This window comes from Phaethon aethereus (assembly GCF_964289735.1).
Source record: "Phaethon aethereus genome assembly, chromosome: 6".
Lineage (NCBI taxonomy): Eukaryota > Metazoa > Chordata > Aves > Phaethontiformes > Phaethontidae > Phaethon > Phaethon aethereus.
Window position 1 is genome coordinate 9,844,050 of NC_138580.1, and position 72,089 is coordinate 9,916,138.

Genomic DNA, 72,089 nt, shown 5'->3' on the forward strand with positions numbered 1-72,089 from the left:
TATTCTCATCCAGGCTACGAGATGTGCCCTTGAGAGACTGAAAAAAAAAAAGGAAAGAATAAAAAGGACCAGCTTGATTTCAGGCTGCAGCTTGAAGTTTGTGCCAGTCACTGGCAGAACACTTTGTTTGTAGGCAGCCATGGGGTGTTAAGACAAATGGTTGTTCTGCTGTGGAATACATTTTCCAAGAAAAATGTTGGAATTTAGCCACGAGACTCTCACAGGCATAATGGGAATCAATCTGGAGGTTTTGAATGGTCTCCTTGCCTTCCTAGAAACACATTTCCTCCACTGACAGAAATATGTTTGCACTCTTTCCATTTGATTGAGAGAGCTCTGAGACTATTTTCGGCATTTTTATTTTTAGCGTTGAAATTTCCATTACAAGAGGTATGATTGTATAGAACTACGTTTTTCTTCCCCTTTAACAATGTCAGAGTTTTTTATGACCTGTTTAATGGTGCACTTATGTAAGACAGAAACAGAAGAGCTTTGGGAAGTTCCTTTCTGGAAACCAAGTTCTCTATCTTCTTCGTGTATACTGTCATGTGTGAAATGCATTAAGATTAAAGGGGGAAAAAAACCAACAAAAAAACTCAGAAAACTTTTTGAACAAAGTTGAAATGAAGCATCTGAACCAAATAACCTGTTGTAAACTAAGATAACTTTCTGGATCAACTTATCAGACTAATCAAACTCCTAAAATCAGGCTAATCTTAGGAGTCAGTGGTGAGTTGATGGTTTCAAAAGCAAAGGAAATATCCACTAGCTGAGGAAGTGGATATAAAACAGAGACAAGACAAAAAGGACTAAAAGGGAAAATAATAAAGGAAAAGAGAAAATAAAATCTTCAGGGACATATACAAATTTCTCCTCTAGAGACTTTCATTATTATTTAATGTCACTGCATTTCATTTCTGATATGTTACTATGATCTGTTTTTAAAGATACAAGATACCGCTTTCCTTTTTCTTTTCTTTTATTGTGGGAAAGGCAGGGAATAAAGCGGTATTTATTCTAACATCTAATTACAACACGACCTTTATATAAAGCTTGGAAGGAGATTTTTTTTTCTCATGCTACATATTTGAGATTTTACTGCCCTCTGCTACACATAGAGGTACAAAGGTAATTCTCTTTGTGTGTGTACAGGAGTTGACCTATGTTTAGCCAAATGAGCCCTACTGAGTAACCAATATCCCGGCAATCACCAGCTAGTGATTTACCAGTATCCTTTCCCTAAGTACTTTGAACGAGGACCTTGAATATCAGTCTCTTGAACACAATGTGAGTTACAATGAACAGACATTTCCAAAACCCAAAACAGCTCTAATTTTACAAGATACTAATTTAAAAATATAATTCAAAGTTAATTTACATTAGGCTTTGGATATATATAAGATGGAAGCTCCCACAGGATAACTCCGTATCTCCTGTATTTCCCTCTCTCATATTAACTGTTTAATTTACCAAAACCATAAGCAAGGCATTTTCTGCACAGCACTACAACAACAAGTTATCTTTGCCTGTAAGGGAGATCTCAGGGGAAAAAAAAAGAAAAAAAAGCCTAGTTATTTTTGACCATTTTAATTTTTTAAAGGAAATATTATAAACCAAATTTTCATCTGGTCCAGATTTGTCTAAACTCTGGAGGTATGATCATTGCACATTCCTGAATTAACATAACTGGCTCAGCACCATCAAGAAATAACACAGCGAGAAAGGAGATTTAAGTTAATAGGTTGCTATAGTATGTGCTCTAATCCTCACTTTTTTAAATAATCGAGCAATGGTCAGTGCAAAATCCAACTGAGGAAGAAAAACATTCTTCTATGTGTGTGCATTGAGGTACCACTGATATAAGCACAGTTTTAAGCATATAGCTGTTCTAAACTCACCCATCAAACTAAACCACTGCTGATTATTGAAGTCCAGGCAGCCACAAAAGCACATAATGAGTTTGTTTTCCATAAATTGATATGGACATGATGATCACAAACACTTTCTTAAAGTCTTAAATATTTTCATAATCTTGTGCTTAAAGTTCTTCTAAGAGGAAGGAGCTGGCGTTAAATCTTTGCAGCCTTCAGATAGGCTACATAGTGACATTTTAAGGCATAGAGCAAATACACATCACTTTTCAGAAAAGACCGGAGAAAGGGAAAAAGGAAGAAGGTATGGCTAAACTGCTGGGGAAGGTAGGTCATTCAAGTTGAGTAGTAGCTTTCAGAAAATCTAAGGTTCTGTTCTAATAAGAAAAATAGGTAGAATACAGGAGCCAGCAAGCTGAATGTAAGAGACACAGTAAGATGTACCAAAAAAAGCTTGTGCTTGAAAATTATTTACCAGTAGTTTTTATACTCTTAATAGATTGTTCCTCAAACACATGAGGAGTAAAAGGCCTTCCAGAAAGTCTCTAGAGTCAATAGATAATAAAGGCATAAAAGGAGCACTGAGAGAAAAAAGGGCCAACCTGAAAACTAAATTAATTTTTTGCCTTTGTACTCATTGTGGAAGAGCCTGGGGTGGCTCCTACACTGGCACCCTTCATTACTGGGTGGTGACTGAAGATCTGAATCAAACTGAAGCGTCAACAAATGTTACAGAGCAAACAACAAAATTAAACAGGAACAAATTGCATCAATCAGTATTTGCCTAAGAATTCAAAAGGAGTTCAGGGACCAGAAAGGTGAACAACTGTCGGTGGTATATAAAGTATCACTTAAAAGCACTTCCATACCTGAGAACAAGAAAGCAGCAGGTAAAGATGACAAATTTTCAAGAAATAAACTATGAATGATCCAGGTAACTACAAGCCATTAAATGTAACACCAAACCAGCAAAGCAGGAGTCAATCTGATTTTTTGAAAATAAAGTCCTTAATGTATAGGACAAATTTTGCTGAAAATACAGTTATAAGGTTGTGAGAACAAACGACTGTGGCTGCAAATGTTGGTCTGAGGATACAGCAAAACTGTATCTGGGCAACAAAATGTACAAATATAATTCAATCCAGGTAAATGTTATGTCATTTGCATGGGTGAAAAAAAGGTTATTTTGCATATAAAATGAGGGTAACTGCATTGTAACAATATACCTGAGGAGTGAGATCTTGAGGTTATGACGTGTAGTTCAGTTACTTTCTGTAGCTCAGAAAGAGTGAAAAAAGAAAATAACATGCTAGAAATTATTAGCGAAGGAATAGAGAACAAACAGAAAACATTTATGCTCCTGCATAAATCCATACCACGCAGTTTGCATCTTCCTCTATAAAAAGGCTCAAGTAAGGGCAACAAAGATGAAAAGGAATATCGAATACTTTCCTTCCTTTGACTGAGTAGACAAGGACTCATCCTACTGGCGAAAAGACAGCTGAAGGAGAACTTGATAGAAGTCTGGAAAATCAGAGATTGATTATCCAGTGTCTCTTCCAGTACGAGAACTAGGAGGCATCAAACGCAATTAGCTGTGAGCAGATTAAAAAAACACAGAAAAGCAGCTTCCATTACACCTCGTGTGTTCGGGCTGCAGAGCTCCTTGCTGCAGTCCGTTGTGGATGCTAAAAGTTACAGGAACCAAAGGGAAACAAGTTCCTGGGGAAGAAATACATCAAGGTGTGTTAAATGGATACTAACACCTCTGGCTCAGGAGGTACCTGAAACAAAAGGTTTTGGAGGCTATCTTGGGGAAATAGCCCATTCTTAAAGAAAATCTTTTCTAAGCTGTTGACTTCTTGTAATGATAGAAAAAAACCCAAAATATTTTGACAGATCTTTAATCTGACATAATATAATTTTTCTCTTTATCTTACAATTTTCATCCCCACTTTAAAAAGTTAAGGACAATAACAAATCAACATTTCTATTTATTTCAGAGCCCAGTTAATGTAAATTTTGACTGCCCATTTTACAAGGAAAGTTGTTCAGATACGCTTGTTGTTAAAGCTGGCGAGAGTGAGAGAAAACTCTTTATAAAAAGAATTAAGTTTGAAAATATATTCTTTTAATTTCACAAAGATAGCAAGGCAAACAATTACGTCACTTTTTAAAATAAAATGTTAATTAAAATAATATTTTAAAACAAAGAAATAGAGAACAGGATGATGCAAGAAACAATGTAATGTAAATAGAACTGAATAAAAAGAAAAATCTGTAATGCCGATGGACACATGAAAAAGAAACATTTTTGAAACCTCTCTCACATCATTAATTTCTGCAATATATTTCTCCAATTGGAACACATCATCTGTGCAAGCACACGTACGGAGTAGCGAACAGCATGTTATTAGTAAGCTGAAATTCAGGAGGTAAATCTGCACATCCTACATCCCTGGAAAGCGCCGGGTTCCTCTCGCCCGCAGCAGCTGCGGCGGAGCAGGGGGCTCGGGCTGAAGCGACTGCAGCAGGGTCCGGCTGCAAGTGAAGCTGATGGGTGGAAATGGAAGTCACTGGAGTCAACATGTATTCTATGACAGCTATGGGGAGGAGATGGTAAGGACCATACTGACCACACCAATCTCACACTATCTCCAGAAAGACAAAAGGATTTCAAAGCAAATTTGAGTTTGGGTTTGGTTTTTTTTGAGTGTCCATCCCCTTTCCGTTACACAACTGAATGACTAAAGAATCCGTTACAATCTTGTATGGTACCAAATTATCATAATGTGTACTGGTGTAAACTCATGCTGTCTACTTGCCTAAGAGCACTTGATCTTTGCCTGCTTTATCAAAACTTATTGTATACAACAAGGCTGTTATCGCATCCTGTCTCCAGCTTTCTTTTTCTAAGCTTAATATTACAAGTCTTTCAGCCTTTCCTTATAGCTTGTATTTTCTAAATAACTTATATTGTGACCTGCAACCGTTATTATCTCAAGCCTCAAGCCCCACGTTGGGCGCCGAAAAGGACTGTCGTGGTTTAGCTCCAGCCGGCACCTAAGCACCACGCAGCCGCTCACTCACTCCCCCTCCCGCAGTGGGACGGGGGAGAGAATTAGGAAAAACCTCGTGGGTTGAGATAAACACGGTTTAATAGGACAGAAAGAAAGAAGGAAACAACAATGATAATACCAACAAAGGAATGTACAAGAACAAGTGAGGCCCAATACAGCAATTGCTCACCACCCCGTGATCGACAGCCCGTCCCCGAGCAGCGATTTCCGCCCCCCGGCCAACTCCAGTTTATGTACTGGGCATGACGTCGGATGGTAGGGAATATCTCTTTGGCCAGTCTGGGTCAGCTGTCCTCGCTGTGTCCCCTCCCAGCTCCCCGTGCACCCCCAGCCTGCTCGCTGGCAGCCCAGCACAAGAAGCTGGACCGTCCTTGACTGCTCAGCAACAACCCAAAACATCAGCACATTATCAACAGTTTCTCATCCCAAATCCAAAACACAGCCTCACACTAGCTTCTGTGAAGAAAACCAGCTCTATCCTGGTTGAAACCAGGACAGTCATAGATAATTTTCTCCAGTTTATCAATCACTTTCTAAAGACTGAAGCTTGTATTCTACATGATGTGACTCCAGTGCTTAAAAAGCAGTTTAAGCACCTGGTCTTTACCCAAGACCTTCTTGCTCTTGCAATGCAGGGCCGGGGGAAGCCTTCCAAACTGTATTTTTTGACTTGTCTTTTATAACCAGACTATTGTTTCCTGCCAGTTTTCTAGAAGCAGCTCAACAGGTTGTTCTACAGTTTGCATGTTTCCATTTTGCTTTCTAAAGTGTAGGATGTGGGTTGAATTTGAGTTCATTGATTTCACCTCCCTATCTACTGAAAACATTGAATTTTAATCACATTCTCCAAAGTGATTGTCCCTTTTCCCTGTTTGATGTCCTCGTGTAACCAGGTCCAAAATACAGTGATTTCCTCAAATCTGTATTTTCTTGTTTTGCTAATCAGACACTTAAAAGCATTGAAATGCTTTCCTGAATTAATATATGTATATATTACATTTAGTATCTTCTTCTTATCCTATAGGCAAGTTACATTGTCAAAGAAAAAAATTAGCTTGGTTTGACATAATTGTTTTTGACAGATCTAGTTTCATTGACTTTATTATCTTCCTTGCTCACAAATGGATTGTTTCATAAATTTTTTTTCAGTATCTTTTCTGGAATCAAAATGAGGTTGGGCTGTACATATTTTTCCAACTCTTCTTAGTCTATCTAGACATATAATCTTTTGCCATTTTCCAGTTCCTGTTCTCCGTGAGTTCTCAAATTTGTGGAGAAATTGCTTTGGCTCATTTCTTAAGTACTCAAGGGTAAATTTCGCAGGCCATGGTTCTGTGAATATGTTTCCCTGGTAAAATAAAAAAAAATATGTTTTTCCTGTGTTCTTATTCCCTCATTATTTAACTACTTGTCACAATTAAATTTCATCATGAATTTATTTGCTCTCTTCCCCTATTATATGAAAATGTCTCACCTTGTATTCCTCTTGTTTTTAATGCACTTGCATATTTTCTACATAGTCATTTGTACCATTTCTAAATCATGTATCTCCTTCTGTTTTGGCATTTTTTTCTTCTTTTTTTTATTTCTTTTTTATTTCTTTTTATAAAGATCTAATGGAAATGTATTAATGTCATTATAAAACTAGCTGTTTTTCTTTGTCTGTTAAGACTATCATCCAAGGGGACATCCTTAGCTGTTTTTTGATCTTTTTGAAGGGTCTTGGTTTTTTAAAAAAGAGTTTTCTGTCTTTACATTTTCACCCTGAGTCCTTCTCTGGTTGAGCACGTTCACATAAATAACATTTCAATGAAAATTGAAAATCCTATACCTCACAATTTGAATTTAACCAATTCTTTCTCTTCAGTTAGAATCCAATTTAAAACTAATCCATTCTAATAAGTTTTGCAAGATTTTGAAAAGAAAAACTCTCTTCAAGTATTTCAGCAACACCCAACATGTTCCAGGGTCTGCTGTGTTTCTTTCACAATAGCTCAGTAATTATAGTTATCCTCTATTATTATCAGATTCTCTCCTTTGACTGACTTTCTTAGGGGGCTGCAAAACTTTCATCAATCCATTGCCATCCAGTGAAAGATGTTTCCTTTCACTGGCATAATTCAGAAGCAGCCATTAAGGTTCCTAGATACCTTAGGAACATTATCGATACACATCATTTAGGAAAACTGATCATGTAGAATGACTGATGGCAGGGATTTTCTCCAATTTGCCTGTAGCAATGAAAACCCTAAAACCAGGACTATCGGTTTCCACACAGCAAAACCTACAAAGCTATGCGGAACATGTATGGTACACAATACACACAAAGCATGAAAGTCCTTCTCCAATTTTAATGAACAAAGCACTCTAAATAGTCAAGAGTCCAAAGGCACCAATGTGCTGTTAAGCTCTGGAACAACTTCAATAACATAAGAGTTAAGTAAATTATTTAACGGCTTCCTTTGCTATAAAGGAAACATAATCGCAGCCCCACTGGGTAACACATTGAAGAGTCATGATCAAAAGCCTCTTTCTGCTTTGTCTACTGTACCATCTGCTGATTCCTTCCAGAACTTCACTTTGGCAAGTGACCCACTCATTGCAATACAGCTTGGCAGATAAGTGACATTATAGCATACTCTGTTTATGTGTGTCTCTGCATGCTTAAATTTATAAATATTCATAGAGCTACTTTTTAATGAAATTAAATATACACCAACACTGCACTTATCTCTGCCTGCTGTAGTGAATCTGTGGTGAAGTGGATTTCTTGCACTTACTGTTAGGAAAAAACAAAACAAAATATAAATAACATTTTTAACCTGGAGTTACAGACCAGATCTTGTTAGATTTTCTAAGACTTCAGGGTTATTCTCGGGAAATTTTTGTTTCTAGTATAATGAACAGACTAAAATCCACAGGTCAGGAAAATTACAGGTGAGGGAGCTACATATGCTGCTAAGTTATAAAACAGACAAATTGTAAGCTAGAGATAAATTCAGTACACAATAAACTTGCCTTGGAGAGCAAGGGTGGGCTTTGGAGGGTGGGTTACTGAACATAAAGATCTGACGATCTTTGTCAGTGGACACCTGGACAGGTGATGTTTTCATATTATTCTAAATTCTTGACTACCATTTATTAATATCAACCTTGTCAGACAATAATAAACAGAAAAGTAATACAATTAATGAATCAATTATATTTTCTAAATAAGCTTCTTAAAATGGCAACTCTTCAACCACTGTGAACCTGTTCACATTTTTTTCTTTATCAAGTACCAAGGAAGGTTTTAATAAATATATCAACCTGCCATCGACGTTTCTCTAAAATCCTTTGCTGGCCACCCTGAACACCATGGGTCAGTACCCTTACAATCATGTAGCACAAGGAGGGCTTCGGGTTTCTTTGATTATGATGCAGCAAAACAGATAAGCTCTTTGAACTCTGTAAAGCAATATTTGCAACGCGTATTTGAATTTTGAGCAGCTGTTTGGTTTGACCATGATCGTGCCCCTTTTTATTCACTATTCATTAACATTCTTATGTGCGTTTGTGGTTTGGGGAAGGGGGTATTTACAGGAATATTTGAATAGCTGTGCAACATAAACCTTTACAAGCAAAAAATAGTGTTTTGGTTTGTGTTATTTTTCACTCTATTTTGTTTATTTCTGTTAGCCTTTGTTCATCTATTTAAGTTTCAATCACACCATGTCAAAAACAGAACTTACTCCATGTTACAAGCCTCAGATTCATAGGAATTATACCTTGTGAACATTCAAAATGAACAAAATTCAGGCAGATTTTTTATTAGAAATTGTTAGCTCCAAGTGTCTAACAAAAGTTTGCAAAATATTGCATTGGGTCACAATGAAATGAGTTAGTCCGTGGACAAGAAGTACATCCACATGCCAGCTCCTTTTCCTATGAAAGCGGTAAACCTTGCTGGGTGTTCTACACGCAGAATTCCTTGCCTGTGGCTGGGTTTCTGGGTACCTCTCTGAGCAAAGTGGGCTCTGGCAGGGCACACTCTGACCCTGGCTATGATGAGACTGTGAGAAGGGCGGGCAGGATTACCCTTATCCATTTAGGAAAATAATATATTCCTCTGGGTGGCAATGAAAGTACTTATTACTGTACCCCCCCCGACTAATAATAGGATACAGAGACACAAATAATTTATATCCACAGTCGAGTGATAACTTAAGCAATATAACCCAAAACACTAAAACTGGAAACGCTGACTTGGGAACAGAAATCCTTATGATTCATCATTTACATGACAACAGTTCATGTAAGCTAGTTCACTGGCTATAACAAAGGAAAATAATTAGTCTATTGTTTCTTTGTTAAGAGCTTGTCTTAACAGAAGCTCAGAACACAAATTAGTATGGTCTGTTTGAATAAAAGTTTCTGAGAGAGAGGTGAATCACTGTGGATTAAATGCTAGAATTGCTTAGTTTTTCTCTGGTATTCCTTCTAATGTGTCTAAATATCTTGTAGGATAATGTTGCATCAGATATTCATAATCATACACAGGAATTTATTTAAGAGTTCAGGAAACTGGAATCTACCAGGTAGGTAGTTATGAGCAGCTAACGTGTTATTGCAATTCATTCAAAAATTATTTGACTTCGGCAGAATGCAATATTTTTCCTCATTTGTGCATAATCTTCAGTGTCCAAATGATCTGATGGGAAGTTAGCAAAACATAAGTGAGAAGTGGCAAGGAGTGAATGGACTCTCTCATTTTGTGTCTTAATTTGAGAACCATGATATAATTCCATTAATTCTACATTTTATAGTATAGTAGATGTTTAAGTTCTGAAACATAATCCACACGTAACGTTCCACATCTTTTAGGTTGACTAACCATAACATAGGTCTCCATGATCTATTCTTAGCATCAGCAGCTGCACAGCTATAAAGACAAATTACCATTTTCACCTTTTTTTTTCAACTGATACAATATCTGTGCTTTGATATGATAATTTGGTGTGAAACTTTTGACTGCTCATCAACTAAAAATGTGACAGGATTAATAGTTACATTTTTATACCATTCTGTTAAGAACCATGTTTCATCTGGCTTAAGGAATGTAATTTTTATGGAGTCCATTATCTACCACTCACCACTTCCAGAATCCAACTATGTTGCAGGGAATCTCTAGCAGCACTTTTCAATGGCCATACCAAGAAGTATGAAGTTTCTTGGACTGCTTTCTACTGGAAAACTTTAAAACCCACCACGTGCAAAGTATTCTGTATTCAAATAAAAACAAAGCAAAACAAAAAGCTTGACATGACATGGCCTAAACTAGAAGATGAGAAGAGTTGAAGAGCGAACCATCTCTGATGGGATTGTGAGATGACCAAAAGAACATACCTAGGTATTTGTGTAAGGTGACAAGCATGTGTGGTATTTTCCCAGAGTACTTCAGGTACCTCTGAGACTTCCTCAGCTGAAAGTCATTTAGATGTATTTAGCAATAAATGTTTTATGCCACCATGAACCTGTTCAGTCTCCTCCTGAAGTCATATAAACTTTCAGCCTCTGTGACGTCCTACATCTTGGAGATCCAGGGTGTCACACTGTTAGGCACCTGGAAATGCTTACAGATAGGGTCTTACTGTAGTAGACTGCAGTACCATGTGGAGAAACTTTAACTTGTTCTGAATGAGAAAGGTAAGATGTCCAAAACAGCACAGCCAAATTACCATGACCTTCCACTAAGTACACCATATTAGATATATTTGGAGTTAATCTAGGTATCATTAGGCAGTTGGGTCATGACAGATACTCTGCTTGCTTTAGGTTAATAAGAGAAAACAATATATGGATTAAACTCATTTGGACAATGTTAAAAATCTTTAGATATGATGGCAAAGCACCATGGAAGTTAATGGAACTCCACAAGTTTACAACAAAAGAGAAGGTGGCCATTGGTCCTGTGGACTTTCTACAAGAAAAATATGGCTTCTGCCACATAGACCCTGAAAATACTTAGCCCTCAGATGCTTAAAATATAACGGCAATCAAAAATGCTTTTAAAGCCATGCTATATGGGAAAATTGTGACAATCGTAGTTGCCTCTGTGCTTACATACATAGACACACACATACATTTTGGGATGGCAAACAAAACACGCTCACAAAGACGGTTTGCACTATTTGTTATCTAAAATTTTTGTTGTTGGGCAAGAGATCTGTGAACATTTTCATGATTCCTTCAAAGCCAATGAATACCCAGGATGATTTCAATACGAGAGCTATGTCCTTCAGAGCTGCCAGCTCTAGAATCTTCAACACACCGAAAACATATCGAGGTGGAAAGTTGCCCTCAGAACTGTGAAATGTGACTGTGACACTGGGTGTCCCTATTTTTTTTTTTTTTTTACAAGTAATATAACGTTACAGAGGTGCTGCTAGATAAATGGAAGTTATTTGAACAAGCTATTTATATAACCTTAGGGACAACCAGTTCTACTAATACAGACTGGTTCTTAATGGGCATTGCGTTGAGATTACATATGCTACCCGTTGTAATTAAGTCACTCAAGAAATGGTTATCAGTTACCATCAACCCACTTCCAGATTCTCAGTTTTATCCTATGTTATAGGTTGAGTGATGTGATGGATGTATTCTCCATTCAAGATAGAAATATATTTTTCTGCCTATTTTTCCCCATTTTCTTTTGCCTATGAAGTTTTTATTGCAGCTTTCTAGAGCTCTGTTGAAGTTTGTAATATTACAAAATCATCAGGAAACAAACTGGTGGGTAAAAAGTGAAAAATAACTGGCGTTTGTAAGATGTCTTGGCACCCAATCACCTGACACTACTACTATTATATTTATGATGTTTCTATTTTAGAAGTGAGAGGAAATTAATCATAAAACCTTTGAGAACTTTCTCAGACAGTTCTGCACAAGATTGATTTTTGACAAGATTTGATTTGCAGTAGAGAAAACATTGACATACATTGCTAAGAAAATGTGCTCCATTTCAAAAATGAAGTCATGTTGAGTAATCATAAATCTATCTCCTTCTTTTGCTGACATATTATGCTGTTACGATTAGCTAAAACTAGTCTGCTAATTCTCCAGACAAAATGCATCAGGGCTACCTAAAAGAGGCTACTGTTTCTTTTATTTACATCCTAATTGAAATAGTTGTTGTAGAGCCAGTTTCCACTCATATTTTTCATGTATTCAAATACCATTTTTAACATGTCATATAATTTTTTTATCCTTTTAATGGCCTGCTTGCTAAAAAAGTCTCAAGTTTTGCTTTCAGAAATATCTGAACAGCAGATAATGAGGTGAATATTAATTAGGTTTATTGCAAAGAAAATTACATTGCCAATCATTGTTAATGACTAATGGGTAATGACGTGAAATTACAGTAAGATAAATGATTATTCTTGCTAACTAGCAAATATTCTGTTCTGCAATGCATAATTTTCTAAAATGGATAAACTGTAAATGCAAAAAAAAGCTGCATCATCTGAAGAATTTCATTCCACAAGCTGTCAAGAAAAATGCAGATGACAAATAATTAAAAGTGAATGAATAATTAGAGATACTGCTTGGAGAACACGATATTGCTATTTCTTGCTCTTTTAAGGCTTTATTCAATTTTCCCCTCCTTAGTATCTTTTTCTTACTCAGGAATGCAGATGTAGAAAACACATAACTTCACATCTGGCCTGAAGGTTATGAACAAGGCAATAAAAAGCTTAAGAACATCAGTTCTAATTATTGTTATTGGCCATCTTAACAAGAACTTGAGTGTGACCGATAAGCACCACTCCTGTCACATCAAGCAGAATTTTATGTGTCAGAGCCTTTACAAGATGCCTTTGGTGTTGCAGTACAGACTGAGAAAATGAATAAATATGTCACTTAGAGATATGTAGCCTGAAGAAGTGTAGCTGCCAATGTTTGGGAGTGCTCTGACTTTATGAAATAAAATAACTAGCCAAAGTAAATGGCAGATACATGAATAGAATGTGGTTACTAGTAGATATTCATTACATAAGGTAAGAAGAAGTGTTTCAAGCTATGTAAAGGAATACTGTTACTTGCCTTCATTGATTTGAGGTGCTGGACAGTCAGGGCTGGATTCAGTGGCCTGTGTGTGGGCAACACACTGGAAAGGCATACCATCTGCCATGGCGGGAGTGACATAGGATGTATAGGAGCTCTATATCCTCCTTGAACGGCAAGTGAAGTCCAGGCAAGACACCCTGCAGAACCATAAATGGCCTATTTTCAAACACTAAATCTTGCCGTTCGACTCTACTGCACAGTGTACAAACTGCTAAGCTTAATATCAACCTGGTGCTCAGGTTGTCCTGGAAAAAAAAGAACCCCCCCTGACAAATCCTACGTCAAGTCCACCTACACGGCAAGGCAGTGCTGAGCAAGTCAGATTGGTGGAAAAAGTGGGATTTACAGACGGACTCTATCGTGAGAACTGTAATCTCAGCCAGTTTAAAGGAATGTAATATGTAATGTCTAACTTTAATATTCCACTTGAATTTACAGGACTCCCAGTGCTGAAAGACCAATTCAGAAGAGGTCGTGTAGTGAAATGATTTTAAAAAGGGGTTATCTTTTTGTGTGGTAGCCAGAAAGAAAACTTTGTAGGAGGATGGAATTTTTCTTCTCATGCTAACAGATATGGCATTATATAAAAAGCTTCTGGGGAGCAGTTTATAAAACAGCTACCAGAAATAAATATTTTGAGCCAGTGATAGCCTATCTGAAATGATCTTGTATCTGACAAGCAAAGCCACCCACACTGTAAAGAGAAGTATTTTTAAATGCTCATCTTTCAATCAAAATAAAAGACAGCGTCTTTCTAGAGACAGCAGGACACCTGGTCGGAAAGTGGGACAGCCCCCAAAGTATGTGACTTTTCTGGCAAAGGGATGAATTGTCTTTAGTGAAATATGCCTCTGCTCCCCATTCATCTTCCTAAGAGGCAGCACGGTCATGTTCGCCCCATTTGGCACCAGTGCTTTTGCTCAGTGCTTCCCGTGCTGTGGGAAGAGTAGTGTCCTCCAAGGAAGAGGGGTTTTAGAAGGTGGTTGCAAATGAAGAAACATCCACTTAACTCACAGCATAATTTATGAGAAAATTTGGTTTGTAGTGTAGCTGTCATTGACAGTCAATAGGAAATTTCCCCAGGGCGAAGGAGAAAATAAAGCCTAAACCTACAGCTGTCCTCGAAGGCCTATAAAGGCTATATCTTTTTTTCTATAGAAGTCTTCAGAGAGTAACGGATTTTGCAAGCAGGGCGTAATTTAAACAGTATATGACGTTTTCTTAATGCCATTCCCATAGACCTGAGACTGCAATAACAGTCCCTGTGTTTCCAGTCCTGCTGTGCCAGCAGAGGCTGATCTAGACGGTGTACACAGCACAACAGGTTTGCCATTTCAGTCCTGGTCACAGGGCAGCCTTGTCCAGGCTCAGTTTCTGTCGGTCATTCTTAGGTTCGCCCACACAATACATTTTCCACGATCTTTTTTCCACAGCCCACTTCGTTGTCATGTTTTGTTTCTAAGCTCCCACTGCATTTTGGGTCTGACCATTAATTTTGGCTACCAGCAAAGGATGATAAAGGAAAAATAAAAACCACAACCCTTTTCCTAGCAACACGGCACAACAACAAGAGAGAGGAGCTGAAAGGAACGTGTCTCTTTTTCTACAGGCAGGCTTTCTCGTCATGCCCTGTATGCCATCTCCTACTGAGACTTTAACTATTGCAGGATAAACCAGATCATAATTATGTTCAAATTGAGCAATGCTATCTATAGAATTGCTTTTTTACGTAAAATCCTTCTTTCCTCTGTGGCTGTTTGCTAGGAGCTCCTCTGCCCCTCAAAAGACAAGGAAAAGGCACAACTGAAGAACAGTAGTGGAGATGAAGCGATACCCTGTGAAGAGTTGAGTCCCGAGCTTCTGGAGATTCATTGAAGCAAACCGACATGATGCTGCGGTGGGGGGAACTTCCAGTTCCAAGGGAGTATGGGTCTGCAACAGCCGGCTATAGATTCCGTATATGTGGAAAAGGAATATAAACCAAACTGCTGCGGTGCAAAGGATTTACCAGCAGGAGTTTGAGGTGGATCCGTTTCAGCACAACAGCCAAGAGTGCTTTCGGCAGGGAAGCCATTAGCAGTGCACTGAACGTGTGACATTTTTCATAACCCTGATCCTTCCCCAAAGAAATGCATCTTTTTGTTTCATAGTCTCTTTGTTAAAAACTACATTTCAATTCAGTTTCCTAATGAAAACTTTTCTTTAATGCTGCCCCTTAATCAGACCAGGGTAGTCCAGGATCTGAGTCTACGCCACGTCGCATGGGAGCTGACTCCTGCCAGAGTCCTCCCAAGGCGGTGGGTCTCAGGTTGTGCCACAGGGGTTTGAAGCAGCAGGGCTGCTAGCACAAAAGACACGAGCAAATACATTAGGGCCACTTGTTTTTCAAGGAGGCCTGGTTTTCCCTCCATTCAATTGTCTTCTCTCTCTTTTTCTTCGCTTTTTATGTGGAAGTCATAGGTGGCTTTTACAGTGTTTTTGTTTTGACAGACCCTCTCAAACCACTGATAGTGACTATAAAGGGTGAGATAAGCTATCTTCTTCACTACATTACCAAATGTAAAATAGCATCTGTCTACACGAATGACTGAACCTCATCCCATTTCTGAAATAACTTTCTGAGGTATAACAGAGGTTCTAATTGTTTGCACTGGATTTTATAACACTGTGCTTATGATATTGCAGATGCATCGTTATTAGCCATTATAGAGCAATTACACCACCATAGAAGTATAGTAATTCTCCTTTGTCAGAATAAACCATGGAAGATTTCATTGCATTTACAAATCTGAACTAAAGGGAGGAGGAGATGCATGGTTATACCAACATTTAGAGCAGATCATCGGAACTTTTCAGTGCAGCCAGGCTGTAGATAAATTCTCTACCTAGCTTTCTCTCTGTAGTCCTAAGGAGCGGTTTAATATACAAGAATGGCTCACGTTTTTCAATGCTCATGCCATTTTACTTTACTGAGAGTATAGTGTGGCCATCCTATACAAATGTAACAAGATGTCCTGTAACAAGAGGCCATATTAGACTATTGAGAAATTAATTTACAGTGTAAGATTCTTGGTGGGAACAAGGCATTAAATCCTCATCCATCTGAAATCGATGGTAGAAGTCTCATTAATTTCATTTGGGCTGCGATTTCACCCATTGTCTCTTGTCACATCTTGCGTGGCTCAGAACCAAGATACTGTTCCTCAGCTTCATCATCAGTGATAAAACTCACAAATATTTACCTATTATTTATTCTACATGCTAAATAATACTACTTACTTATTCTGCATTCAGAACAGTAATGATTCAGAACTTTAATAGCTGTCACTGCCTGGTTTTGTCTATTGGTTGTTCTCTTAGTTAAAGTGACTGTATTGCCTCCATTGAAAAATGGATCTCTGCCTCTGCTCCTGTATGCCTATGGGTCCTTTCTCCCCTTTCCATAAATTCTTGTGACTTCAGCATCCCTGGACTAGACTATGATGGATAAACTCTGCAATCACTTCTGCTAAGGACTAATGCACATTCCAACCTCTTTCTGACAGATTTCTGAACACAGCATAAATTTGTTTGCTTTGGACTCTTTTCAGGGCAATATTCATGCTGATCTAAATTGGCAGTGTTAATGTCATTACCGCAGTTTTGATATTTATTAATCTAAGACATGGCACAATCAAGCTTAAGAACATGAAATTATATTTCCAGGGAAATCCATTACCATTAATGCATATTCAGGTCCCAATGTGCAAACAAACCCAGTGACCTGATCCAATAGATAAGGTCTTGTTAAAGAACTCGCCCTCTTCCCCTGCCACCCCTCACCCATTGCCCAGGTGCAACATCACATTTTGGCTTTTCTGGTTGCAGAAATCCACTTGCTGCTGAGTGGTATTCAGCCAGGGCACTGTTGATAGGCTCTTAAATTTGCAAACAAGATAGTCCTGCACTTTTACTAAGCCACTACCAAATCACAGTCAGCTCTCCTCTGTAGTGCCAGTGCAACTGGCTTTCTAATGGATCTTCCTTTTACTGGCACTAGGCTCTCAATACAGTTGAGTGGTGCGGTTGACACGCCTGAGGGATGGGACGCCATCCAGAGGGACCTGGACAAGCTCAAGGACTGGGCCCGTATGAACCTCATGAGGTTCAACAAGGTCAAGTACAGGGCCCTGCACCGAATTCAGGGCAAGCCTCAGTATCAGCACAGGCTGGGGGATGAAGGGATGGAGAGCAGCCCTGCTGAGATGGACTTGGGAGTACTGGTGGATGAAAAGCTGCACATGAGTCGGCAAATGTGCGCTCACACACCAGAAGACCAACATTATCCTGGGCTGCATTCAAAACAGCGTGGCCAGCAGGGCGAGGGAGGGGATTCTGCCCCTCTGCTCCACTCTGGTGAGACCCCCCCTGGAATCCTGTATCCAGCTCTGGAGGACGCAGCACAGGAAAGACATGGACCTGTTGGAGACGGTCCAGAGGGAGCAATAAAAATGATGAGAGGGCTGGAACAGCTCTGCTGTGAGGACAGGCTGAGAGAGTTGGAGTTGTTCAGCCTGGAGAAGAGAAGGCTCTGGGGAGACCTTAGTGCAGCCTGCCAGGACTTAAAGGGGGCTTATAAGAAAGATGAGGACAGACTTTTTAGCAGGGTCTGTAGTGATAGGACAAAGGACAATGGTCTTAAACTAAAAGAGAGCAGATTTAGACTAGATAGGAAGAAGAAATTTTTCACAGTGAGGGTGGTGAGGTACTAGCACAGGTTGCCCAGAGAGGTGGTAGATGCCCCATCCCTGGAAACATTCCAGGTCAGGTTGGATGAGGCTCTGAGCAACCTGCTCTAGTTGAAGATGTCCCTGCTCACTGCAGGGGGGTTGGACTAGATGACCTTTAAAGGTTCCTTCCAACCCAAACGATTCTATGATTCTGTGCCAAGCCTGAACAAACTAGTGAGGCAGATTCCAGCTCACACTTGGGACAGGAATGTCCCCAGGATGACTTGAAACTACAATATTGAAATTTTCACTGCTTTAAGAAGCTGTCTGGTATTCTTACTCATTTGGAAGTAGAATCAGTGAGCTGGGGGACAGCGGGGGGTTGAATTACTTCTGATGTTTTCTCATGATGCCTAAGTTAAAGTAAATCTTATTCTGACCCGAATCACGTTTGCCATACTGACATTTAGACTCACAAAGTGAACAAAACATATTTTCCCTATTTTCTTTGCTTAAATACTTAGCAAAGCATTACCCTTAATACAAATTATGTCATAGTATATGTTTCTATCCACATATGCTCCTGCATTTTGAAAACAACCTTAAAAGACTACTGACTGCCTCTCCTATCTGTTACCTTCTATATTGCTGGGGCTGGGTGCTTGTAACTAATAATAATATGCTCTAAGCTCTGGGATTCATTCCCTTCCATTACAACTTTCATTTCTATGTTTGCAGTTACAATCTGTTAGATTTTAAACTAACAGTATCAGAAAGAACATTAATTTTTCTGTGGTGAGATGTTATTAGGAGTAACGGTATAACAGTATCAGATGTTCTTTTTTACTGCTCAGTTTTATGAACTGAGCAATTATGAAACTATTTAAATAATGAATGTTAATTGCTTATTAAAATCATTATTGCAGAAAAATATTAATATTCCTAATCAATGTTTCCTCAAAGGTACAGCTGTAGATATAAAGAAAAGAACATGTGTATTGTACATGCCAAAATCATGTATCTAGCTCCTCAGCTGGTATAAATCATCATTGTATAACTGCGCTCGGAGTGAGACCATTCTGCATGAGCTAAATCTGGCTTTTTCAGCCTGCACTGGTTATTTCAGAGTTTTGCTTTTTGACTGACTGATGTTAGATAAGAGAGACGACAGTGAATTTCGGACAGTGGAAACCCAGTGTCGTCTGGCAATCAGACACCTCTGTGGGTGGCATTCCGGCCTCCTGCAAGTCAGGTCAATTTTCCCTCTTACTTCAGTAGGTCTGGATTCTCCATAAAGATAGCACTCAGCACTTAATAATTGCACTTATTTTCACCATACTTTTTTTTTTTACTATATTTTATTAACCATACTGTATTATTTCTTTTTTTTTGTACTGTGATATCTTTGGAGAACTGTAAAATATAAACAAGGGTGAAACTGTAAGAGGAGACAATTTTATATGCCAGATTTCATAAACAAGCCATGAAATACGCAAAGAGAACTCTAAAAGAATACTTTTTTTATGTCTACCATCTTCTAGTCGCTCCAAATTCAGCCTGATTGCGCATTGTTCTCAAAAAAAAAAAAAAAAAAGGAAAGTGACATTGGAATTGTGCAAGGAGCATAAAGTTTAAAAGTTAAATGTAGCATACTTCAGTTGGAAAAAATCAGTGATGAGATGCTGTCTAATTGCTTTTTAGCTCTGAAATGCTGCAAACTGTTTTATTAATTCACTGCTATACACTGTATTACCACACGTAAATAATTGCATTAACCCCTGTGCTCCCCCGCCTTGTATCATATCACAGGGAAGAGCAGACTGACAGAAAAGTCACAGCAGGGCACGACAGAGCGAGGTGAAGAATGGCAGTATGATTTCTAATTAAGAGTCAGGAGTCTTAAATGACACATTATTACTGGAGCTGAACAAGGATAAAAGATGAATGTCTGATATAATAGCCTGATAGCTAACAATGAGGTACAACAGCAATGCCCTGTTAAAGTACCCTTTCCATTCCAAGGATTTCCATTAATTGTATGTACAGATAGTTGTGTACTCTTGAGAGGTGACTGACGTGTATTTTGAGGTTACAAAATCTTATCAGCATCTGAAGAGAAGTCTACTTTCAATCTCAGGACCAGAATTTGGTTATGGGTCCTGAAGGCTGGCTTGTCATTTATTAGATGGGCTACTACGTCTGAGACCATTTTGGTTTTGTGCATGCTCCATGTAAGCGGTTCTCATTCTCTCCCTTAAGGATTTATATATGCCTATGGGTGTGCATGTGGGTGTTTGTCAAATTAACCTGTGGGTATTCAATATATGAATAATAACTAGTTTTGAAGGGAAAATGTCATCTGCTTACCTATGCATTTGTGAGTTCTTTTCAATAGATACTCAAGCACCTCATATATCTCATCCTTTCAGCACTCCAGCAAACTACTACTTCCCATTCCCAAGTAGAGCACTGGAAGAAAGCCATTATCTGAATTATCAACCTAAAGTTTATTAGGAAAGAAATACCTGCAGATCAGAATTGTGAAGTGAACCTTTGCAGATATTATATAATGAATGAAATGTATTTTCTAAGTGTGCCCTTCTGAAATAATAATCTGATTGTATTGTGTTAACATGTCCTTACTAATTTTTATTTTCCAGGTCATTTCACACTTAAAATTATAGTGTAACTTTTTCAGGTCAGAAATGCCACTTTTAGTTCAATGAACTGGCTGCTACACTTTAAATACTTTAAAAAAAAAAAAAAAAAAAAGAGGATGGACTTATTTCCTTGTGTTAAGTCAAATGTTCATGCACCCCTTTCTGAATGTCCATATGCCTGATCAGAAGGGAATGACAATGTTACCAGAGAAGGATTTTTACATCTATTGGAATGTGTATGAAATTATATCTGGATCCAGAGAAGCTCAAGAAAGAAGAATGTTCAAAGTGGGACCTCTCACTCCAGGTGCCCATGTGTAGGATCTCTCCTAATAGGGAGGGTTTTCCTATGAAGTTTATGCTGTCTGAAAGACCCTTTCAACTCTCAGTTGCAAACCACTGTTGAAGGAAGAAGACTTCTAGACTAATTTCTCTTCAGTGACTTCGAATCTGACTGCACATCCTTTGACTGTCAAGGGATTATTAATTTTTCCATGGAATGTCTGTAAATGGTTGAGGTTGCATTTATAATTGTATGAAGTTTTTGTAAGCAAGTTTGTTGTTTGTGTAACTCTGGCTGAGCTTTGTGCCTCTGTAAATTGTATTCTTTAAAACACGCAGTTTTAAATGTACAGCAGAAACTGTACTTTGTATTTTATGAATGTGCTTGCCCTTCTCTTTTCACAAAGAACGAGTGTGATTCTTCACTGGTGGCACAGGACACAACCTCCAGTTCTTCCTTTCCCTATTTTTCCGTTATTTTTATGTCCACTATCTTCCAGTTTCCCCAAATCCAGCCTGATTGCACATTGCACATTGTTCTTCAAACATATTTCTATCCTTTCTGCAAACCAAGACAACCAATGATGCCACATTTCTTCTTTCATAAGCAGCACATGTCCTTCATGCTGCTCTATTATAGAGCTAATACAGTTGAATTAGGGGCCACATAGTGAATGTATTTGTTAAATATATTAAATAAAATAAGAAAGAACAACCAGGGACAAGAGTTGCAAAAATTGGTACTGCCACTGAGAGGACTGTCAAGTTTGCAGCCTGTGCCTCAGCCTGTGAGGCCTGAAAAACTCATATAACCTCCCTGAGGCTGCTCCTCCTTTGGAATAAATGATGGAGAGGAACCACATAAAGAGTCTGATAGTGAGAGCATTATCTGCTGCACAGACACCTATGTTTCTAGTCTAGAAGACGAAAAAATTGGCTACCGCACCTGGGACGGTGAGACAGGGTGCTCTGCTTGCTTATAGAGGTTTCCTGATCAAAGTAATCTGCTGACGGGTGGGATTGCACCAAGTGCAATGCAGACCTCAGTCTCACTGGGCAAATAAATACTGATATTTTTTCAGAAGCTTATAGCAAGATCTAGCATATCTTGATAAGGATCCTGAGTTATTCTTTAGTTTGTAGCACAATCTCTCCCTGTGTACAGCATTCAGATTCCTTCTGTAGCTTGTGACAACGCTTATCTCCCCCCACTGAAATCATTTTATCTTCAGTTGTTTGGTAAGAATAAAAACAGGACTGTTGACAGAAATCCACTACTCAAAAAAAAAAACAAACCCCAAAACTAAAGGTGCTAGGGAAGAGAACAACCAGGGCTTTTTTTCCAGTGAGTTCAAGAAAAGAATTCCTATTGATTTAAATAACAAAACCAAACGTGAGAGAGAAAAGCTCAGTCTTGTGTTTAACATCCTGCACTTATTGAGCTCTGTTGAAGAATTTCATTGTAATCTTTTGTAAATCACTCAGGGAACGTTTACATTTCATAACATACCTACATTTGGAAGTTTAGTTTCAGGCTTTATGTTACGTAACAAAAGAGAGAGAAAGGCATGGATTAAAATTCCCTTAACCAGAGGAAAGAATTGACCCAATACCTCCTTTTTTAATGCTCTACAGGCTATGTTTAAAGGCGGGGGGGGGGGAAGTCTTTCCTCAGGTCTTCAGTAAGACCCCATCTTCATGAACCTTAAATATAAGATTTTAAATACAATACCTTAAATATAAGATTTTAAATTCTTGTTGTACCCATTTGTCCCTTCTGCTACACCTTGCAGAGATGAGTCGGACTGTCTGCCTGTTCTGGTGCGCGTTTTGACCAAGATGCACCATGCCATCTATTGGGTGTGGGGATTCCTCACACAGAGCTAAAAAACCTCATCCTGAGAGGCCAGGTACCCAAAGAGTTTGGTTGATAGGGAGTTTAATTTACAAGCATTGCAGATGTTTATTGGGCGAGATCTATTCCGATACAGTAACAGAGAAGTGCTGTGACATCTTGTCCAAAAAACATCACTGTTGGTCATCTCTCCATATAGGATGCTTCATGAGCACAGAATGCTGATTCTGGCCTAAAGAAATCATATTTAAGTGGAAAAATAACAGCAAGGATAGATGTGAAGAAACAATGGGAAAATTCATAAGACACAAATTTTGCTGTGTGACCTTCTTACCCACATCATTCACAAATCCCTCTCAGAGCATAAGACGTAACACCCAACACTAAAGCAGACACTGCCCTGTCATTAGCTTTCTCTTCCCAGAGTAGATAAGCTAGAAGTAACTGAGAGTGTAGAAAAAAATGGTCAGAATAAGCAGGAAGTATTTTTTTTTCCAATAGCATTCAAAAGAAAAACAAAAATGGAATCACCAGCCTCTCAGCTGGCATGGAAGTCTTTGTAAAGAACATTTATTTTGACCTGACTCAGAGAGAAGAAAAAAATGCCTAAATATAAGCTTCTAATGCCGTTTTTTGATACATCTGGATAGGTGGGACTAACAGGGACTGTCTGGAAGGCTTGCATACACACATGTGGCTCCAATGGCATTATCACAGCTATTTGGGCACCTGAGCTTCTTCCACAGAAACTGAGGACTCTAACCCCTAAAAAAAAAGGGTCCTCACGATGACTAACGAATTTGTTCCCAAATTGGCAGTCTGGTCAAGGAAAACAAGGCAGAAGAATTAAAGACACAATAAAGGATTGAAACATTTGCTATGACTATTTTTCAAGTTAAAGTATACTTCATTTCCACATTTCTAAACGAAACTGCATTGCAGTTTTGAAAAGGCATTTTTTCATTCAAAAGTGACACAAACTGGAAAAAAAAAAGATTGAAACAGGGGACTAAGCAGCTGAAAAGAAAGTAAGTAGATTGCTTTGGAAAAAACCAGCATTTTTAGGGGATTCAAATGATTATTTTTGTGGCTGGTTCTCTGCTTTAATAATACTCTAGAAATCTTTCATTTTTGGTTCAATGTACCCTGCATGTGCTTTGCCTGTGGAATTACTAAACTGAAAAATGCATCACTTTTCAGCTTTTCTGTCTTCCTCTTGTTGGTTTCTGCTAAACACTATCCTTTTTTTGTCAGTGGCTACTGTGAATATGTCTAAAGGGGATGTACTGACGTGATGCATGAGTTTAAATCACTTCTGAATTCACTCATACTTCATTCTGCTCAGGAAAAATCTGGGGACGATACCAGATCTGATTCTCAGCAACCATTACACACACACTTGGAAAACACACATAAGACTGTGTGGGCACAAGTGGTTCATTCTTCTCAGTAAAAAGTTATCTGTGCTATATATCCCATTGCGTATTTATAAAGTGTGTGGTTAATGGTGGGTGGGAGTCTACTGTGGCAGCAGTCCTTTTAATCTCATTTTTGTTATCTTCTTGTTTTATTTCTTTTACTGAATACTACACTTTTTATTGCTTCACCAGACCCATTTTAATGTCATTCTTTTCATACAGAAGATACATACGAGGCAGCAGCTGACTTTAAGAGCATAGTTTACACATCCATACACATTGGTAATTGAAGATGCTTTATAAATTGTGAGCCTCTCAGTCCCAAACTTAACATTGTAGCATGCAATCAGGAAGTGTACCTATGCATGATACCATCAAAAAGTGTCAGCACGTATATATATCAACATAGTAGAAGAGAATGTATTAAAAATGATGTATTTACTTGCCAGAGTGCTCAACACTTACATGGTATTCTTCCCTTTAAAGCACCTCCTAGTGCAGCATAGTTTTCTTCTGCTGAAAACTGTAATACAAGAGTTCCTTAAATTTGCCCTGTGAGCCAGATCTTCCAAAAACTTTGTTCCTAGAAAACCTTCCCTGGATAGCACTGGCTTCACACTTCTGACTATATCACTTGGAGAGCAGAAGCTAACTCAAGATTCACACTGCATTTGTGTGGCTTTGCTCTGGACTTGACTCAGGCTGGAATGTATCAGGTGCACAGCTGGAAGAAATTGGGTGCACAGCTGGAACGCGTTGGGTGAACAGGTGGAGTGTATCTTTCAGTTTGGTTTAGATTACAGAGTCCAGTAGCTGTGCTGAGACTTCTCTGCAACATGAATCAAAGTGGGGTTCACAGAGCTCTCAGGAAATTCAATAACCAGGGGGTCCAGGAGTGTGCTCCAGATCTGAACTAACATGCTAATACAGGTGGGCTCTCTCCTTACCACGTGGACCTACTGCATACAACACCTGCTCCTCAGCAAGTAGTAGTTAGTATTGCTTAATATTAAACATGCTTAGAGATGTAGTTTATGAAATTAAATTTAGTGAAGAAAACTAGTTGTGCCTGCAAATAGACTGTGTAGAAGGATTTTATTTTCTTCAGAATATGTCCCTAAATTACTGCTGACCAAAATTTTGAAGATAATAACTTCTTTAACCCATATTTAAATCCTCTGACTGGGAGTTGTCTTGCAATCAGTAGAAGCAATAGGTGTGCAAGCTAACACATGTCATCTATTCAGAAATCTTAGTGACTTCCATGCCTTTGACATACCATGAGCCAAAGGAAAACAAATTTATAGATTGTGTGAATTTGTTTTCTCACTTTGCAAATGCCCATTGGAATTTCTTCGTTTGAACTACTTGGTGTGCCCAGTTGATATCCCTGTGCTCTCTTTATAGTCAATGAACACAAGATACCTCTTTGATGCACTCATCAAGAGTGACTCAGCCTACGGCTGCACTGTGGGGCTGGTGACATTTGTGGTGAGTGCCTCAGACCTGGTCCAGAGGTGCCCGCTCCAGTTCTTCTGTATGGGCAAACATGCCAGGGAAAACTGGTGTGCCACGCATGACAGAGGAAGGGAGAGAGACAGGAAAGGATTTTACATTTCTGCTCCTTGTGCCAACCTAAGAAGCTGGGAAGGGGACAGGTCAGCGGGGTACTTAGGAGTGTGTCTCTGATCGTGAGGAGTGCTCTTTCCTCTCTTGATAGGACTGGCAACAGAGGGAGCCTGAGGAATCTGTCAGCAAAGAGACAAAACTGGAGAGTTGTATCAAGCCTCATTTTTTTCTTCACAGTTTCCTACCCTGCAATAGGTAGAAGTATGAAACAAGGGAAATACTCTGTTGACATTATGCAAAATGAAATACCACTAACTAAATTGGCACCTTCTATTTGTAAATGTGAAGGAGCTTTTATTCAGTTTAATTTTTAAAAAAATAGATTTTGTGCAAAAAACCCATAAAACACGCATGAATGATGTCTCCAGCAGAGTAACAAAATAAGTGAGCACAGGGGGCTTTGATATGAGAGGTTTACTTATTTGCATGATAATAAGGATGTATGTGTATAGGGATCCACAGTACTTTTTGGAACTCTCTTCAGGTTATAAAATGTCCATATGTTCTATTTTATGTTCAAAATTTAATTAAAAATTTTTTTATTTATTTAGTAATTCTTGATGTATTTCCAATATGCTTTCCTCCTTGTTTTGTATTCAAAGTTCATATGTGCTTGGTTAGAGAAAGGTATTTGTTGCATTCTTAATTTTGATTTTAGTATGCAAATCTAGAATATGAAAGGTGCCATGACAGCCTCACAATGTTGTATATGTGGAGCTTTGTTTACTAAATGCCATGTGCATCTCAAAATCTGCCTTCAGTGTATAAATTGTAGCTTGTCTTTATCAGGACTCTGCACAAAAATACAGTGATGCGTAACAATGTGAAGAAAATTACAAATCTGGCAACTATTTTTTGATCTTGTGGAATCCTGACTTCTTTATAATCAATTGCAAAGCCACTTTGATTTAATTGTGCAAGGATTTCGCCATGTGAAATGAGATTGATTACGTGATTTCCACTATACACATATGACTACACTTCTGTGTAGGTTAACAAAAACCTTCAATTGAGATCTTACATTTGTTTGTAAGGGTTTGTAAGCATCCTAATATTCTACTTTCCCCAAGTGAGACAATAATATTTTTGGAAATTGGTCCTAAAATGTAGAATTGAAAAAATAAAAGTAAAATGGCGTCACTGGAAACATGTGGAAGTGGTATGTTCTATCTGAATGCCTCAAACATTTACCAGGTTGAGAACAGGGTGAAAGTTTCAAATAAACATTATTTCAATAATGTTTAAAACATTTGCTGAAACCAGAATCTTGGTTTTTGTTTAATCTTGAGCAGGGGAGTTTGGCTAACATGGTAGTATGCAGAAAAACGTGTTGGTGTGACATGTGGAAACATATCAAGAATGCATATTTATCAGCTCTGTACTTATGAGTTTAGATAAATGGATAGTATATCTTGCAGTACAAACTACATATCATAACTAAACAATGTGGATTAGAATCTGATTCTTCATGGTCAGTCTGTGGTATAATTCAACAAATAAGCCAAATGTCAAGTATATCAGCAAAAATCACTCACAAGTACTCTGGGATCACAAAAAAAAAAAAGAGTGATATTTCTCAATTAAGGTCCTTGCTGTTTGCTAGGTTCTCACCTCCAGTTGTTATCTCTACCTGGCACAAGCTCTTAATTTTGCCGTTCGAGCTTAACTCGGAACAGCAATATAATGTAATGAGAACTGCCAAGGTTGCTCTGCTCCTCGGGGTAATGCAGCTTACAGAGCCCAGGACAAAGATGAGGGAGTCAGAGATAAAGCATGATCAGGCAAAGAGATCTATCAGACATATGAGCTCTCCAAATAAATCTGACTAATCAGAACTCCTGATCCCCTTCAGGGTAGATTGCAAGACCAATAGTTTTGGTAAATCTCCTACACTGTACCTTCACGTATAGATATAGGACTAGATCTGCCTGTAACTAAACAAGAATTAAGAAAGTTCCATGAGTTCAACAAGGCTCACCTTTTAAAATGTAAAGTTCATCTCTTTCTTCCATAAATTGTTTAATTTACCTTAGGAGGTAATGATGGGCTCTTGAGAGCACTCAGGGCAATTCTGTTGTACTTGGTGGGTTTTTTTCTGTTAGCAGCACATAAAGACCTAAATCCTTCTGACAGCTGAAATGAAATACACATATTGTTAAGCACTTTGCCAAGGTATACTAGGCAAAGAGGTTGCTGTTTTACCAACAGAAGTGATATGCTTCCTAGAAAATCCCAGTTTCTTTGCCAAATGATGCTTTCAATTCAAGAAAATTCCAATGTCACGGATAAAAATTACTCTATAGAGAAATGCTTCACAGGGCAGGGCTGTGCAGGGACAGATAAAAATCAGAGAGCACTCAAGGTCTTATTTCCAATCCTTGAACACACTTCACTTTTGCACGGAACATCTATCTCATGTGCTCAAAAAAAAAAAAAAAGGGCAATTAAGAGCTGGCTGCCATACCAATTGCTACAGCACTCACCAAGGGGAAGCGACCTGTCAGCCAGGCAGCTCCACCACCGCAGCTGGCAATACACGCTTACCAAAGGTCCCCTAAGGTGTCATTTCAGAGAGAAGCGAAGAAAATATTCCTGACATTGAAGGCACACAGTTGAGCTATAACTCTGCTGCAAGGAAGTTGTCTTTCAGGATTCCCTCTCCGGCACCTTTATCTCTTGGATGCAGAAGTTCATTCCGCTTTCTGTCTCTGCAAAGACAAAGTCGCTGAGGACGTGCATGGGAGCTGGTGTGGCTGTAGGAGCCACTCTTGGACTGCACGGGGGGCATTGCTACAGCACTCAGACCCTCTTGACTCCAGAACCATAAACTCCTGCCTTCTCTCACGGAGCTATTCTAACAGGCAGGAGGTCTGCGAGATGTCTCTGGGTATGTGTATCTGTGTGTACCCATGTCTAAACAGTCACTTCTAGTCCCCTTTACTCCCACTGCAGCTTTCCACAGATTCTGTTCTTTGCTACTTAAACTGTGATACAGAGCTTTGCCCTTTAGGAAAAAATAATAATAATAAAAAAATAATCTTATCCATGATAAACTCAGTCTTAACTATCTGCTCTGGAGGATGAAGTTTGATCACAAAGAGATTAAACAGGCTTAACCTGACATATTGAAACAACCACATGGGATCCCAAATCTTGTTATCAGTAGCAGACAGAAGAGTTACATCTAACTAGAAATTCATTTTCAGTCTCTAGGATCTCGGAAATACTATTATACAAGATAAGTCTGGAGGTTACAACATATTGGTCATGTGCATTCCCCATTTCAAACTGTACTTTTCAGAATAAGGATTAAGTGTTATCTGGTTTTACTGCCCATATAGTCCACCCATCTTCATAAAGTACCAGAAAAATACATTAATAGCATATTATGGTTTCCAAGTTCCATCCCCAGTTATTCAAATTTCTATTCTGTTCACTTCTAAAAAGTGCTGCAATAACATTTCACAATAAAATGATACAAATGGGAACAATGAGTTCAAAACTAAAATGTTTGACTAGTGCTCATTCACAAGAAGCAAATACCTTGACAAGGGTTATAGGCTGAATGTTAATGTTAAGGCTTATACTACAGCATATCTCCAGAGTATTATTTTAATGACGACGTACTAGTTAAAGAACATATTAACATCTTTAATAAGGTTTTTACTTGTTTGGGGAACTGACTGAATAATCGTATTGGCATCTGTCATCACCAATAACTGTTGCAGATAACCTAGTTATTTAAAAGGTAAAACACTGATGTGATGCTCATTTAGTGGTAATTGACGCTTAGAGCTGTGCTTTTGTTAGTCTACGTGTCACACCTTGTTAATAACTTAATGTTTAATGAGATAAAAATATACTTCTTATGAAATGCTGATGAATTTTAACATGACTTAATGCTCTGAGACCCTAAACATACAGAAAATAAATATTTCATTTTTTGTTACAGATTGCATAGGAGATATTTGATTCTCTTCTACTCTGTACTTTTGTTTACACCTGTGTGAAACACAAGTTTCATGAGAAACCACTTACATTTTATTACACGCTCAAATAGCTCATACCATGGAGCATCTAAACAACCTTCTGACACAGTGAAGAAATAAAGAAAACAGTAAGAAAAAAGATCATGAGTAAAAGGATTTACATGTGGATAAAACTAGCACATAGACATTCTATTATTTCTATCAAACATATTCTACACATTTAAACTCCTTTTAAATATCCATCTCTAAATCTCTTTGTAAGCTTTCAGTTGAGTTATTTTGTTGGCAAGTTCAAAGTGTTACGCCATGTCTCCATTGGCTGAAAGATTTAGGGAGATGTTTAATGGAAAAATATTCCCATTAATTATAATCCAAAATAAATTTGCAATGAAAATCATCAAACTGTTATCACTCAGTAAACAATTCTCTGTAGTTAGCCACCCCAAACAGGCTGTGAAATGTGTTTGCTTTTTCCAAATTTGCAGCTTTATGCGTGCCTGTTTTAACCTATAACGCATTTAACAACTGTCTTTTTTAGGTATTTGTTATTAATTACATGTAACCTAATGTGAACTGTTCATTGAAAGCATAACATCTCTCTGATAACTGCCACTAAGGAAACCAAAAACTATAAACCCAGTCTTCAGGGCCAAGTATTATTTTGCACAAGTTGCATTTACATGTTTACATAAGTGAGAATCTCCAAATGAGTTTTCACACAGGAAGAAAAGCCTGGGTTTTCTACCAACCTGTAAAAGCAAAACATTCCATTATACAAATATTTGTGAACAGACAAAAATGAGATGTTAAAAAAATATTTGTGTTTCCCAAAAATGTTTAAAGAATAGGAGGTGGTGTGGCATGTAAGAAAGTCCTTTTTTTTTCTGGTTGGCTGGTGTCATTTCAATCTGCCACCACTAGTGACGACTACTGAGCAACAAACTCCAGACATTTTGTCTGTGGAGTAGTACGTTGGTGTACAGAAAACAAATGGTTTCCTTGCACAGTCGTGTGTGGAAGTTGGAAGGTGTAGTAAGAGGTTTTCTGCTTATTGAAGGTACTGCTCAAGCTGAAGTCCCTGTTCCGAGGGGCGATGAGAGGCCGTGGACCTCTCCCCATGTACCGTGGGGAATTCACTCAACTGTACAAGAGGAAATTTAGAGGCAGACAGATTCTCAATCTGACTCCTCTGTTTTGGGGCAGGGTAGTAACCAGTTCTGGTTTGGAGCCATGGGTAAAGCCATGTTAACTCAGAAAAATACAGAAAAAGAAGTCACCCAAGTCACCTCTTCTTTACTTGGGACAGATTTAGTCCCTATTGTCCCAAGGTGAATAAGGAATAACCGCTTCGGAAAACTGTCAGCATTTTTAGCTCCGTTTTAGCCTTTTCCTTTTTTTTTTTTAACGATGATTTTGAGTTTGAGCTTATAAATTAAGGGTAGTTTCTTGAATTTGTATGAAAGTATTATCACACCGGTATTTTAAATGTTCTCTAAATCACAGCAAGATCTTAAAGCTCTGTAAGCAGTAGCCTGAGCACAATAAATAATACAGCAAATTACCCAGGACTATCAAAGAGTGATGAAGTGCAGCTGGCTGTTAAAATATAACTCTGTCCTTAGTGTATTTATAATAAAATAATTATATCCATGGAGAAAGATGTCTATAGAGCTGCTTACTTTTCACAATGCCAAATAACCTTAAGAAAAAACAGAAAAATCACAAAATGTCAGTATTTCCAATTCTGAGAGTTAAATACCCTTTAAAATTAGAGAATTTATTTTCATTGATATCAATGGGATGAGGTTTTAGGATAAGTGTAGATTCTTGTGATTCACTGCATACTTTTCCATGACTGCACAGGGTTGTTTATCTCTTTATCCTTAAATCCCAGGATGTTAGTGTTCGTCTTTCTATCTGCCCATGTATACAGAAAGTCTTTTTCCTGAAAATAACACGTAATGTGTTTATTTTTGTAACACTGACATGGGGTCATGGAATTACTATTAGCCTCAAAAGCACAGATTAAGGGATTCCCAAGGATGCTCAGAGACCTAACCCTTCTTTATATCCCTCTTTGTAGGTCTGTGCTTACGAGACTGAAACCAGGTGAATAAATACACATGTTCAGGGACATGAGTGTGGACCTCCCAGACCCAGGGTTTCATCGGCAGAACATCCTGCCTTCCCTTTACTCTTTAGCCACAACCTCAGTAATACCAAGGGATCCAAAGAACAGAAGGATTTTCGAGGAATGGAAGGATGTTTCCAGACTGCCCAGTCACCAATAACTCCTCTCAACAGCGAAGAAATCAATTTTTCTGATTAGTCTTAAAAGTACACAGCTCCATGGCAAAAAATTACATGATGATACAATATCCAGTATTCCCTGGTCTACGCCACCAAGGCAACAGCATCCTAGAAACTCCTTAGGACAAACAATATCTCAAAACATCTATGTGTATCTGTGGGAATTGATGCACAGTAAATTTCCTTAAGCTCTTTCATTGGACATTGAGTCAAATTTTCAACAGGTTTAAAATCCATTTCCATGTGGAAAAAAACCCTGTCACATTGTCTAGAATTTTGTAGCCCTATTAAAAGCCAATAAAATTTGTACGCTTCTGGAAAAAATCCTTCCCTAACATTTTTCTAAGCTAGGCAAAGTAATGATTCAACCAAAAAAGAGCTTTTCTCAAAGTGAGAGTAATAAAACAAAAATATTAAGTCCCTTTCATCTTTATTTTCTTAAGTCTACTGAAAAATATGAACCTTCCAAGTCTTTTGCATTCAAATTTTTTTCAGTGAAGCTATCATGTAAAGCAGAAAAATAGTGGAAAAGAAAAAGAAAGGAAAAAAGTATGGCACAACTGTCACAGAAAAGCTCTCCAACTCTCGCAGTTTTAGGAACTATTTAATAAAAACTTGTGCTGGGTAAATGAGTAGAAAATGTAGAGACTATTTCTAGATTAATCTTCCATTGAGAATAACCCAAACTAATGTCTCATTGAAGTATTTGCTTCTGCTTTCCCCCTGAGCCTCCAGTAAGATTAATGTGTGAGTATAGCACATTAGCTTATTTAGCTTCACAATGGTCATACCTGGTGGCAAAATATTAATATTTATAAAAAAACTGTGGTACCAGAAAGCTCTGTGCTGGATTAGCTATCTAGGAACACATTTCTAATTCTAGGGAAAGTGGAAACTCTTAAAATGAATACTCAGTTTTTGAGTGTCCCAACAGCCAAGGCTGAAAACCAGTGGCAGCAGTTTCATAATTTCTGGACTGTTTCAGACTGCTCCTGTTTCCAACTGAAGCTTAGAGCTGAGAGTAAAACCATGTGAAAAGCTGTGATACACAGCAGCTTGAACCTGGGAAGTATCTTACAAGCCTCTCTGGCCGTAGGGCATCATCAGCGGCACATCGTCCACCTAACACCCACCGTGTCACCACTCCAGTATTTCCTCTGTAAAGCTGGCAATACGTGTTCTGGGGTCACGTACTATCTGCCATGAGGTCCAGTCTCTCAGACCCTGCCTCAGCTTACAGGGCGCAGATAAATCACTGTCCCGTGTTCACCACGCAGGAAGGCAGCACACAGTGAAAGCATCTCCTTGCTCCTTGCCTTCTGACTAAGCGTATTGACCGATTTGCCATCAGAAAAATGAAAACCGGGTCATAGCTCTACACTTTGTCTCCTTCTGGCTTCAGTGGGACTAAGTGGATGAACTGATTCTGGAGTATTAGAGTCAGATCCTGTGGAACAGGGAGACACGTTGCAAGCAAGGACCTAATTCTGCAGTCACTCAGTCTAACGAAATTGCATGAAGGGTCACAGCCAGATTAGTTTTCCAACATAAATTCTTTTATTGCTTGAAAGCAATAAATCTAAAGCAAGAATGGTGTCTATTCTCTAGATATAGATTTATTTTCTGTTTTGCAATTCTCAGGAATCGCTCCTGAAATGGTGAACTTTTCTAAATGTCAGTTAAAAGGTTCACTGATTTCTTTTCTCATTTCCTAAATCTAATGTGTGTGTGCGTGCGCTCCGGGCCTGCGGCTTTAGCCAACCCTGCCTAGCCGCTCTGTAGGCAATTCCTCTGTCCACACGTCTGTCCAGTCCTATTATCCCCTGTTTTTTTCCTGCTGCCTTTCAAAGGTTGATCCATGACTTCATCAGAAAAAAGTAATTAATAAATTGAACTGATCATTTAACAGCTGATATAAGCTTTTTTGTAAATTTTAAAACAATTCTGTGTTTTCTTTCTCTTTTGCTTATTGAGTATATTGGATTTGAAAATTCCTTACTTTTGAGATTTCAACTTCAGTTTGTCATTTGCTCGCTTTTATCTGCTTTCACTTGTTCTTAAAAACCTCCTGGTTGCCTTCGGTGCTTTGTGTCTCCCTTTTTTCCAATGGCATTTACATACGTCATTCTCTTCAAGCAGAAATGCTTAAGATGTAGTAGAACAAAGACTCTATATGCAGGGTTTCACAATATAAAAAGACACTAAATAAACAAGGCACTGTTGTTCCCTTCTCTTATCCCTTCATTCATAACTTGAACATTGTGAGAACAGAATTGATTTCTGAGGATATTAGGAGTTTTGTTCCGGTGGTGGAGAGGGAACACAGCCTGGAAGTATTGTGTTTCCAGCAGCTCTTGAAAAAAGAGGGTGGAAGCCTCTAAAGAGGCTCCAGTATAAAAAACTGAAAGGAAAACTCCTTTTTAATCCATTTTATCCTGATGCTTCAACAAGATTACTTGTCCATTTATATGAAGGAAACTTTTCTACACATTTCTTCAGCACTGTGTGTGAATTTGATTCCTGCTTCTCCCTTTCTTGGACAGAAGAGGTAGAATCAAAGTTGAGAAATTAAGTCATAGATGAGTGTCTTAAAGTGGAAACAATGCTGTTGCCCTCAGCTGGGGCTTTTAAAACAAAGCTAGAAAAAATACAGGCCAAAGTTACAATGTAAGGAATGAATCGCAGAACATCATTTAGACAACCTCATAGGCTTTCTCCATCTGTGACTTGGAGAATCAAAAGATCTTAAAGGTTATATGCCTCTACTTTGGATAGGTTTTGTCATGTTTGTCTCTAATCCTGAGGATACTGCAGTAACTTGTATTCTGAAGCTGTCGTTCTTTGTCGAATACTCACCTGTGTGAATAATCCTCCATGGGTTCCGCAAGAGCTAACGTAAAACTCTGTTTATGTTGCTGGCATTCAATGTGCCGGTCTCTGGAGGATGGGAGCCTGCTAAATAACCAGGTAGAGAGCACAGATTTAATTTTTATGCCTATGATTGAGCAGTCTCACAGAGGTGAATGGCACTTACCCTGTGATCAGTATGAGTGCACGAACAAAAATATAGATTCTGCAATCTGGCTCTGACGTTTTTATTTATTTGTTTTTGGTATCACGGAATTTAATTGTGGCCTCACTGTTGATACCTGAAAAATATCTGAAAATTTTTTTCCCACTTCCTCTATGTATTATTGAATTTCAGCCAATTTTCTCTTTACTCATTTCACATTCCTTCAAAGTCTGCTTCTCTCCAAGCCCAATATATTGACATCTCCGTCTTCTCTGCAGACCTTCATCAAGCATGTTAAATTCAATGGTAGAAGAGAAGAAAAAAGAGTCAATGTGCTAAAAGAAGTCTTCATATGTTTGAAAGGGATCTTTGAAATCTCAATGAGTAAAAATTGCATGCATGAAACAGCCTGGTTTCCTTAGGTCATCAGCAAGGTGAACTATTCTCATCACAACACAATAAAGATGCCATTGTTTTATGTATAGCAATTCTGTAGTACATTTTACCTTGCGGTGAGCAATTTGTCCAAGAATAAAAGGTAAGTGTTCACACTATACTTTTTATATAATCATTCCTGGCCGAGGAATCTTACCAGCCAAACTGAGGTAAAGAAGATGAATGTGAAGAGGGGAAAAAAAAACCCCACAAAAAAACAGCACAATATGGAGGATCGGGGGGGAAAAAAAGGTAACAGAAAACAGAGGACTGTAGAAAATTGAAAATAGAATGGCAAATTTTGCTTAACATCGTTAAGGGCGACTAAAATAAATAAAACCTGTCATAAGTGAATTCTACATGGCATAAAAATATTTCCAGGTGCTTTAATGGTATCGCGCTCTACCAACAGTGTCTAGCCCATGAGAAAGACGCCTTTAGCTCAGTTTTACGTCCCAAACAGTAGCTAGTGGTGGATCCAGACTGAGAGAAGAGGATCAGAGCTATGCTATCACACAATTGTGCTTCCCCCATACACTTTCTCAACTCCAGAGTTTTGTTACTCAAATCCAAGCCCAAGGTAATTTGTGTTTAACAGTCAGTCAGGGAACATTTTTTCCCCCAAGTGTGAGTACTTTTTTAAGACAGGTAAACTTTGTTTGCACACACATCACGTGGCAATAATTCCCCTGGCTTAGCAATATAGTTCATTAAGAGAAATCACAATGAAATGCAGGAGCTCCATTGCCACTGGGTGTTTGGTTCAGGATTTTGAAATCATCTCTGGTAACAAATCTTGTTTCAAATAGCCACAAATCCCAGAGTATTCAATTCCACGTCTATTTTAAGAATAAAAAAAGACTGAACATGGTTCCTACACTGCTTGTAAAACTAAAACCAGACAACTTCTAGATGTAGCATTAGCTTTTTTTAAATATGTTCACAGTACATTTAAACACGCATCAGAAAGAATAAATCTACAGTCCTGTAACACAGTATGAGCCTGTGCAGGCTTTAGGCTTCTAGATTCAAATTACTGTAAATTCTGTCTTTTAACAAAACTTGTTACTTTTCTCATTTTTCAGAGCCAGAGGAACGCTGCAATAAGACGATTAGAGACACTCACACTCAGCAACTTAATTACTCTAGATGCAATTTTATGAACAGATTCAAATTTTTGACGACTTAATGATGATTGAGTATTTCATGCCACTTCCCATTAGTGAAGACAGACCCTCTGAGCAAATTGAGCTTACCTCATTGAGCACTCACCCTCCCAGGGCAGCGTACTGCACGCCGCTGAAGCTGATCTAATGCAGGCCTTACATCACTTCAGTGTCAGGCATTCAGCAACCATTTCCGAAGATTCATGAATGGCAAAAAGGCAACTCGTAGAAAGTGCTTCTTGAGAAAGTCTGTCCCCTCTGTGCACAAAAAAATATCTCTAAATGAGTTTACTTTCTAACTGAAAGAGCTGAGGCCTGATTGCAGCCAGAGAACTGCATTTTTTAAACCAAGAGAGTAAGGGCTGTGCTGACCTCTGAATTCAATGTCTTCATATCTCTACTGCAGGGTTTGACCCTTTGGGACCTTCCCACATATCCTCTTGTTGGATGAGGAGATATGTAGAGCAGGCAGACTTTTGGCTTGTTCTTACTCAGTGTACAGCAGGGTCAGCCAGCGAGAGCACGAAACTTTTGCCATCTCTTAAGAAGTCATCTGCGAGGTATTGCTTAAGGCTTGAAACCATGAACTGTCCCTTGCACAGAATCGCTGGTATGAGGAAAAGCACAGTTTTCAGGAGTAGGCAAACAGGGAACCATGGGGTATGTTTTCATAGGAATCCTTCAACACCTTGCCTGGTCTTCTTTTAGAAAAATATTCATAGATGACACTGACTTATTTGGATTTTTTACTGCCGCTTTAATTTACCTGTCACCTTCCCTTTTTGTTGAATGAGGCTGTCATCCTAGCTGCGCTCCCAGAGGACCAGTGCTACGGTAATGCGGCACTGCAGGACTGAAAAACGCCCGGCCATGGTTCAGGCGTCCCTGGTGAAAGTCTGCAGATCAGCTATGGCAGAAAGGATCTATTTGGCAGATTCTGACTAATAGCCAAACGCAGTTTGAGTGCACAAAACAAACAGGGTTTAAAGCTGTGTTTAAAAAAGGTATTTCCTGAATGATGTCATTAGCGACTCAATTATGCATTTTATGAGCGATAACTTGTGCACAATGTGGGTACAATAAGGCAGAGTCGGATCTACAGGAGAAGAACAGGCCTTTGGATAAATAAAATTCTACGTCAAAGCTACTGAAAATAATACCTTTTTAAACACAAAGACAACTTTTCAGTGTTTCTTTTGAGCTGCCTCAAAGCAGCTGTTTGCACTGCCGTGTCCTTTTTAGCTCAAGGCTTGCACATAAGAAAAGCAAGAACAGACGTTTCTCCTTGTTTAGGGTAGATTTCTGCCTCGCTTTGCAACCCAACAGCTTTTCTTCTTATAGCCATAATAATTTTCCTCACACTTTTCATAGTATTCTGTGCTCTAAGATATAAATTAAGATCTATATTTTTTGCTCATTAAGCAGCAGAGCTCATTGCTTGATCACCAAGACACCAACTGCCAACAAGTAAGGACACCATGGGTTCAGATAAAAGCTCTGCTCTCCAGACAGCTGGGAAGAGCACCAGTCCAAAGAGGACAATCCCTCTCAACATGCATTTCCAACATGCCTTAACTGCACAAACTTCCAATGAATCAAAAAATTCCAGAATAAGAAAATGTACTAATAATAGGGAGGAGCAAATATTTTGCAAAACGGTGATCTATTTATTCACATGAACTGCCCATCTCCTGCAAACTATGTATTATGGTTGCCAAGCCAAGCTTTTCACACAAGTCACATTTTCCAGTTCTGCAGTGCAACAGTGATGAAGAAAAGGACTGATGGGTGGAAGCAGGCAAGTCCTGCTAGGTTGGTTTTTTTTTTTCTTTATCATATTCTCATACAAATCCAATTTAAGAGTGAGATAAGCAGCTGTCTTTGTGATATGCACCTACATAAACTATTTCATGCCATTAACACCTGAAGGCAATCTCAACATTAAAGTGCGCAGCCTGTTCCACAGCAATGACACATGATAACAAAAAAATGAATCATTACAATAAAAATTTTCTTATGGAAAAAGAAAAAAATATGTTCATAAACTGATGATTACCTGACATCCAGTCCTACCTCTGTTATTTGCTTGTGAACATCCAGATGTAATAAACACACATAAACACACACACACACACTGCCAGGCTGAAGTGTGATAGGACTTTGTTAAAGCAGAAGATACAACAGAAACTTAAACCATTTTATCTCCCTCTGCAGAACAGCTGTAACATAAATATATCAAGAATTGATAGTTCTGTATAGGTAAAGGACAGGAAAATTTTAAAATTTCTTTCCAAGATTCCAATCTAGAAATGTGCTGAATGAACTGGTGTCTCAGTTTTTGTAACTATTTAATATTTCTCTTGGCCTGTCATACACATAAAAAAAGCAAGTTACAGTTGGAAACCCTATGTAAGATCCTAATATTTAATGGAGATTGATGACGTTTGCTCAGATTCACCCTGTGAAAGATCCCACTAGAGCTAACCTTCGATATATGGGTATTTCAAAATTCAGAAGAACTTCAAAGTCAATCAGGTTTATTGCTGTATTTACTTTTTATCTTTTTTTTTTAATTATTTTTTTTAGAGTCTATCATTCAAGACAAATTCACTAAGGAAAGTAAAGCCATCATCAAATTTCATTTGAACAGTGACAGAAGGAAAAGAGGCCTCCAATTGGTTCCTGCAGGCTTTGCAAAAGCAGGTGAATAGCTAGAGGAAAAAGATCCTATAACTGCCCTGGCAGAGAAAAGCCCATAACAAAAGATGACATAATATTAGATACTGGAGAACCAACATAGCAGGAAAAAAACCAGAATGCTTGAACTGCATGGAAAACTTCAGCTAAAGTTTGCAGCCTCGAGGCAGGTTGTAGACCCTTGTGAACACCAGAGAAAAAAGACCTTTGTTAGGTCTTCTGGTTCCAGGACTCTCTTATATCTAACACCTAAAAACATATAGATTTCACATTAAGATCATATGGCAGGACAGCTCAGAAAATCCACTCATTCTAGGTTTTGCTTTCACTCCATCTAGTTACCAGGCATTTGGTGTTTTCCACAAACCTAATGGAGCATCCCATATTTCTTACCTTTTTCTGGTCTCTGCAAACCAGTGCAGTTCTCAGCTGTGGACACAGAACTGGCTGGAAGCCCTGAAGTGCAGAACTCCAAAAAATAACCCAGCAGACCTAAAATTGCATATCCGTGTAAATAATTAGTAGCCCTCTCAGAAAGTGTTGCCCTATTCCTTTGCACTTTGACCTGCAATAACCCAATCAAAGTTCCACTAAAACCAAAATACCATCCCTGATTTCCTTTACAGCTGGCTGTGATGTTATATTAACCATTGAACTTTTATTTTCTCTTTCTTTTATCCCACACAGAGATGAGGAAACTGCAATGTGTGACAAAATGGTGACTCTTTGGCTGCACATTTTGCAATATAAAATATTACTCTCTTTCTTTCTCTGCTTATCTCTTTTTCTCTGTTTTTTTCCCATTATGAAGTCAATTCCCATAGTAATGCTTAGGGCAGAGCGTATCATTGCAGGGCCCAGATGGTTAGCTATGGAAAACTATCCTCCATCTGGTTTCTTAGTAATATCCTTAAGCGGATAAGCTTGCAGCTCTGAAACCATGTTAAGATTTCCATGCAACTACTGTCTGAGGCAATACATGCTCTGCCTCTATCTTCATTTTTAATTTAGGGGGAGGAGCAGGCTTATGATGAAGCAAAGTCCTGCATTAATATCAATCTTTTTTTGTACTTGAAAGAGGTGAAGTGATGTCAAGAATAAAGTGAAATCGGGAGCGAAGCTAACTTCCAGCTGAGCAATTGGAAAGTCTCTCAGTGCAGCTGGAGGGAAAAAAAAGAGACCACCTGGATGCTAATATGTGTACAGATGGGATGTTTGGACTACAGAGCAGGCATACTCCAATAGGAAGTAGAAGAATATTTTTAAGAAGTCCTAGAATAAAACCAAAAAGAGCTTTTTTTGCACTCAGGCTGCCAAACTCTTTAAGAAGTAATTCCAATTCCCTATCCAATGAGACTGGATCTTTTGCCAGGCTGCAACAAGGTTTGGATCAGGCCACCACTTGTGCTTAGAGAAAACAAATATTAAAGAATATGGAAATTATTTTAGGAAGATGCTGTGAGAGGATTTGATTCTTTTTAGAAGGAAAATCACTTTAACTACAAGAGTTATTAATGCTAATAGTTAGGAACTAGAACTGCTTTGCTCTGCTACCAGAGATGATTGCGTTACACCAGCTGTTTCCAAATTCTGTGTAAACTTTTAAAGAACTAGTTCTGATAATTCTTGTCCATGAATGCAATAGTCCTTTGGAGAACCAGCAAATGCAAATATTTCCAATTTGTTTAATAGGACAAGGGCACTTCTAAAGGGCTGCTGTGTTTTTTAGTAACTGTATGTTTTCTTTAGACAGCTGAGGATTGGAATGCTGTAAAAAAAATAAGACTATTTTCTGACGGTATTGTCATATTTTTGCTAAAGGAAAAGCAATCACCGTTGTCACTCTTAACTGTTAATAATGAAGTATGTCTCTCCCTGTGGAGGTAGTTCAAACCCGTGAGGGGAAGGCGTGAAAGGAGCGGAGCAGCATGTCTGCTCAGGCGTGGAAACGGCTCGTGCCAGCCCCTCGTGGGACCCCAGGATGGGCGCCTGGCAACTCCATGAGCACTTTAGTCCAGCATTAACCCAAATTTTCCCTGTGTTCCTCCTTTGCTCTGTTTCTGGGAGGAAGAGGTGTTAGTTGTTGCCCCCTTGCTGAGACCACAAAAGACTATGCGTGCTTTTCCTTCCCCTTGCCTGTGGGGCATGGCTGAAGGCATTTTCTGCCTGCGTGGGGACAGGTACGGTCAGCCCCCGCAGCAGAGCTTGACCAACCCCCCCGCCTGACCGGGGTGCCGAGACCAGCTGGAAGGCAGAGCCGGCTGGTGCCTCCCCCCGTGGCGTTAGTCCCCGCAGGCCACGAGGCCCTCCCCGCCAGTGGAGCGCAGCGGCAGGCTTTGCAATCCAGGGCCGCTTTTGGCTGAGGGGGGATGACTGTGGAGAGCCACCATTTCTCGGCCGTGCTGCTGCTCCCGGCCGCCTTTGGACAGAACAGTGCTGAGCTGTCGGTTTGGCTGGGCTGGAGCCTGAGCTTCCAGCCGGAGTCAAATACGGAAGGGGGCAGAACCACCAGTGTCCGACAGCAGGACACGGTCCCTGGTCTCGGCCTTGGCCCAACCCTTGGAAGGTGGGGTGGAGCATCCACAACTGGGTGGACTTTACGTAAGTTCCTGAGGAAGTCAGTATGTGGGTAATAAAGGGAAAACTGACGTTTTTAACTGTTTTGTAATTCAGACTAAACACCATTTTACAGGATAAGAAAAAAGATACTTTTTGACCAAGGCCCTTCTCCCAGCCAGGTGCCGGAGGGGCGAGGCACGAGCAAGTGCTACGGCTTCTCAGAGGAGGAATGCAACAACATCCTAAATGGAAATTGAATGGACAGTAGGTGAGAAAATCATTCTGTAGTAACAGTCAGGGATAAAAAAATGGCCATACAAAATTAATGTCAGAATGCAAATAAATACGTGATGATTTCACAGGAGACGGCATGCTAAATCTACGCGGCCAGTGTGCTGAGGATGCAGTTTGAACAGACGGTTTGAGGGTGAAATACTGAACACAATGAAGGAACAAGAAAAAGAAAAGAAATTAAAGAACAAACAGAATAAAAAAAGCCCTGTGTTGCTGCTTCACATTCATGACCAAAGGAACAAAACAGATGAGAGAAAGGATTCACCATGAATAAACAAATTCCTCCAAGCTCCTCATAGATACCAACTTAAGAAAGAGTGAAATAACAAGGAAATATTTATGAGCTTTCCTCAAGGACAAAGTACATGGGGGATCGGAAATTAAGGTCTTAAAGAAATAAATTGGAATATTTCACTTTCCAGAATATTCAATGAAAAACACCATTCTTAGAGCTAAAGATTTATTATTCATAGCGACTTTCCCCAGTGCACGTTTCTAAACAGAAGGGAATTTTTCAGAGGTTGATTTTTGTTTCCTTCTCTGGTTTTCTTGTAGAATATATTTGGTGTACATCCCCAGGTCTGTCTCACCTGTGGTGGTGTCAATCAGCCCCGTTCCTTTGTCGTGAATGGAGATGGGTTCTTTACCTCAGGAATCTGCCCACCGTTACCTCATGCTGAGAGAGATTTATGATTACTTTCTTACTTGTTTCTCCAGGCATCCATTACTAAAGCCACAATAAATGTCTCTCTCTAGTTTTTGTATGTTCTTTGCACAAAAATTTGCATAGCAGAAGAGAAGAGCTTTTTGCCACATATCCTTTTTAATGCATCTGTCATCTCAAAGAAAAACAGGAGAGATTAAGATTTATAAATATTTCTTACAAATACTAAGGAGATGGGAGTGATGGTAGATATGTGGAGTGTTACTGTTAAAGGTGACTTCTAAAATGAGTCACATCTGACATAGTACTCTACTGAATGTGAGGTCCCTACTGCCTTGAGAAGCAAATTCCCACGTGATAGCACACTTCTTTCTTCACCTTATTCTTGCTGACTGCAAGACAACAGACTTGCAAGCTCTGGCACCTACAAAGAGACTTACAAGGCATAGAAGATAGATTAAAGGTTTGCGGCTGTACTCTTCTTACCCCACGATTTCAAATCATGACCCTGGACTGAAATGGATGCTGTGTGATGTCTGGCTGTCCGGCTGAGCTGTTGCATTAGAAGAATGACACCTATAAAAGATAACCTGGGATACTCAATTAAACAAATATTTCACTTCAATGTGGACAGCCACCGGAAAGACTGCAAAAGAGTATGAAAAGGTGCCAAAAAGGGAAAGTCCTCAACAGCCTTTCATCTTCTGCTCTGGATGTTACACGAAAACCAGACTTTGTTGTCCAGATTTTTTCCATTTGCAATTCCTCCCACCCCCCTGAAATTACATACAACAGGATGATTTTCTTTAAATTTGCTCTTTAAAGTGGAAAATACCATCATTTGCACTTGGGATTTTTGCCTTTTTCTGCTTTTAAGTAGCTGACAAACCATATCTGTGCATGGTTGATCTTTCAAGGCTTCTACTTTGTTTGAATTTCAAGGGAAGTGGAAAAATAATATGAGAGCCTGAAGGACAGTAGCTTCTAGCATATGCTTCTCTCACATTTTGTAAATTTAATGGTGCATACCATCCTGAGCTATGAGAAATGCATTAGACTGTCATCTGAACTGTCAAAAACATGTGGCAGTTTCATTTAGTCTGGAGCAACTTTAACCACTTTAGCCAAATTTCATTAGGACAAACCTGCAGATGATGCAGCTGACGTGCATTTCAGTTCTCAGCATTTCGTGTTGGAGCAAATATTTTGCAAAACAGTGATCATTTACCATACAAGAAAAGCAAAGAGCAGTATGATCACACAATGTGAAAACCACTTAAAACCATTAGCAAATGACTGTGAGCAAGTCTTGGGGAGCAGAATTATCAAATATGCAACCAAAAAAATAAAGAAAAATATTTTTAAAAGTATGTTAAAATAGTAAATTCACTTAGTGAGAGTGGAAGGGAAATCTTAGACATGAGTCTGACTGTCAGCTTCCCCACATCTCACTTACGGAGCTGAGTAAAATATCTTACCTGCATCTACTTCTCATGGGATAGAAACCATTTTAGATTTAAATGAAATAGAATTCTTAAACGATACAAGAAATTTCAGTAAGCAACCTAAGAGGTGTTGCCAGTGCTTAGAGACTCTTAGTAATACGGCCTTTATATCTCTTTCTGAGAGCTGTAAAGCCAGGTTACTTTCAGTCTTTTTCTGTAAGTGGTTTTATATATTCATAAAACTCAGAACTTGTGTAGGATTCCCTGTCATAGTCCATAATGGGACATAAACAGAAGTTTCAAGCTGAAAACACTGTAGAGTTGAAAATACATTTCAATACATTTTTTAGACACACAATGAACTGCAAAGAAACAAGCCAGACATGGTTGTCTACTTAGAGGTGTTTCATGCAATATACTTAGTCTCTTTTCTATTTTTAAGTCCACACTTCAACTCCTCGCAGCTGGAAGATGTGTCTTAAATAGAAGAATAAATAAATCCCCAAGAACAGAACACATAGCAGTGTATTAGCATAGCTTCCTTTGTCCTTCTTCCTCCAGATGCACCGCAGAACGGCAAACACTTTCAAGCGGTTTGCAGCGGCTCCATCAGTGAAACGTTTTATTATCATGGTAGCTAAGGCTTCATCTGCACTGGGGGAAAAACGCATGCCAAGCCAGGACGTGAATTTGCATCATACCGACGATGCTCTTCACCCCCCTGTGTGGATATTCAAGTGCATGCTAAGGGCAGATTTGACATCCATTTGTTTTGGCAGCCCATGCCCTTCTCCCGTCCCCCTCCTGACCACCCAGCTTCTTCCAACATCTCCCCTTTAGGCATCCTGGTACAATTGTTTGTGACACTGTGGGGAGAACTGATCTGGAATAATAATAGCCATTTCTTACCAGGTTATTTTAAACCTGTACCAATCCCTTGAGGTAGTTCAAGACATGGATGCAAAAATATCTGTGCCAGCATGGCTGCGGAGGAGGTGAAGGAACAGAAACGGGCAGGCAGCACTTGCAATCAACTTCTCACCCTGCTAAACATGTTTAGCAATTCGCACCAAACTAACAAAGAAAAACGCCACCACCCAAACCCCAAAAAACCCCAATTTTTTTTCTGCTTATTTGGAGATTGAAACTGGCTCACCAGCCACAATCCTGGTGCAAGAGAAAAGGTGGGAGCATGCAAACAGGCAAGGAGAGCAAAAGGGACACAGAGGGAGCGATACCATCTCTTCTGGTGGCTGCTTGCAATTTGATTTTCCTCAGCCATGAGGTTGAAAAATGCACCAGTTGGTATTCATTTCAGTGAGCATCATCAATTTGTTAAGCACGTGCCGGCCCAGGAAACAATTTTTTTCTGTGATTCCCCTCTTAAGCTCCCAATTTAGGACTACTGACGTGTTCCGTTTTTTCAGAAATCTGATAGGAAGTTGATGTGAATTCCACCAGGGCAGCTCCTCTCTTGCGGTGCTAGAGACTGACTGAAGTTAAATGATTTCTGCAAGCAGAAGATTATTCTATCTTACTTTTTTTTCTGTTAAAAATGTATAGAATCTAGTACAATTCTTACCTAGTATTTTTGACCAACTGACACGATATGTGAACAATCTACAGCGTGCATCACCATTTCACTGAAGCAGAGACATGCATAGCAACACCAGAGTCAGAACTGAGTGAATTTTTTCACTTAAATATTTTGCATAAGAAGGCCACTAAAAAAATAACTTTTTCCACAGTGTTTCAGTTGTCCGGAAAAATCTTTTAGAAAAAGAATAAGTATTGTGCTTATATCAACATGAAACCTTTTTATTTTTCAATTAAAATTAGTTTTTAAAATATTGGTGTTTCCTTGAACAAAAAAAATTGCAAAAATCTTAGTTATAGAAAATGCAAAAGAAGTACTTGAGTTGTCCGCATGTTCCTGGACCAAAGGAACAAGATTAGAAATTGCAAAATTGCTAGTGAAATACAAAGTTTGAGCCCATGGCACGGAAAGACTCTGGCACCACACAGTGTTATCTGAAAGGGAGAAAACCGCTGGCAGTAGCGCAAGAGACTTTCGATGTTGTCAGTCATCAGGAAGCAGATGGCACGTCTTGGCTGAGTGGGTTCTCAGGCATCTTATTTCAGCAACCACTTCAGTGTACCTGACAGCGTAGTCAGATGTGAAACACGCTGCCCAAACACGGGCTGCGATAACTCAAGCGCAATGAATTCCCAGTCACTGCAAGATTAGCAGAAAAAGAGGGCACAGGAGTTCTGTCTGTCTGGTACACGGAGTAACTTTCCTCAGTTACATGCAAACTCTTTAGGATAATGGATAATTTTGCTCTACTGTGATTATTTAGCATAAAAATGATGGCTTTTTAAAAAATGTATTTATTGTTAGCAGTCTAAGAGTGACAAAACTAATGCAGGAAAATAATGAAAATGGTTTTCACCTGTCATGTCAGCTTAAATCAACAAAAATACTTTTAATAACTTCTGCCTCATGAGGGAAAAGCAGACATTGTATAGGAAAACAGCTTCCGATGCCTTTTGTTATGTACATTATGACCCTATTACCTGGGTGTCTTTAGAACGTCTCACCATGGAGAACTACTTTGACAGTTATTCAGAGCTTGCGGTCAAAATTGCCACCAGTCGGTCCAAGCGAAAATTTAGGCACAGGGTGTGATATTAGCCACAACTTTACCTTGAGTGCTTGAAAAAGGAAACTTTACTGTGGTAACTTCTGGGATCCCTGTAGACTTAAGACCTCTCCGCTTCCCTTTTCTTTTGGTTTTAAGAGTTAAATCTGAAGCTCCAAAGTTGTCTGGGGTGCCCTTGCGCTGGGCATGGCACCAGCACAAGGGAGAAGGGCAGTAAGGGTGGCTCCTGGGAGGCTTGCTGGGCTCAGAGCTGCACCTCTAGAGCAACACTGGAAAGCTCCCCCAAGCTGCAGCCCCTCCCCGGCCAACTCCCCCAGTTTATACACCGAGCACGACATCGTTATGGTATGGAATGTCCCTCTGGCCAGCCGGGGTCAGCTGTCCTGGCTGTGCCCCCCCAGCTCCCCGGGCACCCCCCGCCTGCTCGCTGGCAGGGCAGAGGGTGAGGAGCTGGACAGTCCTTGGCTGCTCAGCAACAACCCAAAACATCAGTGGGTTATCAATGTTATTTTCATCCCAAATCCAAAACACAGCCTCACACTAGCTTCTATGAAGAAAATTAACTCTACCCCAGCTGAAACCAGGACACCCCTGGAAGCCAATCCCTTGTTGCTTTTGAAAATGCCAATAGATATTCACTTGGTACTTTAGGTATTGCAAAAAAAAAAATGGCCCTAGAAGACTCACCTACCGTCATAGACTGTGTGACACAGCCAGGAACCGAGCTCCAACCTCTTCAACACCAGGCCAGTGCCTGCAGCATAGAGCATCCATCCTCATTCTGTTAGTCTAAAACAAAAAGTTATTCTGGATGTTGTCTTACTCAGTAGGGGTCCAGCTAATACAGGTGTTATTAAGGGGTGCAACAAGTCATTAGAAAAGCAAGTTCCCTATATGGGCATTATGTACCATATTAAAGTTTGAGAGTGTCTATGCAAAATACTGTAGTCTGGCGTAAAAAAAGCCACAGGACTCACTCTATAACTCCAGAAAATAACAGGCTACATAATTTTTAAATAGATTGATTCTCCTTGACTATGTGCATATGTTAGTACTCTTGAGCCTAGTACAAGCCATGCATGCAAACTAGAAGATAGAGAGATCTCATAGCACTTACATGCATACAAAAGGAGACTTTGGGGGTTTGTTTGAATTAAATAAGGCATAAACTGATGTGCATATGTAGAGTCCAGACATCTGAATATTTAATAAAGCCCTGGCATCCCAGTCATTTGCGCAGAGGTGTAACTATTGTATCCGCCATATAGCAACTGAAAGAGTCATACTGAACAGGGTGAGGCCATGAGCTTACATTCAGTATCTAATCTGAAGAGCAAGCTGTAAGTATATTGAACACCTGTAGATCAATTAAAACCCTCAGAGGATAGCCAGTAGATCACTTTACTGCCAGTATTTGTCACTGTGTTGAGTCTAAAACCATTAATTCTCTTTTGTTTCTATTGCTACAAACAAACTGTAGATATAAAATGGGAATTTGTGCAAATGGATGTTATCGCCATGAGACAATTAAATTACTCTGGCAGTGCCATCCAGAAAGTCATAGGCACATCATAGTTATGTGCTGCACATGTACAATACAATTGTTGATTTCAGGGATATTAGAGGATACCCCACTGAATGAAAAGGGAAAGAAAGAAATGCACTGCAATTTGAATGTGAAGGAGAACCCCCTGCTGCATTTCATCAGTCTGCCACCTAAACCAACACCAGCCTATAATAAAAAAAGACAGATATGGTCACTTCTTACTAGGCTGATCTGAGGGAGATTGAGACAGACAGACAAGGAGACAAAGAGTTCACAGGCTAATTGTACAGGCTGCAGTCACTGCAATGGCCTTATTAAGCAAGGTTGCACAAGAAAAAGGAAGGCAATAAATCTATATGAGTTTTCTTGCCCAAAAGGAACTACTGCCATGGAACAGAAGTGCAAGAATAAGGTCCTAGGGAGAAATCATACTGACTGATACATGTCTCACTATGCAGCACTCAATTAAAATGAAGTTTATATAAACAACAAGTCTCAACTATTAATGTGGCTGGCCATTTGCCCACACCTACTTCAAACAACTGTTAACTCTATGAACCCAGAGGGTGGTCAAAAGTACACAAGACCAAAATTAGATGCCTTGAGCCTTTCTTCTTTCTTGCAGAACTGCTATAGATGATTTATTAGTGAATGGATATTTTCTATCCATTTTGAAATTAAAAATCCCTTGGAGGCTCTGCAGCCGCCTCCATTACATTACCAGCATGTGCAGGTCACAAAGGTACAGCAGGGAAAAGATTTGGGCTCCATCAGTCAAAAATTCTATTTTCTTCCCAAGCATCAAAAAGGCTTTAAGTGTGTAACTTGAATCATCTTTAAATTCCCCAGCATATTTAAGCACCGTGCTAATAGGATAGAAATATATTAAAGCATACAGTTTAGTCCCAGTGCTCTTATGCTTTGGTCTCTCAGTGGCAGCCAGGACTTGGACCAAGGGAGAAGTGATAAGCTCAGACCCAGTTCATGAGTAGTGAGGAAGGACAAGCATCTTCCTTGGAGAGAGTCACAACTGAGATTTCAGAGCAGCATTCTCCACTCCATCACTCCAAATTCACCCTAGTTTAATGTCTTCAATTTCTACAGCGTCAGTTTAAGCAGGCACAGGATCTGGCCTCTTGCATTAGCCTGGGTAAACAGGGGAGATAGATAGGTTTCTTCTGCGTCTGTCATATCCCAGGGCTAAGCTCACTCTTCTGTGAAGCCACTGGCAGAAGTGAAGGGTAATAACGATGCCTAGGAGAAACAGGAGAAAACTGGATATGAAGAGAAGAAAATGGATGGGCAAATTGACACAACTAAACCATATTAAAGTCCAGCACCCTGAGCCCCTTTCTTAAGAAAGTATGTGCCCTTCTGATTACCCTATTGGTATGTCGTGATAATCCTTGTACAGATAAGGTGTGTTGTACCTTCATGTTAGGAAACTATATACAGAAAGGGTTCCTAAAACTCTTCAGAGTCCTGATCCTGTGTGTGAGCTGTGTCTACAAAGTAGCCATAGGCATGTTTACATACACACATATGTTTTATAGGAGGACTTAGAAATGTGTTTTAAGATAGCTACAGAAACACTTTCTCTGCCAGTCATAGGAGTATAAAAGCCCTTTCCCAGGTTTCCAGCAATGCAGGTATTATGAGAGGGACTCTGTGTGGTTCAGAGGTGAAAATTGCAGCGTGCCAGGCTGAGGGCACATTTCTCCTCGTACTCTGGATGCTAGCTCCAGCCTTCCGTCGGAGTTACCTGGTGGGGATTCGCCCTAAAGCACTGCCTGCAGCTATTCCTCTCTGCAGAACAGGTCAGCTTCTCGCCTTGAGATAACTTTGCAACTGGCGGGGGGGTCAGAATCATAGAACTTGTGTAACCTGGATATTTCCCACAAGGCAGCTGTCGATCAACCAGACGGCATATCTAAGGGGCTGCTGATTGAGAGAGACAAATCTTTGGTTGGGATTAATTAGTACACCTCAGCCTGCAACAACTCAGGACGCATTAGCAGGGAACACAAACATGTACATGCCTTATAATTTTATTCAGACAGCTTTGTTCCTTACAGTTCTTGTCAAATCTGAAATAATTAGGGTAAATTACCTTTACCTGATAGAACTTGTTAAATCTTAAGCAATTAGGAGGAAAAAACACAGAACCATTCTTTTGCAGGCTGTTGGTTCCAATTGCTCATTTTTCCCAGTACATTAAAAATGACCAAAGAAAAGCCCATGGTGATGTATCTGTTTCTCTATTCTTTCAAAAAAGAAGCTGAGCACAGACAACAGGTCTTCAGAGCCTGAGGGATTTAAACACAATCTATGCTACACAACTTTTAATGGATGTCTATTCCACGACTCATTCTAGTTTGAAATATAAACTTAAAAGAAGCTTAACTAAGGAAGGACTTAATAGAAGGACTTTTCTACCTTCATCAGAACAAAGTCTGTACTATTCTTTCTCCAGTTTTTTTGAAGCCCATGAAATTTTGTGCATCTATCTTTTTCCCCAAAGGAAATACTTCAGTGTTTGGTTTTCTAACAAACAACAGCTGAGCTGCTAAGTACAGAAACCTTAGTATGATAAACCTGTTCACATCAAAAGTAGAGGAAAACAAATTGTATTAAAGAACAGATTGTGGATGCCCTTTTCCAAAGACTATTTGCAAATAACCACTTACAAATGTGTTTTAAAGTTAATAAAGGAAGATAAATCCTTTTTCCAGTTTCCTTATCCTTCAATAAAAAATTATAAAATAAGGAGAAAAGACATACAATAGGCAGCACAGACACAATACTAAAAACGAAATAAATAAGGTTTTGCTTGACATGTAAACAAAGGTAAAATGCGGAGGCCCTGGTGTTCAAAGAGGATGAATTCCACTGCTTGCATGTCAGCAAACTTCAAAAGATTTAAGCAAGTTAAAAGCAAATTAAGAAAATGGAAGAGACCAGACACAATTAAGTGTGAGCAGCAGGCTGGGACACTTAATTTAAGCTGATGTTTGCTCATTAAATGGACATTAAAGTAAAAATCCTTCTCCAAGAACACACCCCAGTAACTGCTCTGTATCTCATGGGAATTGCAGGGTCCAGGTGCTAGAAACATTTCCTACCTCCTGATACCTGGCAACAAATTTGCTCTGTGGCTGCAGTGTGAAACTGAGCTGCAGAATTGCAGCAACTCCCACACATCCTGAAACCACCCTCTCAACTCCTTCTCTCAGGGTTTTTAAGGTCTAAAACCTAATGTGGCCACCCTGAAATATTAAGGGGGCAGTTGTGAATGCACCTGTGTAGCAAAACAGAGGAATAAAGGAAAAGAAAGGTCCATGAGAGGTGAATTTGTCCAAATTGCCTGTAGGGGCAGGCAGCAGGTAGAGTTTTGCTGGGAAAGAGGAGCTGGGCTGGGTTTCCCCAAGGAAAAAACTGAGTAACTGAGAAGCGGCTATAATTTAATCTCTGCTCCATTTCAGGGGAAAAGCAAATACGTGCTGCCCTTTACCCACAGCCAAATTCAGACTGCCTGTCAACACAGAGCCCTGGGAGAACACTCCGGGTGCAGACAAATGAGAAGCAAACGTGAAGTCCAGGGCTTCACAAGACTGTTGACATAAATACCTAAACGAAGCACACCTTATCCAAAGATAATTAACAGATAGGGAACACCACTATAAGCGAGTGTATTAATTCTCTTCCTGATCTAATCGAATATAGAGGATGCGTGTGGGTGTGTGCACAGGTGTGTGGGTGGGAGGAGACGATGGGTATGCATGGAAATGTATCCGAGGATTCACACATACCCCAGGAGGGTTGTTTCACCCTCCTGTTACCAGCTGTACAGTAGAACCACATACTCAGCAAAATCAATGCGGTCAGCTAGGCAGTGAGAGCTGGCCATCTGGGAATTCTGAGTAAGGATTACCCACAGCAGTATAAAGGGCTCCTGCCCAACCAGGCAATGCCCAAAGTATAAGTAAGAAATGCCCAGGGAAGCATTACAGGCTTCTCAACAAGGCATTAACAGGAGAGGATGAATGAGAAAAAAATAGTTGTGTGCTTTAAACAGAAGCTAAAAAGTGCTGTTTAAAATTTCCATCAGTAACAAAAACAGAACATTCATGCAAGATTTGTGTTGCCATTAGTATTTATTTTAAATTTGTACCAGTTGTAACTGGTAATATCCATTTCATTCTTTCTGCCATCTATCGGTTCTGTCCTTGCTTGCCGTTGGTGTTCAACAGTATATTTTCACAACAGTAATTTCAGTAATTTCAAGACATCAGTCAATTTCCTCCACAGATATTTTGAATCTCGTGGTTTTGGCAATAATGACCTGAAGAATTTATATTCTGAAGTGCAAGCTCCCCTGCAAGGATCATTAGCAAGATCTATTATCTTGCAACTGCTGCTTATGGAAACCTAATCCACAAATTTGTGAATCTGCTTCAATTTGATGGAGCAACCAACAGCTTGATTGTTTAACTAAATTATTTTCAGTCTTCCCTGTTTTCAGTAAGTGTACACCAAGAACAAACTTTAAGAAGACAAATACTCAGTGATAACCTTGGGCCTCAAACTTTTTACACTTCTTTTTCCAGTCCAAGGGAATACAAAGAGACCCAAAACTGGAAAACATATCTCGGATAGTTAACCAAAATTTTCCAAAGTAATTCTGGAAATTTGTTATGATGAAATTCTTGAATCATCTCCAGCAACTGCTGAATTCATTCTGCTGTCTATAAGGCTCATTTCTACCGGAATCATTAAACCACCTTTACTGAAACAAGAGAGAAAACCTTCATCCATACTCCAACAAGTGGAAGTGCTTAGAGGTAGTAGCTACCTTTTTTCCCTGTAAAAAAATTCAAATTGAAACTAGAAGAAAACTAAATCAAAGAAAAAAACTCCCAATGTTTGAGAATTACAATTGAAAAAACGACAAAAAAAAAAAATCAAGGGAGCAAAGAAATTCCCCAACATGCAAAAAGCAACAGCACAACTATTACACATTCTTAACATGCTACTTTTGTGATGCAGTTTTGTAAAACAAAGACACCAAAATGTCAGCTTCTAAATAAATTGTAGATTTTTGAAATCAGATCATTTAGGTAAATATCCCATCGGAAACATGTGATGGCAAAACTTAGAGGAGCTTAAAAAAGATAACCTGCTGAAGGTGACATGAAGCCTGAGCGGGCTGTCACACCTTTCTTTACCCTGGTGCACTGCTTCAGCTCTGAAACTGGCATGAAATGTTATTTTCTCCTGCATTGTGGTGAACAAAATGTAATCTGGTGAGGGATAAGACCGATAACTCCCGTCAAATTTCTAAATGGGATAGTATAAGTGCAGAGGTCATCTTTGCTCACAGAAATGTGTAAACTTCGGGTGTTTTTGTTGAAAATATGTGAGTCAGTTACAAAGAGGTAAATGTCACCTTTACCAGTTAATGCGTAAGTAACTGTGATCCTTCCTTACTATTAATGATATCGATCACTATATAGATATAGATATAGATTATATTTGTTATCTCATAAACATCCACTGACATGGATCAAGAGACGAGGTTGACAAGAGGATGGGAGCATCACAATTAGTGTTAATTAACCCTGTACAATGTCAACTGCCAGGTGGCTGCTGCCTCAACATGACGGAAGGCAGCTTAGATTGTGTGCTATTTTTCCCAAACACAAATTGAGGCCAGACCTACCACGACATGGAGCTTCAATATGTGATTCTCTATCTTGCTAGCAAAGCCAAGGGTTCAGACACACAAGGTGTATGAGAGCAATAAACAACTGTCAGCAAACGTAGTCTATAAAAATGTGTTAAATCTAATGTAGTGAAGGAGCATTGTGTCATGTGAGAAGAACACAAAAATGTAATAACAAGTGCTAAAAAGAAGGTGTAAGTCACTGGGGGACAAGTGGCCTGTAATAGATCTAATTTGCAGCACCACATACCCAACTGTACTTGCAATCACAGATTAAAGTCAGAGGGGTTCGGTCACTTACAGATACACATAGTAACATTGAAAGTAAGCAAGGATGAAGAGGATGGTCTTCTATTTGATAAAAGCGGTAGAATAAAGTTCAAGAGCTCTAGGTTAAATTCTCGCTTCTGCTGTTGACTCCCTCTGTGAGTCGCTGAATACTGCTGTAGCACTTTGACTCTGCTCTCTACGTATGTTTGATGCTTTCCAGTACAGACACTACCTTTATGCTTTTATACAAAATCTCACAGAAGTGGGCCTTAGCTTCATTTAAGAACACAGCTCGGTTAGCGAATATGTAGAAAAACACATTTGATTTTAAATAATATCTATTTTTATAGTCTTTTGTACATGTTTCCTATTAATTTCAAAAGTTGTTTGAAATGAAAACGAAGGCCTAGCAAAATCACTCAAAAAGATCGCACCGTCTGTGCCTATGACAAACGCCCAGGGCTTCCTGATTTGGTACTTCTTTTTGTTGGGATCGGTCTGCCTCTGCTCTTCCCTGTTCCGCTCTTGTTTTATTTAAATGGAAATCTAACTGCTGGTCCCAGCTTTCAGTTCTCTTCACCTTTACTCCACTCCTCCAAATCATTGTCTTCAGCTACCAGGCCAAAGCCTATGTGAACAACATCCTTCAGCCTCCCTGAGGTTTCCTGGTAATTTTTTTCTTGTAGAGCAGATAACCAGCAGTTTTGACCCATTCTTGACCCTGAAAATCTCATTTTTTTTTCTACCCCAGCATATTTGTGTAATATTCAGATGTTTTAATGCGGCTCATATCTTTAATCAGCTCATATCCATCTTGCAGATGGAATATTGGGATTTTGTCAGAGAAATTAAAAACCGAGTGAATGAAAAATGTTATAAAAACATTTAAATGTCTATTTGTGCAAGTAAGCTGTAAAAGTGTTCAGAGTTGCTTTTGAATTATATGAAGCTAGGCAAGACTCCCCCAATATTCAAATGTTTAAGGTATCTCGTGTATTCTCCTTTTTACAGAAATTCTGTATTGGAAATTAGATACTTTTCCCAGTGGAAGTTTCATCAAGACCAATACATTTTTGTGAAAAGTTTCGGTCCCAATGAACTGACATTTTCTGATTAAAAACTTGCCCCAAACCTCTGAACTATCTCCACGTACAGCCTCATGGTACTTTAAGTAACTTCCGCCTCAGGCTCTTTACTTTAATTGTATACATTTTCATCAAACCCTGATGTCCCTTGTGGGTCAAATTGTGCAATTTCTGAGATGTAGCTAAGGCATTTGCTGTATATGTCTGTTCTTTGATTTCATGTGAAATTACTTCACAGCTTTCTATGCTCTTTTTCTCCTTATTCCTGATGTATTTTGACATTAAGAGAATTACAGTTTAACCAAAACCCTTCAAATTGGAGAATTTTAGCGGAAAAGGAACTAAAATAAAAATATTATACTTGGAGGCTAGTAGGCAGAATCAGGGCAGCAGCTATTCTGTTTTTCAAGTTAAGTTAGGGGCTCACTACTTGCCTCTGTGACAAGTATCCAAATGCCACATTCCATAACCATGATCTAGAGGATCAAACGCTAGATTATTCACATATTATTTAAGTCTTTGTTTTAAAGTAGAACTTTAAAGTCAAGATCAAAATCCTGTTCTGTGATGTTCTGTAAGACATACGTCAGCTTAGTACTGTCACCGCAAACACTTTCATAGGAAAGAGATTTCTCCTGCCGTACAGTTTTCCTCCTTTTCACTGAAAGACTTTCAGGGAGATTGAGCACAATCCTGGAAAACTGTTCAAAAAAAGATTATCTAGAAGGATGATCTGGAAAACAGAAATCGTGCCTCCCAAATCTTTCGTGTAGATACTTCAGAATTTATAAACAAACTAGACAACATGGTGCTGTGCTTGCCTTGTAAAAACAACTATATTCAGCTAAAGAGAACTCTGCTTATGTAGTAACCAAATATATGGAGTTTCTCCATATATTTACCTTGGGAGACAAATATCAACAGAGAAGAGGAGCTACCTAGAACGTAGCTGGCACAAGAAAAAGCAGGTATAAATGTGACATGAGTATGTTTAGAAATTTAGAAGAATTTATACAGATTCTAATTAATTAATATTCCATTAAGTATATTTTTTTGTTTAATACTATGTGATTATATTTCCCCTTTAGTGATATATTCTTCCAAGTACGTGCTGCAGATTTTTTTATATTCAATCTAAATTTATTACTCAAATGTCTATTTATCATCCCTGTTGCTCATGCTTGGGTATTTTTAATAATTCCTTCTTCTTAAAAATTGACAAAGTATTTTCATATTCTTAGTGGTGCCCTCAGCTTGTCTTAAACTGTCTTTGCGTATCCTGAGGTGTTTTCACTGAAGTATTCCAAACCACAAGCAAGATAACCCAGTTCAAGTACTCAAAGAACTTGAACTTTAAAAAAAGACACCAATGAAAATAAATTTAGCCATTCATTATTTTTAAATTGAAAATATAGTTTGGCTTACATGATTGTGTTAAATATTTATAAGGAAAAAGGTGTGAATCTGGATTTTCTGCAGTCAAGCCCCAAATTTTAGATCTTATTACCAGACACCTGATGGCATAACTGGTATATTGGTTTTAGTAAGCATTGGGCAAGCACTGATCCAAGGCACAGAAAACCCCTCAGTTTATAGGTGATTCAAAGCACTTCACAACTTTTCTGTCTCAATATTTCATAAAAATCTGACAGAAAATATTGACTTTTCTGCTTACGCTCTCCATATTAAAAATTTATGTGAGTTTCTCTTTTAAATAAAATAGTGTGTGATACAGTTTGACAGTGACAGGGAAAAGGGGTAGAGATGTGTATATTTTCTTTAAATGTTTTCCCAAGGCAGTAGCCAGCACTGCAATGCTAAGATTTAATCCCTGATTCAATTTGCTGGGACTAAGAAAGATCCAATTAATGTTCTCAAGCAGTTGATACCAGATAGAAGGAAGGTAGGATATGGAAGACTTGCTAGCTCTATAGGGAAAATCTGCATATGGGTAAGTAGGGTTGTTCTAGTTGTCAGTTTAAGCCACCCAAACTTCACACATTGCATATTAGAAGGATATACATATGGCTATATTATATTAGCATCTTAAACCTTGCTCCCATTGTGTTGAGCAATGACAAACAAATACTGAATAAACAGTTTCTTTCCCTCTAAATTAAAAACAAAAGTTTATAGAGGAAACAGATTTATTGCCTTGCTCTGTATCATCTAAGAGGTCAGAAACACAGTGAAGATTGAAATTTTGTCTACCCAAATTTAATTTTCATGCAGTTTATTCCGTAAACAAGATTTAATTTGCATGATGTCTGGATAGAAACTGCCATAGAAGGACATATCAACGTTTTTCCCAGGCTTTGATTATTGCTTTTAATTTAAGGGGGAAAAAATGGAATTGAAAGTCAAATCTTTCCAAATTTTATGAGCTGAAAGTTGCAAATAGTGTCCTTTGGGTCAGTAGAAACTCAGTTTAGAGGAAATGATTAATGTCTATATTTGTTATCCTACTCTTCTTGTTTTTATATCAAGAAACAAGAAATTATTTTCAATGGAGAAAAAACAAGACTACATTTTCACTGGTAAATTAAAAACGTCCAGAGCTATTCTTTGCCACTGAAGCCAGCTATCACGGACTGGCCTCCATCTATGCTCTTAAGTACTTTTAACCTCCAAAACCAGAGTAACCACATGCAATCTGTCTGGTGACAAAGAACCCTGGTAAGTGCCAGTTACCAAACTCTGTCCTGTTTAAGAGTGCAAAAACACATTGTAAAAGTTTAACAGGTAATGGATTTCCAGTGATCAGGGACATTCCCTGGTCTTTTAGCATTTACAAATATGAGTGCTCTCAGAATAAATATGAGTGCTGTCAGAATTTCCCAAAGTATTCAAAGCCCCACATTCTTCTCAGTTTTGAAAGTCTAGAAAATTGGTTAATATATCAAAACTGCTAACAGCTGTCATTAAAAAAATTGATGCTACTAACACAGTGTTTTAAAATAAAAAGTCCCCAGGAGCTCTACCAAAGAGACAGAAGACAGACACAGAGCACACAATTTCTCCAAAAATCCCAAGACTATTATGTGACAGAGCTAAAATTTCAAATCCAGTCTCCTGGATTCTGTTCCAATGGTTTCATGACAAATCTTCCTCAGGAGGAAACATAGATAAAGAAAACACTGAAGCACACAGATTGGCCTGGCATCTTTCACTATCGAAACAGTTGAAGCATTTCGTTTTGTAGTGTGGAGCAGGGGTGGGCAATATGCCTAGATTCTCAACAACTGCGAAAGCAGAAGTCTTTATTTATTTTTTGTTAGGGAAATATATGACTTTGCAATCAGGACAGCTTGTGGTACCATGCTGAAATGTAATCAGTTTTCGATGTGCAGAGAGTCCCAGAATAACTTTCTAACAGCAGCATTAGAAAAAAGACACTCCTTTTTCCCTAGGCTGTTTGTACCTCTAACATATAATTCTGCCATTAGTGAAGTGTGATGAAAATGAAGTCACTTGTACAGCCCAATATGCTCAGTCAATCAACTTTTTTTTGTTCTTTGTCACTAACTCAGGGCTTAACATGGCAATAAATTGGCTGCAGAATTCAAGCCGCTAAAAGCTTTTTGAGAGTCTTTAGCATTGCAGCCACGCTGCCTTCATCAGAGCTCTGATCTATAAATCTGAGAAGAGAGGAAGGTCATGCTAAGAAAGATTTCAGAACCGTAACCCAAGCTTATGGCTCGAAACATGTCTTCTGCTACCATGTGGATGGTTGACATCGCAGGCAGGCAGTTTTCTAGCTAATAGTGATATCACAAGCACTTAAGGAAGCATATAGAAGAGGACCTACTAGCCTCTTATTTTTCTTAAATCCATTAATATTTGCAGCTTCTTTATTTTGGTGGCACAGTTGGTTGATGGAGTTAAGAGGTGGGTTTGTGCAGAGACTACTAATAGGAGTGGATGTATCAGGACAGTCCATTGGATGGGTCTGAACCAGTAGACTCCCACAGCAGTCAAAATTGGACAGTCAGGGAAGAATAAAGAAAGCCAACAGCAGTACTTGGCTAATACAGTCCCTCAGCTATGCTGTGGTCATCATTTACACGATACTGTCCAACAACCTGCTCCCTTTTTCATCAAGGTCATTTATATTTAATTATGGGCTTAGGAACCCCCTCTATAGACTTAACCCCAGCACACCTTTTCTCTTCAAAGCCCTGTGAAATTGAGTGGCTGTCTGGGCTTTTTCAACCAGACACCTCAAGCCAAGCAAGCTGGTGCACCACCCTTTGAGCTCTAGGCAGTTCTTCATGACTGTTATTCGCATCTAGAAAACAGAATATACTATAAGTGGTTGGTGATGGAAATTTCTCAGATTACACCCAAATTTCTTTGGAAAAGCATGGAACAAAGAATGGAGGATATCGTGCATGAGAATCACAGAGAGCAGACCATGGGTTTCTTTCCCTAGACCCACTATTCATATCTCAGCAGTGAACAGTTCTGGTCTCCTGAGACTTTAGAAGAGAAGCAGAGTGCCAGGCCAAAATAAAAGGGAAGTAAAGCTGACATAGTTTGCTTGCTTGCTTGCTTATCTGTGAAGCCGAGATCAAGGAGAGAAGTCAGACACTGCACTTCTGAAAATCCAGAGCCACAGTAGAACTTCTCCTGTGCTCGTGTTGCTAGAGGCACTGGGTACCGTTGTACGGTCCCAGTGAGTCTGACCTCCTGATGGATTACAAAGATCACAGTGCACAATACAGAGGACAATCCCGCTGCTCATGGCACTATGGAGGGGGTAGCAGGGCAAACAGCTGTAGCTTCCTTCCCATAAAAAGTGAATACATTGACATTTTTCCTAGGCTGAAACCTTGAAAGCTGAAATCAAACTGTAGTCAGACTCTCAGGACCTCCCCAGTCAGACATGACGAAACGTGATAATGATCCCAGTGTACCTTCCGCAACGCTGGTTGTTCAGCGTCCTTCCACCTCTCTCCTATCCAGAGTTTCCTGCCCACTCTCAGCAAAAGGATGCTTTTTCTGGGTACCTCTCGACAACCTGGCACAAAACATGCCTTGCTGGCACAGCAGTGACCTGCTCTCTCCCCAGCCCTCGCAGACACAGCGCTTCACAGCTCCCCGAAATGTTCTTTTCGATGTCAGCCTGCAGCCCGGCCTGTCCGCAAGCGTCAGTGCCCACCTCACAGCGAAACTGTGCCAGCCCTGCGCTGCTGCTCCCAGCGACCACTTCTCTGCCGCGTTACGCACCCCGTCGCAAGTATGTGGGGGAAATACTTTCAAATGGGCAGGAGGGGACAGCAACGCCAGGGGGTCGCAGCGGCCTGGGGACGCTGCCCGGACGTTGCATGAGCTGCCATGTCATCTTCATTTTATGTCCTCAAGACGCCACGTCACACCCCTTGCGATGCCCCCTCCACCTTCCTCCATTTGCACCACATCCATTTCTGTTCCGGCCACCGGGATATCGGCCCGTCCTTGCTTCACAGTCTCTCTTGTCAGCGGTCACCCGTAGCTTGCTCACTGCTTTAAAGGTAAAATTGGATTTCAGCAGCTCTTGCGAGCTGTGTCTTTCTGTATCTAACAGAAAACATTGCAGAAACTGCCCAAAAGCAGCAATAATAGGAAGCGATTCATTATGAGAGTCAATTAAAACATGCTGTATTTAAAAGTCTTAAGCAAATTTTTCCAGCTATCTTCCCCATTATTTCCCTATAGTGAGGAAAATCAGTGTCTTTACCTGGATTTCTCTTCTGCCATGCTATTCTACTGACTGCAATAAAATTATTTACCTATTTTAGAATAGCATAATGCCTCATTTCTTAAAACACAAGGATACCTAATATGGCCTATATCCAAATACAGTGAAGATAAGCATTTCTTGCATTGTATATTTTTTAGTCTAATCAATCACAAACTTTGAGTTGGATTAACTTGCTTGAAGGAAACCCGTTAAAGATTGCAAACAGCCATGTTTCGTTCTTTTCCACATTGCCTGGATTTGGCTAAAGAGCTTTGCAAGGTAAACTGGCAAAAGAAGCATTTCTTGACATAGCCAGCTTCTGGGACGCAGTGCAGCAAAGGTGCCAATGAGACCAATGGGTTAAGAATAGGAACTAGTTATTTCATCTAATTACCAGAAAATCAGGGGTGTTCTTTTCAGAGGACAAATGTCTAGCTCAGTTATTGAGTTTATGCATAAATAAGAACAGTACATGTAATTTATAATAGCAGATACTTAAGGAGTTTTGGAAACAAGCAAGCATTAGGAAAAAAGCCAAAACCTAATTAATGGATTTTGCAAAAAGACTTTTCCTATGGACAGGTTTTTTTTCCTCAGCAATTTTCTGCCAATAGTTTCTTAGCTCCTAGGAAAAAAAAAAAACGGCGATTGATCAGTGCTTCAGATTCGATACAGGACAAGACAAGAACTATTCAGTTGTGAGAATAAGAAAAAAAGAAATTTGGTAGAAGTTATCCCCTGTATTTCCTGACTCTAAATGCAGTAGACTGGGAACTGCTTGTAATTATTTTTCATATAAATAAGCCACTCATAGAAAATGCTTTTTCTACCAAAGTGAAAAATTTCAGTGGCATTTATTTGTTTGACCATATCTCTTTGTCTGCTTAAGTAAAATTCAGTTTTGTTTAAAAATATTCAAAATTTTCACATCACATTTTGAACTGTGCAAAATATTTTCATTTTGCTTTAAATGTTTCATACTTCCCAGTCATTTCCGTCATCACGTCGTCTGCATGGTTGCAGTCAGGAAACTGAATCAGAACAAGCTACAGAGGAAATTTTCTACACAATACTCATATTCACTCCTGCTCCAGTTGTGACTATGGTACTTTTGAATAAGAATTTCCACACAGGGGTTTAGTGAAGTTTGATTAATTGACTTTTAGAGTGCATCCAGTTCAAGTTTCCTGGGTTCACTCCCATGGATAAGCTCTATTTCTGTATCCTTCCCTTCCTAGCCCAACTTGCTTTGTGATGTCATACATTATTAAATAGAGAGCATAAAGCCTTCTTAAAATCACAATGAATAACTCTAATAGTAGAGATGTCAAGTAAATATAGCGATTATTGTAAGGTTTCTAACTTGTGGGGGAATTGTGGTGCTTAATTAGTTGATGTTTCTAAATTTCAGATGAAAGAGGTTAATAAGTTCAAAGTATTATTGTTCCTATCTCTTCCAAGGTAGATTACCCCGATTAATTTCAGAGAGAAAGTAGCACAGTTAGAATGCTCACATTTAAGGTACATTTCTTTTTTCCTTTTTTTGTTTTTTAGTAAATGACAAAGCCACTGATACCGCAATCAGAGATACCAGCCAAGCATTCATACACCAGCAAACCTGGACACACGTAAAGACAAGAGTGGAAGAATCATTTCGGTTCCCAGCTTTCAAGGACACGATAAATGGAGCAAATAGCATATAAAACCAGGAAAAACACGCATTTGCCTTTCCCTTTGTGGCACACAGTTAAAATGGATTTACACACTCCACCCATCGTCCAGCTGAGCCATACTTAGAACTTTTCCCCTTTTTCAATAAGAGCCTCTTCTGCCTGAAAACATTTATCACCGAGGAATGCAGCATCGCTGAACGGTTCCTCTTCCTTTACTCACCTGCTGTTTGGTTTTCTTTACTTTTTTTCTCCCCCCCCCCGAGAAAGATACCGTGAAAAACATCACTGGGTAGCTGCTGCAGCAGAAACAAGCAAACAAGGTCACTCTTCTCTCTGCAGACAGTCCTCCTCCACGGAGGGACGCGCGCACTAACCCGCGGGGCAGCTGCTAAGAGGCCGAAGGGAAGAAGCGGCGCCTGGGGGTCACCGCCGTACGTCACTCAGCAAGTTTCCCTGGATGCTTCTTCTTACGCGGGGTGTTAACTTCCGCACAAGAATTAAATTCACCCACGGGGACTACAACAGCAGCCCTGCTGCCACGGTGGAGGAGCCTGAGGATGAAGAGAGCTAATCTGGGATCCAGAACAAATATAGTCCGAAGTCAGATCACAGTCTTTATGGGACTATATGAACAAACTTGCCTGATGTTGCTGGAGCGCATTCCCGTTTCTGACATGTGACAAAGAAATCGGAACCAGACACTGACAGTGAAATGAGATTCCTAATACTACAGATATCAAAAGAGATTTCCAAAATTATAATCTAACACTTTGTGATTTCATTGTGAAGAAATTCATATGAAAGTAGTATAGAGCAGTTCAACTTCAAAAAACATGGCAACAGAAACTATTTTACTTGAACCTCACTGCAAAGGAACAGAAATGTTTTTTGTTGTTTGAGAGACTGAATTATATCTTTGTAATTAAAAAAAATAAGATTTTTATTATTACTAAAACACAGTGTAAAAATAAGACGGCATTTGAAGTTAAATTTATTATTCTGATGCCACTGTTACATATGCAATCAGTTTGTTAACACAACTGATGTTAGATTGAAAGGATAGCATCCAATTATTGAAACAACATTTTGATGCCTTAACGTTATCAGAACTGACCTCCAAAATACAGATTGCTAAATGTACCAGTTTGTAATCAGAAATTGCTTTCAATTTGGAAGTGGAGGCAATTTTTCTGCCAAAACAGAAAATGCAGTCAAAGCTTTTGATAAATTTGTCTTGACTGAATTATTTTGACTGATGCATAAAATAAACCCGAATTAATTTGAAAGACTTTTTTTTTCCTTTTGAGATTATACTGTGTTTTAAAATCTTAACTATATTAAAAGATGTTTTCAAGGCACCAGATAAGAAAGATATCTTATGTTGAACTAAACATTCTCTTTGCCTCCAGACTATATTTAAACATATTTTTGAATTATTAGCAGACTAAAATCAGTTTATATTCCCACAGCTGTAAATGAGTTGAACACATCCCTTATCATAAGTGCCGGTATTAGTCATTCAATGAGCCCAAGAGAGCTCTACAACTTCAGTACCATTTCTGCAAAACAGATCCGGAAAAAAATAACTGAGTATTCAACGTACTGTGATTAATTAGCATCAGAGCAAAGCCCAAAGGCCTGTCATAAGTAGGTGGTAGAACATGAAGCCACCTTCCTGCTATGCTACTGCAATTAGAGTGGCACTCCTCTGCTCAGCAATACACTCAAATCACCCCATCTTGGATTTCATGGTACGTAGGTAGATTTCACTGTATTACGTTGCTTCACTTTTTAAAGCTTCTCCTTTTGAGGTTGTCAAATAATTTCTACATGCTCCTCAGACAGCCAGGATAATATCACCCTTCTGTGTATTGGTACCAAAACAGGTCAAGAGCAACTGTCAAACTACCCAGACTTAAGACCAGATGTCAGAATTATTTATGCTGTTTAAATTCGGAGTAATGCTACTCACTTCAGTGCATCACTCCAGCCTCATTTTGGTGTGGAATTATCTCATTTTCATCCTGTGCTAAACTATCATCCATAGGACTTTCCAAGCTTGAATTTTCTACAATGGAAAAAAATTCTTTTCTGTTATTTACAAAAAAAAAAAAAGAACAGACAAAGAAAGAAATTAAATGTTAAGAGACAATTTATAGATCCAGATTATTTGGTTATGTCGTTCTGGCTGCATGAATTCATCTGAGGAAACAAATGCATATAACAATGCCACCTCAAATTTTGATTCAGAAGGGATATTTTGTTGTTTAGATGAGTCACTATGTCACATCACATTATTGAGTGGCACAACCCCATGTTCCTAATTCACAAAAGTCTGTCTCCTTGTTCAAAACCAAAAGTGGCATAAACCCATTTATAATTTAAGCAAGTTGCTGGCAGTTCCTAAAATGGCTTTCCTCGAAAATAATGAGAGGCCAGTGGGGTAAGAAACATGATAAGTGACTGCACAATATAAGGCGTAATGAATAGTTGCTCTGTCCCTGGCAGAAGACTACAGTAGCAGAGAACCCTGTCATACAATGTCTTTCATGGCAAGTCATAAATTAAGAGATCTTTATCACAGAAGCTTCTGTCACTACAAGAAGGAAGAACAGTATAATGCCACATTCCTTTCCAGGATTGCAAATCAAGGCCAAAATCTCTCCTAATGTATATTATTTCAATCCATTCATTTCAACTGAGTTTTACCCACGTTTATCAGCAGAAAAAGTCGTAAGCTGCTTCTGTTTTAATTTAATTGAAGTATTGATTCTTCAAAATTGTTATGTTAAATAGTGTTTTAGTTACCAGTGTCTCCCTGTAAAAGACAATCTGGCACAAAAAGCTGATTCTGTGTATAAGTCAATGGGAGTAGACAGAAGGATAGGCATTAGGGAGATGAAAAAAATGCTATTTGAATTTATAAGGCCAGAGAAGTATCTATCTTCTAGTGTAATTGCTTCAGATGATCAGCAGAAATTACAGCAATCAATTACAGCCAACACAAAAAGAAATATAGCAACAGCTCCAAAATAAAAGGTTGCTGACTTTAGTAATCTTTCTCTTTCACCGCTTATAACTTAAAGGGAATCAAAGACCTAAGTCAGGCTTAACTTTGGTGGAAATAGCAGCAGGTTCCCCATAAGGGAACTAAGGGGTCTTGCCTTTCAGCAGTGCTAAAGGCTGGTGAGGACTGGAACTGGCTCGTACGTAGCTAATTCAGATCATGGCATTGTAAACATGTATCTGCGCACGCACGCGCAAACAAATATCTAAGCAGACATATCCACACGTTGTTTGCAAGGGTTAAAAATTAGCTTGGCACGTGGTCCTTCAGCTGAGAGCTTATTGATATGGAAATAAAGTAGATCAAATCCTTGTGACCTTGTGACTTCAATTTAGAAGTACTTCTTTCTAGCCACAAACACCTTTCTAACAGAAGAATTTTTTATCAAGTGAGGAAAACTCAGGTAGTATTTCCTCAGGGATAAATATTCTCATAATAGCACTTACCTGGATGGAGGAAACTGCAATTATTCATTTATTCCCCACAGTGAAATTCCGTTGAACACCATGAACTCCTTCTATGTTCAGTAGGAGCTACTCACACTCATCCACTTTCTGTGAGCCAGACCATGATTTATAGTTTCATATCACTAATCAGATATTTCCCTCTTGTATTCATTTAATTATATCATATTAATAAACCTTGGCTTTTAGACAGAAGCTCTGTGAGGTATATTCTCAACATGATACACATATAACTCCCCATAGCACCATCAATAGTTAGGCACACATGGAGAATTGATTATAGCCTTAGGTTTTTAGCTATTGCTAGCTTACTCCCAGATTTTTCCTCTGGTGATTTCTCAAGCACCAACACACATACTGCAGTTCCTCTTTTTGCTGAAAACTTTCCTAAGAACAGTATTAAAAAGATCAATTTATGCAAAATAGAATTTTAGTCGAGAAAATGTAGATTTGAAGCACTGCACGATGAAAGAACGAACCTCAAAGAACAGCCAAAGAGGTTACAAAATCAGGTCACAGAGATCTGGTTTCCTAGGGAGCTTCTGTACATTAGAAAAATGTAAGCAGTTACTGGCAGCTCCAAACTGCACACATTAAACGTGTCTACAAAGGATTTTGACAGGTCTCTACAAATCTAAGACCTTCTGTCCCCACAGAACATTTCCAGTTTTATGGCAAGACAGAGGTAAGAAGCAGAATAGTTTCTGTGCAACTGTTCCATACTGGATGAACACTCCTTTGGACAAATAACCATTTATGCTAAGGTCACTTGCAAGTGTCTGGACAGTCTAAAAATATCTTAATTTCATTTACTACCTTTTTTCTTATATTGATTGGATATTATGACTCAGTATGATTATATTGGTGATGTAATTAAGATTCTGCTGCAGAATTCAAGGTTAGATCAGAAATACTCAGCTCACTAAGCTGAAGATCAGGTATGGGTTAGCTTTTTTTTTCCCATCTGTAGTTTTTGTTCATTCAGAAACACCTCGAGACAGAGTCCTAAAATACTCCCTTAATATCTGTGGCTAAGAAAGGTGTGCAGAATAACAAGCAACCAAAGACTCCAAAGGTTTACATTAAGTGATGGGCAAGTTCTGTTTTCAGGGGCTAGCTTCAATGTCATTCTCCCTCAAACATAAAAGGCATCAAAGAAAATAACTGAAGAGACAGTGAAAGGCACGTATCTCCTGGTGTGCTTTGACGCAGCTTCCCCACAGTGAAAAGGCATGCTGGAAACCCTGCTTTAGTCCGTGCTCTGGACCCTTGCTGATGACAGCAGTTAGTAGGTATTCATTGTCAGTTAGGGAATTTCATGCTAAAGACGAACAGGGTCTACCTGGCCAGTGGCAAGGCCTTACTCAGAATAATCATTTTTAGAAACACCCAGTCTTAGTACCTGGCATTGTTAGATTCTCTATGAATTCCTGTTCACCTTCTTTGGAAAGAACACAGAAAATGGAGTGGTGGTGAATACTACTTCTTTTTTCTGAAAACCTTGTAAGTACACAGTGTCAAAGCATCTGACCTTCTCTCTTCTCATGCTCAGCATGCACGTAGGTCTGGAAACAGAGGTTTGAAGGATTCGTTTCTGAGGAAAAAGAAAATTTAAAAAAAAAGAAAAAAAAAAAAAAGACCGGCCTGTGAAAATCTCTCTCCAGGACAAATTCCATGAAATGAGCTGCCTTCCACAATGAAAACTGACAAATTGTTTCAATATTTCACCTTGATTATGTTCAGAATAAAAGAGAATATAAGCAACTGGATCCAAAGATGATCCAATATGGCAGTCTACTACCAACATATCTGAATTTACAGCTAAGCCCATCCCCTAAGGGTATCTCAGAAGGTAAGATATTCCTTTTTTGCTGGGGGAGAGAAAGGTTCAATGTCTCCTTCTGCAAGTTCATGTACGGCTTTCTAACATTCCAGGCTAGCCATCATCTCAGAGGATTTTGGTTTCTACCCAGAAGTTCCAAACAGAGTAAGAGAACATCTGAAATATCAAAAGTTTCATAACTTGGGAAGCCGCTTCCCACATCGCTTCCCTCCCAGCAGTTCACAGGAAGAAATTATTCACATCAACTAAAGACATTATGTCAGTTGAAGGACAGAAAATTCTAACTCAACTTTTTGCTTCTGCATCAATTAGAAAGCTACTCCACACATGCACGTACGTAGAAATGTGAATGTCAAAAATAAAGCAGGTCCAGAATTCCCTCATTGGCAGCCCTAGGACAATGGTACCAACATCTTTCTGTAGGTTGAGCCAGTGGATTCTCCCTTCTTCACTGGCCTTACAGGACTCTGCACTAAGTGTATCTATCTAAGCACTAAAAAGGGAGGAGTACATTTTACCTACATTCAAGTGTCACTGTTTTAACCAGTAGTCACCAGAAAAAGCTCATAGTTAATTTGTTATGTTCCTAAACTCAGCATTCAAAGGTGGCCACCATTTCTAGGAGACAGAGGTCAAGAGTTTGGCATATTTTTAAAAGGGCAAAGTCAAAATAGCAGTTTGTTTTCTTTTTTTTTCCCTTTTTTTAATAAAAAAAGACATATAATAACATTTGATTTAATTTGATCCTGTTATTTTCTTATCCAGGCCTTCATAAACTAAGAGACATTTGATAATGAGCTGGAAAAATAATGAGCTAGACCACCTTAGAATTTAAACCTAGGTTACTTTGAAAATCTTAACTACTAGATCTGTTTATGCTTCAGCTTTTGCTTTTTTATACCTATTTCTTATTATTTAGAGACATTTGCTTTCTAAGTAACACACTAATGAAGATGTCCTAAGATGTTCAAGTTAATGTTGATTACATTGTGTGATTAAAAAGGAAAAAAAATTCCTAAGGTTTCAGCACAGCAAAATGTGGATCTCTCTTCTTCTGTAACATTTACTTGATTTTGAGATTAGCCATAAAATGTCAGTGTCTTGCACAAGAACATCCCCCTCTGTCCCACAGATGCTGAAATATCAAGTGGTACTTCCATGTTAGTGAATCAATATACCTATTAGAAAAATGACATTTTCTCAAACACAACAGTGTGTTCAAATACATGATGGTTCTAGAAATGGAATGCATCAAAAGTTTATCTATAGCCAGCTCAAGCCAGACATTGCATTTCCGAAGGAATAAGTGATAGGACAAGAGGAAACGGCCTCAAATTGTGCCAGGGGAGGTTTACACTGGATAGTAGGAAAAATTGCTTTACTGAAAGGATTGTCACGCACTGGAACAGGCTGCCCAGGGAAGTGGTGGAGTCACCATCCCTGGAAGTATTTAAAAGACATGTAGATGTGGTGCTTAGGGACATGGTTTAGTGGTGGGCTTGGCAGTGCTGGGTTAACGGTTGGACTCGATGATCTTGAAGGTCTTTTCCAACCTAAATGATACTATGATTCTATGATTTAGTTGGTATCACTCCATCTTTTACAGTCAGCACGACCTGAACCCATTTTATGTCAGCTGAGAGTCTGGATGTAAGATGGAATGGTGACAACATTTTAAGCACTAAATTCTGAATCAAGCCCCTTGCATTATTTTCATTTTTTTTGGTTATCAAGCAATATGTTATACCTATATCTACTTTTTTTAATTGACTTAGGTTGGGAAAGGTAACACGTGAAAATGTTTGCAAGGTTAGTAAGTGAACATCCTTTCACTGTTTCGGGTGTCTGGGGATTGTCTCTTAAAAAATACAGTAATAAGCAGTCCCTTCAGTTACACAGATCGAATAAAATAATTCATCCATGGCATGATTTTATGAGTCTAGCTACATGGAGTTACGTATATAAAACAGATTTGCACCATATAGTCCTCAGCAACAGCCTAGTTTACAAAACGTATAGCATGTACAAAATCACATGACAAAATGTATAGTACGCAGTACACATTCTATTTGCACTCACATACAAGTGCATCGGGTGGATGCAATCAGAGATTAATTTTTTGAAAGTGACAAAACCGGAAACTTCAGTTACAGGTGTGATTTTCAGAAAGTGCTAAGACGACACTTGCTGAAATCCAGGAATCTTAGTGTGGTCATCCACAGACTGAGACATTTGAAAACCATGGGAAGAGATTTTGAAAATCGTAACTAAAGGAAAAGGTCACGTTGTTCTTACGTTTATGCAGAGAGTGTTCTTTGTCTGTAGAGATACCAAGACACTTGGACTTGTTCTCAGAGCAGGAGTTTGCAGCTAGTAGATCAGTGCCATCCTGCATATCACTTTGTCATTTGATTATAACTGGAAGGCAAGGAAAACATCAATATCTGCAGCTTCTGAGCTACAGATGCGATTCAGTAATTCACACTGGTTTAATTGTACATTGCAGTTGACTGCTGCTTTATAGGATCTTAAAGGACTTTGCTGGAAAGTTGGTAATAAAAAGATCATTGCTTTGAAACAATATACAATCTGTTCTCCTGGGAAAAAAAAATCCTCCTCTGTTAAAAAAGTTTGTGGGGCTTACCTTATCTTTTGTCGGGTATTCCATGTATTTGAGTTTATCTGCTTGTTTTGTACTTAAACTGCCCATTTCTAATCAAGCTAGTGCTCGTGCTTTTTAGGCACTTGGTCTCTTCTGTTTCCTCTCAGTGCTTGTTATTGCCCATGACAGATCTTCTTCTTAGAATGCTAAGCAATGCAGCATTGCTCTCCCCAGGTAATTTAGACGAGATCAATATTCATTAACATTGGTAATTCACCACACAAGGGGACAGTCCTTTAAAAAAACTGGAAAGGACAGACTAGCAGAGAAGTAGGAAATGTTACCCACACAGATAAGACCCACCACATTAATTTTCTACACCCCCTTTGGACAACCCATGTTGGTGTTTAATCACTCATATTGCAATTTTTTCCTTCTGTCCAGCCAGAATGTCTTCTGTTGTAATTTGTAACCGCTGCCTCTTCTCATTTTGCTGTAAGCCTCCTTGATCCCGGTTGCCGAATTCTTTGTTCCTTCTGCTAGTCCCACTTCCAGTCTGGGGTCACTCCCAACATTCTCCCTTCTTATCCTGCTGTCAGATTGAATTTCTGATAGAAATCAAATGGCCACAATGACTTCTTTAATCTTTACCTTTACCGATATTGCGTAATAGATTCCTTCTTCATCACATCTCTATGATACGGCTTTCCCCACCCATGTAAATAGGTAAAACATTCAGCAATGCTGTGAGCATGATGTACCTTTACGCTGCAACATCCTTTGGTACAAACCAGTATAATCCTGTGACAAGTATAATCCTGTGACAAGCTTCATTAACTTTTCTTCAGAATGAAGTGGGCTTATATGGGTTTTATTAAAGTACATAAACAAATTTAGGAAAAAAATACAAAACACCCTGATTTATCTGTCCCTACCCAATTATTTTCCATTTTCCTCAGTTCCTTTTGCCCTTTAGCACCTGACCACATGGAGCCAAAAAACATGTTAAAGGAAATTTTAAAATGTGGGAAAATGCCTGTGTAACTGGGATTTATATACTGAGTGTTATGTGCAGAAGTGTAGACCGGTCTGATTGACTGTACTTTTCCTTTAGTTCATGATATTGGGGAAAAAAAAATCATTTATCTACAAATATTATATTTTTTGTGAAAACATTAAAACAAAGAAAGAAATAGAAACAATTTGAATTTTAATTAAACGTTTCATTCTGAAATATCTGAGTTTGC